Raw genomic sequence first — 72,089 nt, forward strand, 5'->3', positions numbered from 1 at the left:
GGAAAGAAAAGATGAATTATGAAAGGAAGTTGGCAGATAACATTCAAAAAGATACCAAGAGTTTTTTTAAATATATGAAGAGTAAAAGAGAGCCACAGGTTGACATAGGACCAATTGAAAATGGTGCGGGAGAGATTATAATGGATAACAAAGAGATGGCAGAGGAACTAAATGAGTATTTTGCATCGGTCTTCACTGTGGAGGACATCAGCAATATACCGGATAGTCAGGGGTCTCAGGGGATAGAACTGAATTCAGTTAAGATTACTAGAGAGAAGGTGCTCAGGAAGCTAAATGGACTAAAGGCAGATGAGGTGCACCACCAGGTTCTGAAGGAGGTAGTTCTGAAGGAAGAATGTAGTTCCGCTGTATAAGAAGGGTGGGAGGCAGCATAAAGGAAATTACAGACCTATTAATCTGACATCGGTGGTGGGAAAGTTATTGGAATTGATCCTCAAGGATGAGGTTATGGAATACCTATAGGCAAGATAGGCCCAAGCCAGCATGGTTTCGTGAAGGGAAGATCCTGCCTGACCAACCTATTAGAGTTTTTTGAAGAAATCTCAGGTCGGGTGGACAAGGAAGAGGCTGTAGATGTTGTGTATTTAGACTTTCAAAAGGCCTTCGACGAGGTGCCATACAAGAGGCTGATTAATAAGATGAGAGCTCATGGAATTACAGGTAGGATATTAGAATGGGGGGATCATTGGCTGGTAGGCAGAAAGCAAAGGGTGGCTGTTCTGGTTGGCTACCGGTTACTGGTGGTGTTCCACAGGGGTCGGTGTTGGGGTCACTTCTTTTTACTTTGTACATTAATGATTTGGATTATGGAGTAAATAGTTTTGTGGCTAAGTTTGCAGACAACACCAAGATAGGTGGAGGAGTAGAGAGTACAGAAGAAATAGGAGGGTTGCAGAAAGACTTAGATAGGTTAGGAGAATGGGCAAGGAAATGGCAGATGTTGAGAAATGTTGAGAAATGTGCTATTGTACACTTTGGAAAAAGAAATAAACGGGCAGATTATTATCTAGATGGGAAGAAAATTCAAAGTACAGAAGTACAAAGGGACTTGGGGGTACTCGTGCAGGATACCCTAAAGGTTAACCACCAGGTCGGATCGGCGGTAAAGAAAGCAAATGCTATGTTAGCCTTCATTTCGAGAGGTATAAAGTATAAAAGTAAGGAAGTGTTGATGAGGCTCTGTGGGGCACTAGTGAGGCCTCATTTGGAGTACTGTGCGCAGTTTTGGGCCCCTTATCTTAGGAAGGATGTACTGATGTTGGAGAGGGTTCAGAAAAGATTTATGAGGATGATTCCCGGAATGAAAGGGCTTACTTATGATGAGCGTTTGTCGGTTCTTGGACTGTACTCACTGGAGTACAGAAGAATGAGAGGGGACCTCATAGAAACATTTAGAATGTTGAAAGGACTGGACAGAGTAGATGTGGTTAAGCTGTTTCCCCTGATGGGTAGGTACAGGACGAGAGGGCACAATCCTAGAATTAGAGGGTACCAGTTTGAAACAGAAATGAGGAGAAATTTCTTTAGCCAGAGGGTAGTGAAATTATGGAATTCTTTGCCACGTACAGCTGTGGAGGCCCAATCATTGGGGGCGTTTAAGGAGGAGATTGATAGGTATCTAATTAGTCAAGGTATCAAGGGATATGGGGCTAAGGCCGGAAATTGGCGCTAGATAGGAATAGTGTTAGTTTAGCTCATGGAGTAGACTCAATGGGCCGAATGGCCTACTTCTGCTCCTTTGTCTTGGATCTTGTGAACAGTCCTTGCCCATCCAAATGTTGATAGATCCTGTCCTACAGAATCCGCTCCAGTAACTTACCAGCCACTGATGTCAGGCTCACTGCCCTGTAGTTCCCTGGTTTGCCTTCGCTGCCCTTTCTTAAATAAAGGTACAACATTAGCCACCCTCCAGTCTTCCAGAACTTCATCTGTGGCTAATGATGCAAATATTTCTGCAAGGGCCTTCGCAATTTCTTCCTTAGCTTCCTAGAAGGTCCAAGGATGCACTTGATCAGGCCCTGGGGATTTATCCACCTGAATGTGCTAAGATTGCCAATACCTTCTCCTTGGTAATTCGTATATGGTCCAAGACATCACAACTCATTTGCCTCATTTCCTTAGCTTCCATTATCCTCTCCACAGTAAAAACTGATGAGAAATATATATTAAAAGTCTCACCCATCTCCTGTGGCTTTACACGTAGACGGCCATGCTGATCTTTAAAGGGACCAATTCTCTCCCTAGCTATCCTTTGACTCTTCATATACCTGCCTTAACCTTACCTGCCAGATCCACCTCATGGTGTCTTTTTGCCCTCCTGATTTCCCTCCCTACATTTCTTATACTCGTCAAGAAATCTGCTTGATCCTGACTGCCTGAACCTGATATACAGTATGCCTTCCTTTTCCTGACCAAAGCCTAAATATCTTTCATCAACCAAGGTTCCCAAAACTTGTCACTCTTACCCTTCACCCTAACAGGAACATACTATTCCTGAACTCTTGATATCACACTTTTAAAAGCCTCCCACTTGCCAGATGTTCATTTACCCGCAAACAGTCTCACCCAATCAAGCTCTCCAAATTCCCACTAAATGCCTCCAAAATTGGCCCTGCCTCAATTTAAGACATTAACTTGTGAACCAATCCTATCTTTCCCTATAATTATATTAAAACTAATAGAATTATAGTTACTGGTTGCAAAGTGCTCTCCCACTTAGACTTCAGTCACATGCCCTAACTCATTCCCTAAGATCCAGTGTTGCTCCCTCTCAAGTAGGGCCCTCTATATATTGATTAAGGAAACTTTCTTGGACACATTTGACAAATTCCACCCCGTCCACGCCATTGCACCATGGTGACTTGGTCAATATGAAGGAAGTTAATACCTCCCACTAATATTACCTGATTATTCTTACAAATATCTGTAATCTCCCTACAAATCTGTTCCTCTCATTGCTGCTGACTATTGGGGGGCCTATAATACAGTCCCAGTAAAGTGATCATTCCCTTCTTGTTTCTAAGTCCTACCCATATAGATTCACTCTCAATGATCTTTTTTTTAAGTATCAGACAGTTAAAACTGGTAAAAAAATATTTCTGAGAGTGCTGATCTGTCAGAAGGACGTGGTATGACTGGGAAATCTAGGCCTCTAAGTACCGCAGAGCCACAAATGGTGGATGTGGCCTTGGTAAAAGTGTGCCTGTGTGTATGTATCTGGGAAGAAAAGGGGGTAGGGTACGGATGGCTCTCTGGATAGATCACAGTTGCAGAGAATTGGTGGTTTTTATTCCTGTCTAACTATCTCAGTGAAGTTAAAGTAGGATTCAGTGTGAATTATACTTTGAGAAGACTGGTGCAATCAGGATATGAAGCCCAGGAGAAATTAATGTTTGGAATTTGGGACGTAGGAGTCAAATATGCACATTCAGAACAGATGGATGACAAATGCTAAATTGGATACCACTGCTAAGGAACTTCCTTACAGGGTGAGCAACCTACACAAACACGCACACAAAACTGCTCATAATGCTATGGGAAGAGAAATAAACATATCAGAAATTTTATTTAAAAGCCAATCTGGGCAGCAACACTATTGTTATAGAAAATAGTTGAAATATAATGCAAAGGCAATTATGTTTAAAAACTAAACAGGAAATATCTTAAAACAGACAAAAACAAGGATAAGCTGTTTTTAAAACAAAGCAATTTTATTATGTCAGACTAATTTTTTTGAGTGAATGGAAAGCAGTCATGTGCAAAGCCTTTTCCACATGAGATTGCCACAGGGGCGCGCTGGATTCTTCACTACACTGCAAGCTTATGTAACATTACTTGGCTGGCTTCCAAAAACTGTACTGTACTGTAAGAGAGTCTACTGTTAAAAAGGGAAGGAGAAAATGGGATTTCCAGATACAGCTATGAAAAGTAGTTCTTGCTCTCATTTACATCATGGAGAAAATTAGGTGTTTGCAGTTAAACTTGAAGGTTTAATTAATATTAACTTGGCACTTTAAGTAAGTTAATTGATAATTCATAATCTGCTATTCACTTTTCTGTTAAAGGACAGAGTCTGACATTCCAAAGTTGATGACTGGAATCAACTACAGGGGTTATAGTCACTAAGATGTACAGCACAGAAATGGGCCCTTCGGCCCACATCATCCATGTCAACCTTTTTGCCAATCTATACTGATTCCATTTTTCTACATTAGATCTGCATCCTTCTATGTCTTACCAATTCAAGTGCATGTCTAAATGCCTCTTAAATATCGTGAATGTATCTGAGTCCACCACCTCCTCTGGTAACAAATTCTAGATATCAACCACTCTTCATGTAAAAAACTCTCCCCCCAAATCTCCTTTAAAATTCCTTCCTCACACCTTAAACCTTTGCCCTCTTATTTTTGACACCCCTAGCATGGGGAAAAGATTTTACTATTGACACTCTGTATGCCTCTTATAACTTTATCTACCTCTATCAGGTCACCCCTTAAGCCTCCTTTACTCCAGGAAAATCAAGCCCGGTTTATCTAATCTCTCTTCATAACGAAAGCCCTCCAATCCAGGCAACATCCTCTGCACTTTCTCTAACACAACCACATCCTTCCAATGAGAGAGCAATCAATTTGTAAAATGAACAGACACTCAAATATATAAACTGCCTTCCATATGACCTGGAAAAAGCTGCACAACTAAAAATTCCATTTTCAATTAACAATGGAATCTAAATATATATTTCCCAGAAGAGAGGTTAAATGATGGGAGCAAGATATTTTGCCCAACGTGTCCACATTCCATTTCCACTACACAAGAGCATTATACCCACCTTCATCTACCCTTATCAAGTTTAAATTGTTGTCATGAAGTAGGAAGCGCTGAAGTTCAATTTGAATACAGCCAGAACCCACAAAGAGTAATGGACAGATAATAACCTTAACAAAGTACAATAAGAAACAAATATCAGCCTGGACATTATCAGTGTCATTATTCTGATGAAGGGACTTCAACCTGAAACTCCGAGCTGCCTTCTGTCCACAGATGGTGCTTCACTTGTTATTTCCTACATCTGCAGTATTTGCCCCCTATCTTTTTACAAACAGCGATAAAGGATCATTGAAATGCACTAAAGAATGTTGGATTTGGGCTCGTGGATTAACATTCACCAGAAAGTTAGCACCCCTCTGAAGATTTAGTGTATAGTAAACACAAAAGACTGGATGGACTTTGAACTCGCAACCCTCAGATTCTAAAGTCCGGCCAACTTGATGCAAACAGGTGAACCTGAAGGTTAGTTAGCTTTTAAATGTCACTTTTAAACAAGCAGTTGTAAACATCGGGCTTCAGATAACTTTCAAATTTCTTTAGCAAAAGCAAATAACACAAATCACCCTCATGTCAACGAATGGAACAAATCTACATAATTGGCTGTAGGATTTAACAAAGTCGACGACTACACACTCACACACACACACACACACACACACACACACACACACACACACACACACACACACACACACACACACACACAAACCTGACAACTATGTTGAGTGTTAAGTGAGCAAAACTTAATTACTCACACTTGAGTTCTGAGTCCTACTAATCCAGATACCATCAACAAGGGTTTCAAGGGTGATTAAGGGTTTCAAAACATCAGATCTGCTCCCAGTAGAGTTACGGAATTATACAGCATGGAAACAGGCACACCTCGTCCATACCAACCAAGGTGCGTACCTGAGTGAGGATGTACCTGTCCAAAAGTCTTGTAAATGTTGTAAGTGTTTCCACCTCTACCACTTCCTCTGGTAGCTCTTTGTGTTCAAATTGTGTTTGAATTTCATTTGCCATTCCCATACCCACTTTCCCAGTTGATCAATATACTATTGTAACCTTAGACAACCTTCTTCACTGTTCATTGTAGCACCAATTTTGGTGTCATCTGCAAACTTTCTAGCCGTGTCACCTACATTCTCATCCAAATCATTAATATAAATGACAAACAACAGTGGACCCAGCACCAATCCCTGTGGCACACCACTGGTCAAAGGCCTCCAATATGAAAAGTGACCCTCCACTACCACCTACTAACTCCTACCACCAAGCTAATTTTATAACCAATTGCCTCACCCTGGATCCCATGTGATCAAACTTTCCAGACCAGCCTACCATGCGGGACCTTGTCAAAGGCCTTACTAAAGTCCATGTAGACAATGTTTACTGCCCTGTCCTCATCAATCATCTTGGTCAAATCTTCAAAAAAACGCATCATGAGACATGACTTCCCACGCACAAAGCCATGCTGAATATCTCTAATCAGTGCTTGCCTTTCCAAATGCAGGTCAATCTTATCTCTCAAGATCCCCCCCAGTAACTTTCCCACTACTGATGTTAGGCTCACTGGCCTGTAGTTCCCTAGCTTGTCCTTGCAGCCCTTCTTACATAAAGCCACCCTCCAGTCTTCTGGCATCTCGTTCATGGCTAAGGAAGAAACAGGAATCTCTGCCGGGGTCCCAGCAATTTCCTGAGGATCTATTCACTTTCATGTACCTAAGTCTGCTTAATACCTCCTCTTCATAATGTTGATATGTTTCAGGACATCAGGATTTCAACAGATTATGACTGATGCATGTGCACTCAACAGAAAAGCAACAACAGAAAAATGGAGAGTAGTAAGCACTGCCCAGTCCATCACAGGTTCGTTATTTCCTTCCATCCAGTCCATCTTCACAGTGCGTTGCTTCAGGAAGGCTGACAGTATCATCAAGGATGCCTGCCACCCTGGCCATTCCCTTTTCTCTCTTCTACTTTCTAGAAGATACAGGAGCTTGAAAGCCCAGACGACCAGACTCAAGAACAGTTTCTTTCCCACTGCTATCAGACTTCTGAACAAATCACCTCTTTCACATCCCCTTCCTGCTGGAGCTGCTATGCTCTCGAACCCTTACATGCCTCTTCCATTATTATCACTTTAGTATTTCTTTTTGCACTATTTCAGTTTGGACTATTATACACTTTGCACCATTCTATTGTTTTGCACTCATTGCTGTACTTAATGTTGTATTTATTATTACTACATATACTGTTAACTGTGAGCACGTGAGCAAGGAATTTCATTGCACCCTGGTGTATTTGACCATGAACAAACCTGAATCTGAATTCCTTACACGTAGTGGAATAAAAAAACTACTTCATTCTAATAACTACCTCTCCAAATAAATCAATGTATTTTAACAAATACTGTTCCAGCAATTACAATAAACTGATGAAACTAATGCTACAGCAGAGCCATTTTTTAAATATTTTTCAGTTCCTACCCAAAAAGTATTATTCAACATAAGCAATAAATAATAAAATATTTTAAGGCCAACTACAGTCCAACTCGTGAGATTTAGTTCTCTAAGTGAAAGGAGTAAATTGCAAATGGATTCCTAAAATGTGCTACTTTAATAGCAAAGCTACACACACATACCAGTCATAAAACGCTCCATTCTGGTGCGATGAGAATTATACTATTGCTGACAGCAACATCATGTTCCCACTACCAGAAATGGTAACATTTGGGACCTTTTGCCCCATTCATCAGGCAGAAACCTATGTCATACACAAACCCTGTATAACTATCTCCACCAATTTCATCTCCATAAAACCCTTTGGACACGTGTGGAAGCTAAAGAATGGAAAAAAAATGAATTACTGTATTACACATTACAGTAAGTTCAGTCAACAGCGGTGATTTAAACCGTTTACTTCTCGTGCTGAATGAAATATACGAGGGAAAACAGACAGTTCTGTTGAAATGAAGACACACTCACATGGGCCCCAGCTACACCTGCCTTTTTGTTTTCTATGTGAAGCAATTCATGTTCCAAACCTACTCCGGCACCACTCCCTAGCTTTCTCCACTACATCCATGACTGCATTGGTGCTGACATCTCTCTTCCCTTTCTTGATCTCTCTGTTTCCATCTCAGGAGACAGACTATCCACCAACATTTACTACAAACCCATTGACTCCCACAGCTACCTAGACTACAGCTCCTCTCATCCCATCACTTGTAAGGACACTATTCCTTTACCTCAGTTCAAGGTAAGGCCTTCCACTCCAGGTCATCCAAGATCACCTCCTTTTTCAGAAAGTGGGGAATGCCCCTCCACTGTTATTGATGGAGCTCTCACCCGCATCTCCTCTATGTCCTGCACTTCTGCTCTTACCCCATCCCCCCTCAGACAGAGCAAGGAGTCCCCCCAGTCCTCACCTATCACGCCACCAGCCTACATAGCCAGCACATCATTTTTCACAACGTCCACCATCTACAACGGATCCCACCACCAGCCACCTCTTCCTCTCTCCATATCTTCCTGCTTTCCGCAGGGATCACTCTCTCTGTGACTCCCTGATCCACTCATCCCTCCCCCTCCCCTTTTCCCTGTCCCACACCTCCTCCCTCACCACCATCCAGGGCCCTAAACAGATCTTCCAGACAAGGCAGAGATTCACATGCAAATCCTCTGGCCTTGGTTTTTACGTCCTGTGCTGTCGATGTGGCTTCCTCTACATCGGTGAGACCAGGTGCAAACTTGGTGGTCGCTTTGCTGAGCACCTATGCTCCGTCCACCATGGCCATCTGGAGCTCCCGGTTTCCAGCCATTTTTATTCTCCTCCCTGTTCCCACACTGACCTGACTTTCTCAGCTTCCTCCACTGCCAGGGTCAGACTAAACACAAACTAGAGGAATTCTCCCATTTGAGGTAAACTGCTCCCCCTCAGTCCCTTTTCTCCTGATCTACCCAGTTCTTCCTACACTCACCCCAACCTCCCATCACCCTGTTTCTTTCCCATCCTCCACCCAGTCCACTTGCCCATCATCCACACACCCCTCCCACTGGGTTCCCTCCCCCTACTGTTCCCATCTGCCCTCGCCACCTCCCTCACCTGATTCCACTCTCCACCTTGCTCTCCTATCAGATTCCATCATCAGCCCTTACTCCCCTCCACCTATCGTCTCCCAGCTTCTGTTGCTATTTCCACATCCCCCTCCTCCATCTGCCTATCACCTCACCTCACCTGGATCCAACCTATTACCTGCCGGCTCTTGCTCCATCCCTTCCCTCCAGCTTTTTATACTGGCTCTCTCCCCTCTATCCTGCAGTCCACATGAAGGGTCTCAACCTGAAACGTCAACTATCCATTTCCCTCCATAGATGTTACCTGACCCGTTGAGTCTCTCCAGCATCTTTTTTTTAAACTCTGTTGAAACCTTTGTATCTGCCTGATCTGCTTCGTGCTTCCAGCACTTTGGTTCTATTTCAGATTTCCAGCATCTGCAGTTCTTTTCAATCGTGGGAGTGCCTTCACAATGTGAACTGCTGAGATTCAAACTGGCAGTTCACAAAAGTTGGTTTTATCAGTGGAGTCTATATCCTGAGAAGAACATTTTCACAAAATGTATGTACTTTAGAGGTATCCATATGTCAGCTATTATTTTATTACTTAAAAGTGGTTCAGAAAAAATACAACTTGATTTCTATTACACATCCTTTGATTGCTGTTCCCTACAAAGCAGAGTAGGCAGCATCTGTGGAAACAGAAGCAGTTAATACTTCAGGTGCAAGACCCTTTGTCACATTAATGATAAAAGAAGAGTTCTTGAGTTTTGACATAATGACAATGAAGAAATAGAAAAATAGAAACATAGAAAAACTACAGCACAATTCAGGCCCTTTGGCCCACAAAGCTGTGCCAAACATGTCCCTACCCTAGAAATTACTAGGCTTACCCATAGCCCTCTATTTTACTCAGCTCCATGTACCTATCTAACAGTCTCTTAAAAGACCCTATCGTATCCGCCTCCACCACCGTTTCCGGAAGCCCATTCCAAGCACTCACCACTCTCTGAGTAAAAAACTTACCCCTGACATCTCCTCAGCACCTTAAACCTATGTCCTCTTGTGGCCACCAATTCAGCCCTGGGGAAAAGCCTCTGACTATCTACCCAATCAATACCTCTCATCATCTTATACACCTCTGTCAGGTCCCCCCTCATCCTCCGTCTCTCCAAGGAGAAAAGGCTGAGTTCCCTCAACCTGCTTTCATCAGGCATGCTCTGCATTCCAGGCAGCATCCTTGTAAATCTCCTCTGCACCCTCTCTACGGCTTCCACATCTTTCCTGTAGTGAGGTGACCAGAACTGAGCACAATACTCCAAGCGGGATCTGACCAGGGACCTATATAGCTGCAACAATACCTCTTGGCTCCTAAATTCAATTCCCTGATTGATGAAGGACAATACACCATATGCCTTCTTAACCACAGAGTCAACCTGCGCAGCCGCTTTGAGCGTCCTATGCACTCGGACCCCAAGATCCCTCTGATCCTCCACACTGCCAAGAGTCCTACCATTAATACTATATTCCGCCAACACACTTGACCTACCAAAATGAACCACTTCACACTTATCCGGGTTGAACTGCATCTGCCACTTCTCAGCCCAACTCTGCATCCTATCTATGTCCCTCTGTAACCTCTGACAGCCCTCCAAACTATCCACAACACCCCCAACCTTTGTGTCATCTGCAAATTTACTAACCCACCCCTCCACTTCCTCATCCAGGTCATTTATAAAAATCACAAAGAGTAAGGGTCCCAGTACAGATCCCTGAGGATTTATTTCTCTGTCAGGACATCATGCAATTTGTAGAACCTGCAGGTGGTGATTTTTTCTGTGCAACTGCTACCTTCTTCCTTCTTTGGTGGGTTTGGGAGGGTCTGCCAAACAGGCTGGGGAAAAATGTATTGCACATCCTGTAGTTAGCACACTTCGATCTATGACTTGGAGAACTTAAAGGTGCTGATTTGAAATGCTTCAGCACTTTTTCTTAGTGGTCTATTGGTTCAGTAATTTAGTTAATACTGTGTATAATAATTAACAGTGTTATTGTGCACTGCATCATGCAATCCTATACAGGCAGATGCCAGAGTAAAAACAAAACTGCACTATCTGGTAAATGAAGGTGGTCATTGAGCATCTAGAATATCATTCTGTATTTTTAATCAATATAATAAGTGTTTCGAAGCTCAGACATGTGATTGGAGTTTGCAGTGGGGAGGCATGACCGAAACAGTCATTGCCAATCATAAACAAGATTTATAATAGCACACTATAATTCCTAGGCCAACCTTATTTTTGAAAAAATTCTCCATGCTATTTCAGTTGAAATTGTTGGTTGCTTTTGATGGCTGCACTTAGCACTCCAGGGCTTGTAATGGTGATAGGTTGCCTTTTTGAGAAAGCCAGATGCATACTAGATTAACAATCTAGTTGGGCTTTTTATAATAATCTTCAACTTTCAATGTCATGCCTTTTCTTGTGCTAGCCCCAAATTACCGGAAATATACCATTCAATTTCACAGTGAAATTTATACTTCAATTTCTATCAATGTTGGCACACAATGCGCAATGCAACCTGTTTTGAAGAAAAACTCCTTCAATGGCAGCATATCATTTCCCTTATTTACTTCAGCCACCTTTTGTGGCCTCCTAAGGGAGACTGACAATTTAATGTGAATTAGTGCTAAATTATATGTGGTTTTCTACTGAATATTCATGCCTTCAGGAACTCAGTTGCAGGCTGCACCATCTTATTTCACTTATAGCTTTAATACCTAGGAAATTGTTGAATCTGTGGACTGTAGACAAAACATCCTCAATAACCTCATCTGTTTTAGCATTATTATAACAATGATATATCAACACTTAGCTCTAGTGGAAGCTCCAGAGAGCACCTTGCATATTGCTGTGCAGAAAACAATTCTGCCAACATCACACTGACTTCAAAATTAAATACAAATCTAACCCCGGTGTATTAGGATCAGTTTATCAATAGTATTACAGTAATACATTGATGCAACATCTTAAGTGGGGTATATGCTATTTCACAAGATGCAATTCAATGAGATTAAAATGAAAACTATCAATTTGAAATATCACATTTTGCAAAGTCCAAGTACTGGTTACATGCTATTTAGCATTTAGTTTCCTCTTAACACCTAGGAGTTTTGCATAGCTGGGTACAAAGTTAGAGGCTGCTGCAAAGGACAAGACCAATGCCAGACAAAGTGGAGAAGATTGGGTATATCTCTATTAATTGGGCTCAGTGACCACTCTGCTGTGTGCAATTGAGAAGGATTTTAAGCACTGAAATGTAACTATCCTGCACTTACTGTATTTTCCCAGAAAAATGACTTTCTATTGGGACAATTTCCTGTAGTTTCACCTTCCTCTGCTTACACAAACTTTTCAGAGCTAATTAACTTGTTTCCTCCCACACACCCTGCCGCACCTCAACTTACTGCCTGATGTCGTACCATCTCTGAAAGTTAAATGAATTGAATAGGTGTGAAGTAGAACTTATTATTAAGAGCTGTTGACCAGTGCAAAGACAAAGTCAGAGTCAAAGTCAAGGTTGATTTCTCGTCATATGCACAAGTACATGTAAGCAAAGGTGCAGTCAAAAACTCACTTGCAGCAGCATCACAGGCACATAGCATCAGATATACAATGCTCACAGGAAAAACATAAACTAAACATAAATTATACATAATTTTACAAGAAAGAATTGAACAGTTAGAACAAAACAAAACAAAGTCCATTGTAGTGCAAAGTGGTCATTGTGTTATTATATTGAGGTAATGATTAGGGTTGTGCAGGTGGACTCAAGAGTTGAATGGTTGAAGGGAAGTAGCTGTCCTTGAACCTGGTGGTGTGGGACTTCAGGCTTCTGTACCAATATAATTAGCTCTTTCTCAAGAGTTCAGAATGGAAAATGATCCTGAGCAGAAGCACAACCTCTCCACCCACCCAAACCCCCAAGTGTGCTGCAAACACCAGAGATGTTGAATAAAAACAAAGTACTGAAAAACCTAGCATGTTGAACAGCATCTGCAAATAGGAGGTAGGGTTAATACATCATGGCAGCGGCATGGAGGGAAATGAACAGTTGACATTTCGGGTCGAGAATGTCAACTGTTCATTTCCACCCATAGATGCTGCCTGACCTGCTGAATTCATCCAGCACTTTGTGTTCATTGCTCCAGATTTCCAGCATCTGCAGTGTCTCTTGTGTCTCACTTAAAAAAAAACATTTCTTTATTATCTTTTCATGATTTTTATTCATCTCTGGCCATTGCTGGCAAGGTCCACATTTATGGTTGTCCTAACTATCCTCAAGAAGGTGGTGAGCAACTTCTTGAACTACTGTTGTCCTGCTATTGAAGGTACTCCCACAGTGCTGTTGGAGAGGGAGTTCTAGGATGGCCACCCATCAGAGAAGAAAGGCCAGCGATATATTTCCCAAGTCAGGATGGTGCGATTTGAAGGAGAACATGCAAGTGATGGTATGACCACATGCCTGCTGTCTTTGTCCTTGCTGGAAAAGGTCACAGGTTTGGGAGGTGCTGTTGGAGTAGCCTGTACAAGTAACTGCAGTGAATCCTGTAGATAATACACAGTTCATCACTATGCAATGCTAGTGGAAGGAATGCACTTTGAGGTTGGAGAATGGGTCGCCAATCAAGTGAGCTTCTTTGTCCTGGATGGCGTAGGGTTTCTGGAATGGTGTTGGAGCTGCACTCATTCATTCCATTACACTGCTGACTTCTGCCTAGTAAATGATTTTAATTACTGTCAATGTTTTTAAATAATCTGAAAAAAAACACACCATTTTAATGAAGGTCAGCAACCTCTTAAAATGATTGGCAACAGATTAGATGCAACAGCTATGGCTGGTGTTACACGAGGTCAGATCCCAAGTGTTTTGGTCCCTTCGGCTTGGTAAGCAAGGGGTGAGGTATGCACAGAGCCACAGAAGACCAGAACACACTGACACATACCTCAGCTAGATGGCAAACCTCTCGGGGCCTAATGGTTAGCCTTCAGTGAAATCTAGCCCATGAAATGCTCTCATGCTCTGCCCAACTTTCTACATGACCTACATCCTACTGTAGCCTTAGACAATTTTCCTTGCTATCCACAACACCATCAATTTTCATGTCATCCGCAAATGTACTAATCATACCACCTACATTCACATCCTAGTGGTTAATATATACAATGAACAGCAAAAGTTCCAACAACACTCCTCACAGACTTCCAATCAGAAACACATCCTTCCACCACTACCCTCTGCCTCATATCACCAAACCTATTTTGGATCCAATTTGCCAGCTCATCTTGGATCCCATGAGTCTTAACCTTCTGGATCAGCCTACCATGTGGGACCTGGCCTTGGTATCACAAATGCTGAGGAATTGCACTAACACTTCTCAAATGAAGTAGTTATTTTTTGTTTACAAATCATCATGTTCAACAAAACTCTTTAATTTTATTATATGAAGGAAGAGCTTAATCAAGGTGTGGGAAAATGAAAAATATTTGCAGTACAATCTATACTATTATTAAAGCAGTGAGCACAGGATTCTTGAACCAGAGGGATTTCAATTAATACATACAGGGTTTGTTCTGCTTTGCCAATAAAGAATATTTTGAGACATTATTGTCATTGCTATATCATTACTCTGAAATACAGTAAAACACTGATAATCCACTATCTGATTATTCTGCAATCGCAATGATTTGTCATCAGGCTAACCAGATGATGTTTTCTGTGCCCCCTTCCAACTCACCAGGCTACAGTTTCTGGGCTCATTTTCAAACTGACCAAAACCCACCAAACTTTCTGGGTTCATTAGAAAAATTTATTATAATATTAATATATTATATATTAATATAATATGTGGGAGGAAGGGATTAGATAGTCTTAGGAGTGGTTTGAAGGTCGGCACAACATGATGTGCCGAAGGGCCTGTATTGTGCTGTATTGTTCTATGGTTCTATGGTTGCAACATCTCAAAAATGACTTAAAAGTGTATTGGGGTATAAATAGGAATAACATTCAATAGTCTGGAAAATCTGCTAGTCCAGCACCACCGAAGGTCTGAGCATTTACTATACAGAGCTATTGGCCAGAGAGTCAATGACAATACAATCAGGGAAGAGTCAGCATCATCCCTCCAAAATCTGAGCTGCTCTGTTCTACAGCTCTTTGTACCCCTGCAGATGGAGGCACACATGCATACAAGGAACAGCTCAAGGTGGGATGAAAACCTACTTCTAGTAAGCTACTTTACAAATTTACAAGAATAAATATTTCCTTTTACTTAATTTACCCATTCAGAGTCTGACAGGAAAAGGATTGCGGTATATTATTGAGATTGGAGTTGTCCTGTTTTGATGTGCTGGTGGTCCGGGCTGAATTCAGTACTGAAAAGCAGTAACAGGAGCAGCAGAAACTGACAGCTGAAAAATGAGGCATACACAGAACACTGAACACCATTATCACACACATAAGCATTTGCGTAACTGTGCAACATGTCAAAGCATCCATCAAAACGTAAAGGATGTCACACTACGGTTGCTTAAATGGCTTGCACATACCTCTAAAGAATTTTCACATTGATGTATTATTTCATTTTAAAAACATAGGTTTGTTAATTTCTGAAGTGAGATTTTCCCAGTCTTGCCATCAATAACTGAACTCTGTTATTTTCCCCAGTACTCAGACTATCATAGGGGGGGTCCTGCAATGTTACAGTCCGAAATGATGGTAAAAACTGGACATATTACTCCACGAATATCTCACATGCTCCACCTGATAACCAAGATCACACAGTATTCTCATCACCCCCACACCAGATAGGTATGGGAAAGATAAACAAAGGAAAATTATCCATAATGCAATCTGTAAAAGCTCTCAAAAAATCATAAAATTAATAAAACCTTTGATATTTTAACATTAGTATGGGAAATGCTTTTCTAACTTAAACTCAAATTATTTTTGATCAAAAAGGTACCATAACTGAAGGGAGTTTTCCAATCTATTACTTGCTGAGAATTTACTCATTATACAATGCCCCATCACTGAAAGAATTTCAAAACAAAGTTGCAGATGCTAGAAATCTAAAATAAAAACAGAAAATGCTGGAAACATTTAGTAGGTCAGGTTGCATCTGTGGAAAGAGAAGCAGAGTTTGTTACAGAATTAACACACATTGCCTGACCTGCTGACCGCTTCCAGCATTTTCTGCTTTTCTTTCAGTTTCCATCATTGATTTGCCTTCAATCATTCAGGCCAGACATCATCAAAATAAGCATGGAAAATTATTTTTCATTCACAAAGTTCCAAAATTCTCTATTTAAAACCATAAATTCACAACCTATAGGCACATCATTGAAGAGAATCAGGAATATTAGATGAAACTAGAAATAAAGGTAGCAACAGAAGCTAACTGAGTTGTTATAAAAATTCATAAAAATGTTGTACAACTCTAAATGAATGGACCCTGACATACTCTTCTAATGTGGGTCCCAAAAACAACAAATAGTTTGGAAGATGTTCAAAACAGATTGTGTGATCAGATTGAGGGTGTTTTATGTTTGAAGTGGACAGGGAGAGAGCTAATGTTAAGAACACCGGTTATTTAAAAGCTGACATTTGGCAAGACAAAAAACAAAATCAATTCAGGAATTAATTTTTCTGTCTAAACTTTAGGTCCAGCTAGATGGATCTAAATTACCTTTATTGGTCATCGAATTTACTAAGTTCTTGCTTCTAATGTGTAACTTTCACTTAACAAATGAAGAATGAAGAACTGCAGAGCAATATTTTAACAATTTCCACAAATTCCCACTACTTAAGTCAAAACAAAAAAAAAGAAACCAGACCTTGCTCCAAATATAAGACTGCAAATCAATCAGCATTCTTGATATACTGAATCTCCACAACTGTCTAGGCCTGCCACTTTTTATACCAACACAAGTATTTCATGCTTAACCTTCAATTATTCATGTCTGTGACTGACTGTTTCTCTTTCCATGGATGCTGCCTGACCTGCTGAGTTTTCCAGCAATTTCTGTTCTTTATTTCAGATTTCCAGCATCTGAAGCTTTTTTTTTTATTTTTTTCCGATATGGAGCAACATATAATGAGTAAATTCTCAGCAAGTAATGGTTAGGAAAATTGCCTTCAGTCATGGTACCTTTTGGATCAAAAATAAGTTCAGTTTAAATTAGAAAAGCATTTCCCATACTAATCTTAAAATATCAAAGTTTTTTTTTAACTTTATTATCTGTTGGGAGCTTTTACAAATTGATTTGTACAGATTGATTGATGGATAACTTTCCTGTGATTTTCATCCTTAATCTTCCTGTTATTTTACAGAACTTGATAGACATGCATTTTGATTGCCCATTAACCTGCTCATAGAATATCCAGTAATTAATAGACCCACTTCAAAAAGCTCTGCTCCAGCAAGGTTTGTCCTGCCATAAGGATCAGTGCTCAGCCTTGAGTTCTTTACAGCCTCTATTCAGATAAAAAAAAAGGTTTAAAGTAACCAAGCTTGCTGACAATAAAAAACAAGCAGAAGAATGCAAAAAAATCTGCAGAGGCGAAATGGTTAAATTGGCAGGAGAGTAGCAGAGCAGATAGTATCGCTGCTGCACAGCTCCACCAACCCAGCTTCTATTCTAACCTTGAATGCTGTCTGTGTGGACTTTGCACATACTCCCTGTGACCACATGGGTTTCCTCCAGATGCTCCAGTTTCTACTCTGGTGCTGGAAGGTTAATTGGCCACTGAAATCAAGGGGAAGTCGATGGGCATACGAGAGAGAATAAATTACAGGGAAATAAGAGGGAATGGGACTGATCGGAACATTCTGAAAGCTGGTGTAGAAGGAGGCCATTCAACCTATTGATTCCATATTATGAGGAAAATGAGAAATGTATGAGAGATAAATGACTGGGCAAGAAGATGGCAGAAAATGAAAGGTCATTCAATTGCTCAAGAGAATAGCAAAACAGAATATTTTCAATGGTGGAAAACCAGTAACTGTTGTTGCATCAGTCTGTCTAAGTTTGCCGGTGCATAAAACACAAAATTAACAAGCAGGTTCTGAAAGCAATTAGGAAGGCATTTAGTCTTCTTTGCCTTTATTACAGGGGTGTAGAAGTACAAGAGTAACGAACCAATGCTACAGCTATATGGGGCTTTCCCTTGACTACCCTAGAGTACTGTGCACAGTTTTAGTCTCCATACCCAAGGAAGGATTTATTGATTTCTGAGATGAGGGACTATACTCTAATAAGAAGGTCTGAAACAAAATGAAGTTCAGAAGAATAAATGGTGATTTCATTAAATCATCTAAGATTCTAAGAGGAATTGATAAATTAACTGCTGAAAAGCTGTTTCCTCCAGCTGGAGAGTCTAGAACAAAGGGGCACAGTCTCAGGTTAGATTCAACCATTTAAGATTGAGATGGAAAGAAATTCCTTTACTTAGGTTTGTGATTCTCTGGAATTTTCAGTCATAGCTTATCTCACTCACTGAGTATTCAAATACATAGTATTTTGAGTATCCAGCTAGCCTGACAGCATTTTATATGATCATACAAAAATAATGATCGACCTCCCCGTTTTGAGCACATTTCCTATAGCATTGTGCTTTTAATGTTTTCAGTACTTCCCATTAATGTCTGAAAGCACAACTAAGTGTAAACAATGGTTAATTAAGGTTATGTGATCAGTAAGGTACAATCTTGGCCAAAGCAATATGTTATTTGTGTTCCAGTCTGCTGATTGGTCCAGCCATATTTTCTTACAGCTGTTTCAACTATGTTTTTCATTCCACAAACTATAACTTAACAGTAGGTTTGGAAGCAATTCCTCAGCACGAAACACAAATCACTCTCATTTGACATCACCATTTTCAGGCACAACAATATATTAATCTCTGTTGCCTACACAACTCCCCAGCACAAAGAAAACTGATCATTCCCATCTGGCAAAACAATTCCCAAGCTCACAAACAAATCATACTTTCTTGGCAGCAAAACACCCTCGCTCAGGAGCAAACCTGTATTGGGCAAGACAGCTCTGCTAAACATAAACACAAATCATCACAGCTCCACAGCACAAACCCAGTCTGATTTTGTTTGGCAGTAGAGCTCATCTACTTTAAAATTTACCATCAAACCAATTTGACTGTCAACAACTAGACACCTGCCTCTGGCTGAAAGATCCAATTAAAATACTTGGCAGTTACTCTCACAGGCACATTTCGTTATTAACTGCTGTTTTTACCACTCTGCTCCTTCCCTTCCTCCCACTTCAATTTCAGCTGCAGTGCACAACCCTGAAACATTTTGGGTCCGTCATGACTGCATGAGTCCTGAAGATGTCTTATTCCTTCCAAGTTTCTTCACTATTAGCCATTGACTCTTACTGCAACAACTTCCGGTCAACATGCAATGTTTTCAAACCAGATAGATCAGGAAATATAAAGTTCATGTTATTTGGTACTAACTTCTGCTTCAGTGTAATTAATACTAACAACTTGATTGCAATCTATTCTTCCCTCTATGGACCAGAAATGCTTGCCATCGTCAAAATAAGGGTCGAATAACAATCTTGTTAACTCCTGAAATTAAGAACTTGATGATTCAACTGATGAACTACAACCTTTGCTAAAATGTAATAATGATTAAAGTACACCCCCAGCACCCATTGTATTTATTGTGTGATCTGCATATAGTTCCTCAATATACTGTCACAACTTACCAAAATTCACTCTCACATCACAAGGTTCAGATTTGTTATAGTGCATTGTGCACATCTGATATGAAAACCATACTTTATCAACCCAAAGTGTGCCATGATTATTTTGGCAATTATTTCTTCTGAATCAATGAGCTCTCCTTTTGTTACGGCATCTAAGTACAAGTGAACTCTGATGTGGTGAATGCCTCTTTGGAAAAAATGCAATATCACAACACTGATTCTTGACAACCCTTGGTGCACAACCACTCAAAGTGGAGAGGGAGCATTCAGAATAGTATTGAGAATCTCAGGCCTGAGGGTCATACAGAAGACCCACATAAACAGTTCAAGGAGCTCATCACTTCACAAACTACCCACTCATCCTCCCACCAGTCACCATGTGGTCCATCTGTGGCAGAGACTGTAGTTCCCACATTAGCTTCATCAGTCATTTCAGAACTAGAAAAAACCCAAGTAAAAGTAAGTCATCCTCCGTTCCAAGGGACTGCCTAAGAAAGAGTTCATAAATGGTTTGAGTTCACATCAATTCATGTGATAGGCTTTGATTGTTATAGCAAAGGCTTACAAACAGCAGGCCTGTAAAACAAGTAAAAGATGAATCACTGACTGCCAGTTTGGTTTTCCCATGATAAAATATGCCTGCACAAAATCCTGCAGTTAAGAGTCATAGACAGAGTTGTACAGAAGCGGGCCCTTTGGTCCATCACCTCTGTGTCAACCTAATCCCATTTGCCCACACTAAGACCACTTTTTTCCATGTCTTGCCGATTTAAGTGTCTGTTTAAATGTCTCTTAAACATGGTGAACCCTATCTATGCTTCTTATAATTTTATATACTTCTATCAAGTCACCCTTCAGCCTCTTTCACTCTGGGGAAAATAAGCCCAGCCTATCCCCATAACCAAAATCCTCCAATCCAAGCAACATCCTGTGCTCTCTCCAGCGCAACCACATCCTTCCAATAATGAAAAACACAATGATGCTGGAGGAAATCAACAGGCCAGGCAGCATCCGTGGAAAAATGCAGGCGGTCAACGTTTCAGGTCAGGACCCTTCTTCAGGACTGAAGATAGGAAAAGGGGAAGCCCAATATATAGGAGGGAAGCCAGAATCTGCAGTCCTTTGTTTCTCATATCCTTCTCATAATGCGGCGACCAGAACTGCACTCAATACTCCAAGTGCGGTCTAACCAGTGTTCTTGGAAAATTGCAACATAATGTCCCAACTATGCTAAGACAAATAAAGGCAAACATGCCATATGCCTTCTTCACCACCCTATCTACCAGTGTTGCCACAATTAGCCCATGATATTCCAATTATCTTATTCATAGAGTCAGAATCGTACAACATAGGAACAGGCTCTTCTATGACAATCATCATGCGTATCTATAGTAATCCCAATTGGCTGCATTAATTCTACATCCCTCTATGCCTTACTCATTCAAGTATCTGTCCAGATGGTTCTTAAATGTTATTGTTGTTTCTGCATCCACCACCTTCTCTAGCGGCTTAGTCCAGATACCAACAACTCTGTGTGAAAAATTTACCCCTCAGGTCCCCCCTTAACTCTTGATTCTAACAACTAAAACCCTGTATTAAGCTGTTGACGAAAATTTAGAATTAGTATTGAAGATTCACATTTAATTTATTTCAAATCTGAAAGCAATTGAATCACACAGAGTCATAGAGATATAAAGCACTGAAACAGGACCTTCATCCCAACACTTCCATGCTGACCAAGATGCCTACATGAGCTAGACCCATTTGCCAGTGTTTGACACATATCCCTCTGAACTCTTCCTATCCATGTACCTGTCCAAATGTCTTTTAAAACTTATAATTGTACCCGCCGCTACAGCTTCCTGGGTCAGCTTGTTCCATACACGCACCACCTTCTGTGTGAAAAACTTACCCCTCAGGTCCCCTTTAAATCTTTCCTCTCTCACTTGAAACCTATGCCTTCTAGTTTTACACTCCCCTACCCTAGAAAAAAGACCTTGACCATCTACCTTTATCTAAGCCCCTCCTGATTTTATAAACCTCAATAAGGTCACCCCTCATTCCTCCTTGCATCCACAAAACAGGCAAGTACCCTGTTTACTTCCAATTACAACTTCAATTTCTGTTACACAGAAAATGCCTTGACAGTTAAAAGTGTGATATCTCTTAGTCAAAAGAAAGAAACCTGATCTAGTAACTTGGCAAGGGTAGCAGGACTGGCTAGATCTTGAACCCCATTTGTAGTAAAGCTTGCATGGTGTAACAGCCCAAGATAAAGACCAGAGAAGTGAAAACTAGTCCACTGCCTACATCACAGCAGCTCTGGAGTAAGCGAGTGCCAGGGTTAATAACTTAGAACATGGAACAATACAGCACAGGAACAGACCCTTCAGTCCACCATGTCTGTGCCGAACACAATGCCAAACTAAACTAAATCTCTTCTGCCTGCACATGGTCCACATCTCTCCATTCCCAATATATTCCCAATATATCTAAAAGCCTGTTGAACACCACTATCTGATCTGCTTCCACCACCACTCCTGGCAGCCCATTCTTGGCACCTACAACTCTCTGTGTAAAAAACTTGCCCTACACATCTCCTTTAAACTTTCCCCTCTCATCTTAAATGCATGTCCTCTAGTACTTGATATTTCTGCCCTGGGAAAAAGATTCTGTCTGTATACCCCATCTATGGCTCCCGTAATTTTATATACTTCTTTCAGGTCTTCCCTCAGCCTCCAACACTCCAGAGAAAACAATCCAAGTTTGTCCAACCACTCCTTATAGGTCATATCATCTAATCCAGTCAACATTCTGGCAAACCTCTTCTGTACCCTTTCCAAAGCTTCCACATCCTTCCTGTAATGGGACAACCAGAATTGCACACAATGCTCCAAGTGCAACCTAACCAAAGTTTTATATTGCTGCAACATGACGTCCTTACTCTTATACTCAATGCCCTTACCAATGAAGGCAAGCATGCTATATGCCTTCATTACCAACCTATCTACCTGTATGAACACTTCCAGTGAGCTATGGTCTTGGACCTCAAGTTTCCTCTGTTAAGGGTGCTGCCATTAACTGTATACTTTCCCTTTACATTTGACCTCCCAAAGTCCAACTCCTCACACTTGCCCGGATTAAACTCCACCTGCCATTTCTCTTCCCACATCTGGAACTTATCTATATCATGCTGCATCCTTTGGGAAGCTTCTTCACTGTCCACAACTCCACCAATCTTTGTATCATCTGAGAACTTACTATCCTACCTGTCTATATTTCCATCTAAGTCATTTACAAATATCACAAACAACAGAGGTCCCAGTATGGATCCCTGTGGAACTCCACTGGTCACGGACCTCCAGCCAGAATAACACCCTTCCACCACTACCCTCTACCTTCTATGGGCAAGTTAATTCTGATTCCAAATTACCAAGTCACTGTGGATCCCATGCATCTTAATCTTCTGGATCAGCTTCTAGATCTTTTCTATCCATGTACATGCCTAAATGTCTTTTAAACATTATAATTGTACCCACTTCTACAGCCTCCTCTGGCAGCTCGGCTCATTCCATATACCTACCATCCTCTATGTGGAAAAATTGCCCCTCAGATCTCTTTTAACATTTTTCCCTCTCACTTTAAAACAATGCCCTCTAGTTTTGGAATCCCCTGGACTAGGAAAAAGACTGTAGACCTTATGATTTTATATATCTCTATAAGGTCACCCCTCAGGCTATACTCTCCAGGGAAAAAAGTCCCAGCCTTTCCAACCTCTCCTTATAACTCAAGCCCTCCAGTCCAAGTAACATACTCGTGAATATTTTCAGCACCCTCTCCATATTGATGACATGCTTCCTATAGCTGGGTGACCAGAACTGCTCCAAGTACACTCACCAGCATCTTGTGCAGTTGTAACATGACATCCCAACTCTTGTGCTCAGTGCCCCATCCGATGTGTGCCAAACACCTTCTTCACCACCCCGTCTACCTGTGTCACCAGCACAATTTGGGATTGTCATTAAATGTGTAATGGTGTTACACAGCATTCTTTGAGCAGAAGTTTGGCCCTTCATTTGCATATGCACAGGTATCAACGTCATTTTAGTGGGCAAGAACAAAGCAAAGCAACCTGATAGTACCAATATATACGCAATTGTTAACATAAAATATCGCAGAGTATTTCCACACATATTTTTAAAAATTGGAATTTGAAATACAAAATATACATTGGATGCATAAGTCTCCTTGCAAAGGTTTGTCTAAGGAGCAAATGCCCTAAGGGAGCAGTCACCTGGATGATAAGCCGTCCCCAGGTAATGACAAGGTTCCATTTTTATAGATGTCCTTAAGTTCATTTTGTCCATAAGTCAGAAAAAAGACAAAAAATTGCTTGATATGGTAACCATACGTTCACAATATTGTAATGAATGGCATCAAAAAGACATAAGACTGATAAGAAAGAACAATTACTAGAAGTGGAAAGAGAGGAAACTAGTTCTGCCATTCATAGGAAAGAACATACATCAGACATTTGAATTTAATAATATCATGTGAGCCCAGTCGTATGTATGGGTTTCCATAAGTCTGGCGCTTATAGCCCAGGGACAGCCTGTAAATTTTAAATTTAAACTCAGACTCCCATTAACTATAGAGGTATATAAGATGATGAGAGGTATTGATCAGGTAGATAGTCAGAGGCTTTTCCCCAGGGCTGAAATGCTGGCCACAAGAGGACATAGGTTTAAGGTGCTGGGGAGTAGGTATAGAGGAGATGTCAGAGGTAAGTTTTTTACTCAGAGAGTGGTGAGTGCGTGGAATGGGCTGCCGGCAATGGTGGTGGAGGCGGATACAATAGGGTCTTTTAAGAGACTGTTAGATAGGTACATGGAGCTGAGAAAAATAGAGGGCTATGGGTAAGCCTAGTAATTTCTAGGGTAGGGACATGTTCCGCACAGCTTTGTGGGCTGAAGGGCCTGAATTGTGCTGTAATTTTTCTATGTTCTATGTTCTAACTTCAATCAGGATCAGCTGCCATGCTTCTGCACTGTTAATCCAGTCAGATTTACATAAACTGCAGGGTCATAATGAGTTAGCACAGGTCATACAGAAAGCTACGTGGGCCGCAGAATGGGCATGAGTCAATTGGTCCCATGGCTAAAAGGGGAAAATTCAGAAAAGGCAGAATTACTGCTTAAGGAAACTTGTTAAGAAGTAATAACACCGATCACTCCAAAAAAGATTCCTATAACTTAACATGCATTTGATTGTCAGTTCCACATATTTAGGGGCATTCTTAAACATTAGTAGAGTCCTAGAGAAATCACTTGAATATACTTTGCAGAACAAAATAAGTTCTGTGTTCAGTGATTAACACAATTACATTTTGGACTAGATATTTTTTGCAAAATCCAAGGAACAGCCACAGCTAAAAAATAAATTTGTCTCAGTTTCAATTTAAAATCTTGTTACACAAAACCAATGTACTTATAAATGTATATTCTACCTTAATCCTTTCCCTGATGTCTCTTTGGTTTTGATGTTCAAGTCAGTCAAGCCAGAAAGATGCTTCAGTTGTCCATTTCCAACTTTTATTGATGGATTATTAGGATCACTTTGAGAGTCACAATCTACTTCTTCACAAGTGCTGTCTATGGACAACATAATAAAATAATTAGAAAAAAGTGAATGTGAAATGTGACCATAAATAAATGTGGAAAACTGCTTCAAATTTTGGACGAAAGAAATAACATTGGAACACAGGATCTGGCCGATGCCTTTCATTCCTTGAACCTGTTCTGCCATTCAAAAAGATAACAGCTGATCTGGGACCTACTCAATACAACTAACTTTGCACAATATCCCTTAACATCTTTGGTTAATAAATATTCATCAATTCAATAATACACTAACAACATTTTTAGAGCTGCCATTTTGAGAGCAGATGTTTTGAAGTGGAAGTGTGCTTGAGGTGTGAGTGCAGAGGCTTTGATGAATGAGGCTTTGCTGAGAAGGCTGAGTGGTGATGAGGCATGGCAGGTCAAGGTAAGGTCTTTCCTTTGCCTTTCCTTTAAGCCAGTAAGACCTTCAGAAGTAGAAATGGCAATCAGTGGAGTGGTATGCTCCTCATGTGAGACTTGGAGATCACTGGTGAAGTCATGTGTTCTTGGCAACTACATTTGAAGGAAGTGCAGCTCCTCTTAGACTGCATGGATCAGTTGGAGTGGCAGTTAAAGTCACTGAGGAGCATACAGGAGGGAAAAAGTGTTATAGGTGGAAGGTTCAGGGAGGTGGTGACACTGCCAAACAGATGCATGATGACTAGGAGGAGAAGACAGGTAGTGCAGATGGCCCAACTAGAAAAGGTGCAACACTCAACCTCCTTTTAGGAAACCAGGCTAGGCAAGTGGCTGATGTGTCAGTGGGGCAGAATCTTGGGTCTAATGACCCTAATTCTGTTAGGTTCAAGATAGTCACAGAAAAAGATGGGACTGGTCCACAAGTTAAAGTCCTAAATTGAGGCAAAGCCAATTTCAAAGGCATCAGACAGGGAATCTCAGAAGTTGACTGAGAGAAGCTCTTTGCAGGTACAGGGACATCTGGCAAGCAGAAGGCTTTTACAAGTGAGATAAGAAGAGTTCAGGCTAAAGGGCAAGGCTGGCAAAATTAGGCAACCTTGGTTGATGAGGGATATTGAGAGCCTGGTCAGGAAAAAGGAGGCATTTAGGCAGCTTGGATCAAGTGAGTCCCTTGAGGAGTATAAGGGATGAAGGAATACACTTAAGGAGGAAATAAGAAGGACAAAGAGGACCCATGAGATATCCCTGGCAGATAAGATAAAGGAGAATCTTAAAAAGATTCCATCAATATATTAAGTGTTAAAGGCAGCTAGGGAGAGAATAGGGGCTTTTAAGGATTAGCACGGTAATCTATGTGTGGAGCCACAGGAAAGGAGATCTTAAATGAATACTTCTCGTCTGTATTTACCATGATGAAGGTCATGGAAGCTAGTAATAACAGTGATATCCTGGAGCACATCAACATTACGAAGGAGGTGGTATTGGAGGTCTTGAAATGCATAAAGGTGAATAAATCACCAGGGCCTGATCAGGTGTATCCTTGGATGTTATTGGTAGCAAGGGAAGAGTTTGCTGGGACCCTGTCAGAGAGTTTTATATCTTCATTAGCCATGGGTGAGGTACTGGAAGATTGGAGGATAGCTAATGTTGTGCCTTTAGTTAGGGAGGGCAGCAGGTAACTGCAGGCGAGCCTTACATCAGTGGTGGGAAAGTTACTGGAAGGGATTCTGAGAGACAAGATTTATTTGCATTTGCAAAAACAAGCACTGATTAAGAATCATCAGCATGGGGAATCATGCTTTACAAATTTGATTGCAATTTTTGAAGAGGTGACCACGAGCATTGACGAGGGCAGGGCAGAAGATGTTGTCTACATGGACATTAGCAAGGCCCTTGAGAAGGTCCCGCATGGTAGGTTGATCCAGAAGGTTAGAATACATGGGATATAGGGTGAGCTGGCCAAATGGATACAAAATTGGCTTGGTGATAGAAACCAGAGGGTGGTAATGAAGGGTTGCTGTGACCAGTGGCATGCCACAGGGGAGCGATGAGTCGGTTGTTATTTGTCATATATATTAATGATTTGGATGAGCGATGGCATCAAATTTGGTGCTACATTGAACGGTGAAGAAGAATGTCTCAGGTTACAATAGTATATTGATCAACTGAGATAGTGGGCATGGGAATGGCAAATGGAAGTACGGCAAGTACAAAGTGATGCATTTGGGTAATTAAACCAGGGCAGGACCTACATGGTGAATGGCAGGGCCCTGGGGATTATGTTGAACAGAGAGTCCTTGGGTTACAAGTACATAATTCCCTGAAAGTGGCACAGGACTGTGACTATGTCTGGCATGCTTGCCTTCCTCGGCTGAGGCGGTATGTACAGGAGCTGCGACCTCATGTTACAGCTGTACAAGATGTTGGTGGACCGCACCTGGAATAATTGTGTGCAGTCTGGTCATCACGCTGCAGGAATTACGTGATTAAGCTACAAAGGGTGCAGAAAAAATTCACAAAGATGGGGCATGAGTTAGAATAGACTGGATAGGCTGTGTTGTCTTCCCTGGATCAAAAGAAGCTGAATAGAGGTATCTAAAATTATGAAAGACACATAGGACAGATAACCACTGTCTGCTCCCCAAGGTAGAGGTATCTAAAATCAGAGGGTATAGGTTTGTGAGAGTGATGAGTTTAAAGGGGATCTGATGGGTATTTTTTTTCTACACAAAGAGTAGTTGGTACCTGGGATGAGCTTCCATAGGAGCCAGTGGAGGCAGAACAGTAACAACATTTGAGAGGCATCCAGACAGGTACTTGAATGAGCAGGGAATAGGGGGACATGGAACTAATGAAGGCAGGTGGTATTAGTATAGATAGACATGATGTTCAGCGTAGACATGGTGGACTGAAGGGCCCGTTTCAGTGTGGTACAACTCTATGACTCCGGAACATCAATTGCCAATTATGAATGTATTTAGATGGGTTTCCTTTGATACAGAGCTCGCTTTCCTGAGCATAACCAACAATGACACAGGTTTCTCTAGGACAAAGTATTGTTGAGCAGGTGTTAGGGTCCTTATCTGAGTACACAAAGGCATTGTTAACCACATCTTGTGTTTGTCTTTACACATTGCAGTCAGCCAGATGTGTGCAGTATTTCCTGAACATCATTTCAGAGACTTGATAGGTACATAAAGTGACTAATTTGACCACTTCTTAAATCCACTGTGGCCTCAGAAGAGCATGTACAATGAGTTGGAGGGACACTTATGGTTCTAAAAAAGCAGTAAAAAAAATCTCAGGATTCAGACATCATAAATCAATTGTCAACATCCTCTGAACCCTAACAAATGAATGTACAGTCAAATTTGTAGAAATGAGTTACATTGAAATGAATTTTTAAGCCCCTGTGAATAACAGTGGATGTGACAAATGTCAAATCCCACAATGAAATTATTTTCCTTGAATTAAAATGCTACTGCATTATGCAATAGAATTTGGACTTTGTGTCGTATCACAGGGGGACGGAAGATCTCATGTACATTAATTTGAAAAAATTATGAATATAAATACAAATGGAAATTACTGAATTCCCACCTCCCAACTGTCTTTGTGTTTGTGTATCTTGTAATAATACAGATTATTAAAGAAGGAATCTCCCTTGCCTTCTTCATCCTTCAGAAAATGGCATCACAGGCAGACAGGGTGGTAAAGTGTTTGGCATGCTGACCTTCCTCAGTCAGGGTACTGAGTACAAGAGTTGGGACATTATGTTGCAGTTGTACAAGATGTTGGTGAGGTGACACTTGGAGTACAACGTACAGTTTTAGAACCATAGAACCATACAGCACAAAACAGGCCCTTCGGCCCACCGTGTCGTGCCGTCCATCAGACCACCCTCACACTACCTAACCCCTTCCTCCCGCATATCCCTCTATCTCACGTTCCTCCATATGCCTATCCAACAAGCTCTTGAACCTGTTCAATGTATCTGCCTCCACCACCACCCCAGGCAGTGCATTCCATGCACCAACCACTCTTTGGGTGAAAAACCTCCCTCTGACATCTCCCCTGAACCTCCCACCCATAACCTTAAAGCCATGACCTCTCGTCTTGAGCATTGGTGCCCTGGGAAGGAGGCGCTGACTGTCTACTCTATCTATTCCTCTCAATATTTTATATACCTCTATCATGTCTCCTCTCATCCTCCTCCTTTCCAGTGAATAAAGCCCTAGCACCTTAAGCCTCTCCTCATATTCAATACTCTCCAATCCAGGCAGCATCCTGGTAAATCTCCTCTGCACCCTCTCCAACGCCTCCACATCCTTCCTATAATGAGGCGACCAGAACTGAACACAGTACTCTAAGTGTGGCCTAACTAGAGTTTTGTAAAGCTGCATCATAACCTCGCGGCTCTTAAACTCAATCCCGCAATTTATGAAAGCCAACATCCCATTGGCCTTCTTAACTGCTCTTTCCACCTGTGGGGCAACTTTCAACGAACTGTGAATATGAACCCCCAGATCTCTCTGCTCCTCCACACTGCCAAGTACCTTGCCGTTTACCCTGTACTCTGCCCTGGAGTTTGTCCTTCCAAAGTGTACCACCTCACACTTCTCCGGATTGAACTCCATCTGCCACTTGTCAGCCCAGCTCTGCATCCTATCAATATCCCTCTGTAAGCTCCGACAGCCCTCCACACTATCCACTACACCACCGATCTTAGTGTCGTCCGCAAACTTACTAACCCAGCCCTCCACCCCCTCGTCTAAGTCATCTATAAATATCACAAAAAGTAGAGGTCCCAGAACCGATCCCTGCAGGACACCACTAGTCACTGCCTTCCAATCCGAGGGCACTCCCTCCACCACAACCCTCTGCTTTCTACATGCAAGCCAATTCCTAATCCACACAGCCAAGCTTCCTTGGATCCCTCGGCCTCTGACCTTCTGAAGAAGCCTACCATGAGGAACCTTATCAAACGCCTTACTAAAATCCATGTAAACCACATCCACCACACTGCTCTCATCAATCTTCCTGGTCACCTCCTCAAAGAACTCTATCAGGCTTGTGAGGCAAGATCTTCCCTTCACAAAGCCATGCTGGCTGTCCCTAATCAGTCCATGATTCTCAAGGTGTTCATAAATCCTATCCCTTAGAATCCTTTCTAACAGCTTACCCACCACAGACGTGAGACTCACCGGTCTATAATTCCCTGGCCTATCCCTATTACCTTTTTTGAACAAGGGGACCACATTTGCAATCCTCCAATCCTCCGGCACCACCCCCGTAGACAACGAGGACTCAAAGAAAATCCCGTCAGGCCCCGGAGATTTATCTGTCTTAATATTATTTAACAACTTCAACACATCCTCTCTCTTGATATCAACAACCTCGAGAACATTACCCCTACCAGCACTCCCTTCCGCATCATCAAGACCCCTCTCCCTGGTGAATACCGAAGAGAAGTACTCATTGAGAACTTCTTCCACTTCCACCGCCTCCAGGCAAATTCTCCCACCTTTGTCCTTAATCGGACCTACCTTCACCCTAGCCATCCTCCTACCCTTCACGTACTTGAAAAAGGCCTTGGGATTTTCCTTAACCCTACTAGCCAAAGCCTTTTCATGTCCCCTTCTAGCTCTCCTCAGCCCTTTCTTAAGTTCCTTCCTCACTACCCTATATTCCTCACAGGCCCTGTCTGAACCTTGCTGCTTATACCTCACGTATGTTACCTTCTTCTCCCTAACAAGTCGTTCCACCTCTCTCGTCACCCACGGTTCCTTCACCCTGCCATTCCTTCTCTGCCTCACCGGGACATATTTATCTCTAACATCCTGCATAAGATCCCTGAATATCGTCCACATCCCCATGGTACATTATCCTTCAAAAAGGACATCCCAATTTACACTCCCAAGTTCTATCCTTATAGCCTCGTAGTTAGCCCTTCCCCAATTGAAAAACCTCTTGTCCTCTCTGCACCTGTCCCTGTCCATGACAATTTTAAAGGTTATGGAGCAATGGTCATTGTCCCCCAAATGCTCACCCACCAATAGATCCTTCACCTGTCCCGGTTCATTTCCTAAAACTAGATCTAACATGGCATTCCCTCTAGTCGGCCTGTCAACATACTGCGTCAGGAATCCCTCCTGGACACACTTAACAAATTCTGTCCCATCTAAACCTTTGGCACTAAGCAGGTTCCAGTCTATATTTGGGAAGTTGAAGTCTCCCATTATAATAACCCTGTTATTTCTGCTTCTCTCCAAATACTGCCTGCCAATCTGCTCCTCTATATCTCTACTGCTACCGGGGGGCCTATAGAATACTCCTAGTAGAGTAACTGCTCCTTTCTTGTTCCTTAACTCCACCCATACGGACTCTAGAGATGATCCTTCTACAACATCCATCTTTTCCACAGCCGTAACAGTGTCCCTGACCAGTATCGCCACCCCTCCCCCTCTTCTCCCCTCTTCCCTATCCCTCTTAAAACACCGAAAACCAGGAATATTCAATATCCACTCCTCTCCTGACGTCAGCCACGTCTCAGTAATAGCCACGATATCATAGTCCCCCATACTTATCCAAGCCCTCAGTTCATCCCCCTTATTCCTGACACTTCTTGCATTTAAGTAAACACACTTCAGTCCATCTATCTTACTACTTTTATAGCCTGTATTCTGCTTTTCCTTCCCCAAAGCCTCTCTGCCTGTTTGATCTAACTTTTCCCCATCCCCTTCTTCCTCTGACCTACTCCTCCGGTTCCCTTCCCCCTCACAAACTAGTTTAAACCCTCCTGTACCACCCTAGCAAATCTCGCCGCAAGGACATTGCCCCCCTTCTGGTTCGGGTGTAACCCGTCCTCTCCGTACAGCTCCCACCTTCCCGAGAAGAGATCCCAATGATCCAGAAATCTAAAACCCTCCCTCCTGCACCAACTTCTCAGCCACACATTTATCTGCCACCTCCTTCTATTCCTACCTTCACTATCACGTGGCACTGGCAGCAATCCCGAGATTGCTACCCTTGAGGTCCTGTTCCTCAATTTTCTGTTTTGTTCACCTTGTTATATGAAGGATGTCGTTAAACTGGAAAGAGTGCAAAGAAGATTTATGAGAATGTTGCCAGAACTCAAGGTCGTGAGTTATAGGGAGAGGTTGGGCAGGCTAGGACTTTATTCCTTGGAGCGTAGGAGACTGAGGGGTGACCTTATAGAGGTGTATAAAATCATGAGGGGCATAGATAGGGTGAATGCAGTTTTTTCTTCCCAGGGAAAGGAAACCAAAAACTGGAGAGCATGGATTTAAGGCAAGAGAGGAAAGATTTAAAAGGGACCTGAGGGGCAAATTCTTCATGCAGAGGTTGGTGCATATATGGAATGAGCTGCCAGACAAAGTAGTTAAGGAAGGTACAATAATAACATTTAAAAGACATTTGGATAAGTATAAGGATATGAAAGGTTCAGAGAGAGATACAAGCCAAATGCGGGCAAATGGGACTAACTTAGGTGGGCACATTGGTCAGCGTGGACAAGTTGGGCCAAAGGGCCTGTTTCCGTGCTGTATTACTGTTATGACACACAGTGGTGAAAGGACCATCTTGCCATTGGCTTTAGGATTTTGGTAACAATCAACATCCACACATAGGTCTCCCTCAGACTGAAGCACAGATGACTGTAAAAATATCTCAGATAATCCCACACTGTACCATAAAAGAGGTTGTATATATTCTTTATTTGAAGCTAAAGACAATTTTTTTCTGTATTAAAACAATATTGTGGATCCCTCTAATGCTCTTTGTGCAAGTCCCATAAAGTTCCAGATCTTGTGCTGTGCAGTTGATGGGACAGCGGTGCCAGGTTTCCTTGTTTAACTCAACTTTGAAACTGTTCTCTACTGATCTATCTCAAGTTCTTGCAACAAACAGCCTAAAAGTCACCATCTCTGCAGTCAGCCCTCAAAGAGACATACCTCCGCTGAGGAAGCACTCTTTAAGTTACTGGGGAGAAGTGCTACTTAATGAATAGTTGCTGCAATGAATGGGGTGCCAGAGTGAGATATTTCTCCTTGAGAAATGGAAGTAGTGAAAAGTAGCATCTTCCTTGTATAAGGCGGCCCACAGAGATCTTCCAGGCCACAGCATGGTGTTCCTACCAGGAAGTTGCCAAGGAGGTCTATGTATTACACGAGTGCAGTCTGTTAACATCCACACTGTGGGGCAGCCTAGCATTCAGGCAAGTACTCAAGACTCGAGACACATGACTGCAGTACCGGAGGGACATCAGCAACTGTTGTGTACTCTGCTTCACAGAGACATCTCACCTCCAGAACTCTGGACAAAGCGTTCCTGCCCGAGGGTTTCACCATCCACCGCATGGTCTGGACGGCGGCATCAGGTAAAGGCAGAGGCGGGGGCATGTGTTTTATGATTAACTCATCGTGGTGCACAGACATGGCAGTTCTGTCTCAGTCCTGCTCCCCCGACCTGGAACATCTGGCAGTCAAGTGTTGTCCATTTTATCTGCCGAGGGAATTCATTGACATCATCTGCCATCACTGATCATCAACATCGCTGCCGTCATCCTGGTAGCAGTGTACATTCCACCCTAGCAAACATCAAGCTGGTACTGGAGGAGCTGAGCACTGTGATCAGCAGTCACAAGGCAGCGCACCCTGATGCCTTCCCAATCATCGCGGGGGACTTCAACCAGGCTAGCTTGAAGAAGTCTCTGACAAACTACCACCAACATGTCACCTGTGGAACCAGAGGAGCCAACACACTTCATCACTGTTACACCACTATCAAGAATGCTTACCGTGCCATCCCATGCCTACACTTTGGCAAGTCCGATCACCTGGCTGTATTTCTACTCCTGGCATACAGACAGAGACTGAAGACTACAGCACCAGTGGTGAGGACTGTGAAGGTATGGTCAAGGGAGGCGGAGGAGCATTTATAGGACTACTTTGAATCGGTAGACTGGACCACATTCAGGGATTCATGTTCGGATCTGAATATGCCACAGTCATCACCGACTTCATCAAGACCTGCATGGAGGTGTGTGTGCCATCAAGAACATACTGAGTTTTCCCAAACCCGAAGCCCTGGAGGAACCAGGAAGTTCGCAATCTGCTGAGGGCTAGATCTCTGGCATTCAAGACCCATGATCCAGAACCCTACAAGAAGGCCAAGTATGACCTACGGAAGGTCATCATGAGAGCAAAAAGGCAATTCCATGTGAAGTTAGAGTTTGCATGCCATTACTTCCCTTAAGGTGAAACCTAACAACAAAAATGGCAGTGATGCTTCACTTCCTGATGAGCTCAACACCTTTTATGCACACTTTGAAAGGGAAAATAACACGACAACTGTGCAAATCCCCATAGCATCTGATGACCCTGTGATCTCTGTCTCAGGGGCTGATGTCAGAACATCCTTCAAGAAGGTGAACCCTCACAAGGCATTAGGCCCCGACAGTGTACCTGGCAGGGTACTGAAAATCTGTGCCGACCAACTGGCTGGAGTGTTCAAGACATCTTCAACTTCTCACTGCAGCAGTCGGAGGTTCCCAACTGCTTCAAAAGGGCATCAATTGTACCGAGAAGAGCAGGGTGAGCTGCCTTAACGACTATCGCCCGGTAGCACTCACATCTACTGTGATGAAGTGCTTTGAGAGGTTGGTCATAGCTAGAATTAACTCCTGCCTGAGCAAGGGCCTGGACCCGCTGCAATTTGCCTTCCACCACAACAGGTCTACAGCAGATACAGTCTCACTGACTCACCATTCTGTACCTCCCTCGGCAACTGGATCCTTGTCTTCCTTATCGGGAGATCACAGTCACTGTGGATCAGTAGTAACATCTCCTCCTAGCCAACAATCAACACAAGCGTACCTCAAGGATGCGTGCTTAGCCAACTGCTCTCCTTTCTCTACACTCATAACTGTGTGACTAGGCACAGCTCAAATCCCATCTATAAATTCGCCAATGACACCACTGTTCTTGGCAGAATCTCAGATGGCGATGAGGTGTACAGGAGTGAGATAGATCGTCTGGTTGAGTGGTGTTGCAACATCAGCAAGACCAAGGAATTAATTGTGGACTTCAGGAAGGGGAGGTTGGGAGAACACACACCAGTTTTCATTGAGGTGGAAAGGGTGAGCAGCTTCAAGTTCCTAGGTGTCAACATCTCGGAGGATCTAGCTTGGGCCCAACACATTGAGGCAATCATGAAGAAGGCACACCAGCAGCTCTACTTTGTTAGGAACTTGAGGAGATTTGGTATGTCACCAAAGACTCTTGCAAATTTCTACAGATGTATGGTAGACAGCATTCTGACTGGTTGCATCACCGCCTGGTATGAAGGCTCCCATGCACAGGATTGAAAGAGATTGCAGACTCAGCCAGCTCCATCAAGGGCACAACCCTCTCCATCATCAAGGACGTCTTCAAGAAGTGGTGCCTCAAGAGGGCAGCATCCATCATTAAGGACCCTCATCATCCGGGACATGCCATCTTCATGTTACTACCATCGGGGAGGAGGTACAGGAGCCTGAAGACCCACACTCAACATTTCAGGAACAGCTTCTTCCCCTCCGCCATCAGGTTTCTGAACGGTCCATGAACACTACCTCGTTATTCCTCTTTTGCATTATATATTTGTTTTTGTAACTTATAGTAATTTTTATGTCTTGCACTGTACTAGTGTGGAGAAACAAATTTCACGACATATGTCGGTGATAATAAACCTGACTCTGATTCTGACAAGATGCTGGAATCTGGAACAATGAACAAGATGCTGGAGAAATTCCACAATTCACCTATGGAGGGAAATGGACAGTCAACGTTTTGAGTAGAGACCCTTCATCTGGACCAGTAGAAGAGTCTTGACCCAAAACATCAACTGGTCCATTTCCCTCCTCAGATGCTGCCTGACCTGCTGAGTTCCTCCAGCATCTTGTTTGTTGCTTAGGTGCTCAAGGCTGCTCGGTTTGCTTCTATGGGCTAAAAAAAAATTAGGTGAAGTGTTCTCTGCTTCACTATGGAGCCAAGGTGTCCTCCTCAATGCAGCAGTGAGCAACAAACTGAGAGATGTGTCAGAGATCAGCCTGGAATTATCCTGGTGCTTGGAAGTAGAGAATGACATTGACCTTGACCTCCACAGGGAGAGCAATCCAGACTGCATTTCAGTCACAGTAGATCAGAGACCTCTGTGAGAACACATAATATGGGTTGAATGCTTGCCTTTTAAACAGCAGAGTCTCAAGAGAAGTGGCGTTAGGAAAAGGTGGTTGTTCTGTGAGTGAATGAGAACTGTTATTTTTCAGAACAGCAAGTTTTACTGAAGACAAATTATGGCCACTGCCCTATTACTGACACTACTTGGGGAGTGTTATACCAGAATAAAGACAAGCACACAAATAAAAGTACAACTTGAAATGCCAGGGATCAAATCTCCTGTGAGCACCAAGACACCCAGAAATGGGTACACCATGCTTAGCTGGATTAAGCTGATTTTCAAATGCATGGTTTCATATTTTTAGTTCTGAAAGGAAGTCTTGGCAGGCTTGTAAAAATCCGTTAGCCCAGCAGGCAGGACAAAGTTCACAAATCAAATGCTAACCTCTGGCATTTATTCAGTTGTACACTGGAACTCCTGAAAGTTGACCCTCAGATTATTGATTGTGACAGAAATCTAATAAAAAGGGTGACATTGCTTTGTCAGTAATTGAACTGTATACAATACTGCAATGACCTCTGGAGGTTTAATGAAGAACAACAAAAGTTCAACAAAATTTTCCTGCAAGATATTTCACTGGTTTTCACTCCAAATTTGAAAGTTCTTATACTGATGAAAATCCTTAATTGGTGTTTTGTAACGAGTACAGATTAGCCAGCCATATAAACAAATGTAATTCTCCTCCATCCATAAAAGTAAATACCTGATAACCTTGGCAAGAAGACAAGATTTAACTTGACAAAAATTGTTCTTTTTAATAATAATTTCCCATCTTTGCTTGAGATTTGCTAATATTACAAAACTTCAGGCAATTATATGTTGTTACATGGAGTCTTTTGAACTGAATACATTCCTGTAGTTAAAACCATTTGAGATGATCATACAACAAGTTGTCACTCTGGTTCGATCATGTTAACTTCATTGAGACCCCATCAACAAGATTACCAAGCCACAGAGCAACATTATGCCAGCTGTTTAAAAAATTAATACCTTAATTAGTACCAATCAACATGAGAGAAGAACATGGAGGGAACTAATAAAAAATGTTGATTCAAGGAACAAAAGAAAGAACATGCAAGAAGAAGATAGAAGGTAACATACTGAAGAGGGACCAAACTGGACCTTGTTTTGGGAAATGAGCCTGACCAGGTGACTGATGTTTCATTGGGAAAGCAGTCTGGGAACAGTGATCACAACTCCTTAAATTTTAAGATAGTTATGAATAAGGATAAGTCTGGATCTTGCAGCAAAGTACAAAATTGGGGGAGGGCAAATTACTACGTTATTAGACAGGAGCTTGGGGGAGTTAACTGGGAGCAGCTGTTATCACACAAGTCCATATCTGACATTTGGAAGTTGTTTGAAAGACCAGCTGATCAGAGTTCAGGACTGGATTATTCCATTAAGGAGGAAGGACAAGCATAGCAGGGTAAGGGAATCTTAGATGACAAGAAAGGTTGTGAATTTAATCAAAAAGAAAATGGAAGCATATGTAAAATTTATATCTATACTTGAGCAATATAAAGAAAGCAGGAAAGAACTCAAGCTGGGGACTGGGAGAGACAAAAGGAGCCATGAGATGTCCTTGGCAAGTAGGAATAAAGAGAATATCAAGGCATTTTATACTTACATTAAAAAAAGAGGATAACTAGGGAGAGGATAGGACCACTTAAGGATTAAGGAGGGAATTTATGCTTGGAGTCAGACAATGTGGTGAGGCACGAACAAGTACACTGTGTTGGTATTCACAAAGGAGAAGGACAGAAGATAGTAAGACAGTGTGGAGCATGCTAATGTGCTAGTACATTTTGAGATCAAGAAAGAGGTGGTGCCGGATGTATCCCACAGAACCACAGACCACTACAGCAAAGAAAACAGGCCATTCGGCCCTTCTAGTCTGTGCCGAAACTTTATTCCGCGAGTCGCATTTACCTGCACCTCTTTAACCCTCCAGACCTCTCCCGTCCATGTATCTATCCAATTTATTCTTAAAACTTAAGAGTGAGCCCGCATTTACTACATCAGATGGCAGCCCGTTCCACACTCCCACTACTCTTTGAGTGAAGAAGTTCCCGGTAATGCTCCCCCTAAACCTTTCCCCTTTCACCCTACAGCCATGCCCTCTCACACTTATCCCTCCTAATCCAGGTGGAAAGAGCTTACTCACATTAACTCTGTCTATACCCCTCATAGTTTTGTAAACCTCTACCAAATCTCCCCTCATACTTCTACACTCTAAGGAAAAAAAGTCCTAACCTGTTCAATCTTTTCCTGTAACTCAACTCCTGAAGACCCGGCAACATTCTAGTAAATCTTCTCTGCACTCTTTCAATCTTACTGATATCCTTCCTATAATTAGGCGACCAGAACTGCACACAATACTCCAAATTTGGCCTCACCATAACATTCCAACTCCTATACTCAATACTTTGATTTATAGAAACATAGAACATAGAAAAATTACAGCACAATTCAGGGCCTTCAGTCCACAAAGCTGTGCCAAATATGTCCCTACCCTAGAAATTACTAGGCTTACCCATAGCCCTCTATTTTTCTCAGCTCCATGTACCTATCCAATAGTCTCTGAAAAGACCCTATCGTATCCGCCTCCACCACCATTGCTGGCAGCCCATTCCACGCACTCACTGCTCTCTGAGTAAATAACTTACCCCTAACATCTCCTCTATACCTACTTCCCAGCACCTTAAACCTATGTTCTCTTGTGGCCACCATTTCAGCCCTGGGGAAAAGTCTCTGACTATCTACCTGATCGATACCTCTCATCATCTTATATACCTCTATCAGGTCCCCCCTCATCCTCCGTTGCTCCAAGGAGAAAAGGCCGAGTTCCCTCAACCTGCTTTCAGAAGGCATGCTCCGCATTCCTGGCAGCATCCTTGTAAACCTCCTCTGCACCCTCTCTATGGCTTCCACATCCTTCCGATAGTGAGGCGACCAGAACTGAGCACAGTACTCCAAGTGGGGTCTGACCAGGGACCTATATAGCTGCAACAATACCTCTCGGCTCCTAAATTCAATTCCCTGATTGATGAAGGACAATACACCATATGCCTTCTTAACCACAGAGTCAACCTGCGCAGCCGCTTTGAGCGTCCTATGCACTCAGACCCCAAGATCCCTCTGATCCTCCACACTGCCTAGAGTCCTACCATTAATATGATACTCTGCCATCATACTTGACCTACCATAATGAACCACTTCACACTTATCTGGCTTGAACTGCATCTGCCACTTCTCAGCCCAACTTTGCATCCTATCTATGTCCCTCTGTAACCTCTGACAGCCCTCCATACTATCCACAACACCTCCAACCTTCGTGTCATCCGCAAACTTACTAACCCACCCCTCCACTTCCTCATCCAGGTCGTTTATAAAAATCACAAAGAGCAAGGGTACAGATACCTGAGGTACACCACTGGTCACCGACCTCCATGCAGAATACGACCCTTCAACAGCCACTCTTTGCCTTCTGTGGGCCAGCCAATTCTGGATCCACACTGCAATGTCCCCTTGGATCCCATGCCTCCTTCCTTTCTCAATAAGCCTTGCCTGGGGTACCTAATCAAACACCTTGCTGAAATCGTTATACACTACATCTACTGCTCTCCCTTCATCGATGTGTTTAGTCACATCCTCAAAAAATTCAATCAGGCTCGTAAAGCAGGACCTGCCCTTGACAAAGACATGCTGACTATTCCTAATCATACTATACTTCTCCAAATGTTAATAAATCCTGCCTCTCAGGATCTTCTCCATTAGCTTACCAACCACTGAGGTCAGACTCACTGGTCTATAATTCCCTGAGTTATCCCTACTCCCTTTCTTGAATAGGGGAACAACATGCACAACCCTCCAATCTTCCAGAACCTCTCCCGTTTCCATCAATGATGAAAGGATCATCGTCAGAGGCTCCGAAATCTCCTCCCTCGCCTCCCAAAGCAGCCTGGGGTACATCTCATCTGGTCCCAACGACTTATCCAACTTGATACTTTCCAAAAGTTTCAGCACCTCATCTTTCCTAATATCTACATGCTCAAGCTTTTCCGCCCACTGCAAGTCCCCACTACAATCCCCCAGATCTTTTTCCATAGTGATTACTGACATAAAGTATTCATTAAGTACCTCCACTATTTCTTCCGGATCCATACACACTTTCCCACTGGTGCACTTGATAGGTCCTATTCTTTTACGTCTTATCTTCTTGCTCTTCACATACTTGTAGAATGCCTTGGGGTTTTCCTTAATCCTGCCCACCAAGGCCTTCTCATGCCCCCTTCTGGCTCTCCTAATCTCCTTCTCAAGCTCCTTCCTATTAGCCTTATATTCTTCCAGATCTCTAACATTACCTAGCTCTCTGTACCTTTTGTATGCTTTTCTTTTCCTTTTGTACACCACGGTTTCCTTATCCTCTCGTGACTCCCCTGCCTCATTGGAACATACCTATGCAGAACTCCACACAAATATCCCCTGAACATTTGCCACATTTCTTCGGTACTTTTCCCTGAGAACATCTGTTCCCAATTTAAGTTTCCAATTTCCTGCCTGACAGCCTCATAATTCCCTTTACTCCAAGTAAACGCCTTTCTAGTCTGTCTGTTCCTATCTCCCTCCAGTGCTAACGTAAAGGAGATAAAATTATGATCACTATCACCAAAATGTTCACCCACTGAGAGATCTGACACCTGACCAGCTTCATTTCCCAATACTAAATCAAGCACAGACTCTCCTCTTGTAGACCTATCTACATATTGTGTCAAAAATCCTTCCTGAACACACTTAACAAACTCCACCCCATCTAAACCCCTCACTGTCTGGAGATGCCAATCAATGTTTGGGAAATTAAAATCCCCCATCACAACAACTCTGTTATTCTCACACCTTTCTAGGATCTGCTTCCCTATCTGCTCCTCAATATCCCTGTTACTATTGGGCAGCCTATAAAAAACACCCAGTAAAGTTATTGACCTCTTCCTGTTCCTAACCTCCACCCACAGAGACTCCGTAGACAGTCCCTCCATGACGTCCACCTTTTCCGCAGCAGTGACACTATCTCTGATCAACAGTGCCACTCCCCCACCTCTTTTGCCTCCCTCCCTGTCCTTTCTGAAACATCTAAAACCTGGCACTTGAAGCAACCATTCCAGTCCCTGAGCCATCCAAGTCTCCGTAATGGCCATCACGTCATAGCTACGAGTATTGATCCAAGCTCTAAGCTCATCCGCCTTGTTCACAATACTCCTTGCGTTAAAATAGTCACATCTCAAACCTGACTGAGCACGTCCCTTCTCTATCACCTGCCTATCGTACCTACTACTAGCTTTCTCTATTTGAGAGCCAAACACCTCTTCCCCAGTCTCTCAAGTTCAGATCCCACCCCCCAACAATTCTAGTTTAAACTCTCCCCAGCAGCCTTAGCAAACCTCCCCGCCAGGATATTGGTCCCCCTGGGATTCAAGAGCAACCCGTCCTCTTTGAACAGGTCATACCTGCCCCAAAAGAGGCCCCAATGATCCAGAAACCTGAATCCCTGCTCCTTACTCCAATCCCTCAGCCACGCATTTAACCTCCTCCTCATTCTGTTCCTATACCCACTGTCACTTAACACAGGCAGTAATCCGGAAATTACTACCTTTGAGGTCCTGCTTCTCAACTTCCTTCCTAATTCTCTATCGTCTTTTTTCAGAATTCCTTTCAGTACCTATGTCGTTGGTACCAATATGTACCACGACCTCTGGCTGTTCTCCCTCCCCCTTCAGGATATCTTGGACATGATCTGAAACATCCCAGACCCTGGCACCTGGGAGGCAAACTACCTAATGAATGCCAGGATGCCAAAAGCCTTCTTTACAACCCTGTCTACCTTTGATGCCATTTTCAGGGAATTACGTATCTGAACTCCCAGATCCTTTTGTTCCTCCACACTCCTCAGTGCCCTACCATTTACTGTGTATGTCCTACTTTAATTTGTCCTTCCAAAATGCAACACCTCACACTTGTCTGCATTAAATTCCTTCTGCCATTTTCTGGCCCATTTTTCCAGTTGGTCCAGATCCGTCTGCAAGCTTTGAAAGCCTTCCTCGCTGTCCACAACGCCTCCAATCTTAGTGTCATCAGGAAACTTGCTGATCCAATTTACCACATTATCATCTAGATCGTTGATATAGACAACAAACAACAATGGTCCCAGCACAGATCCCTGAGGCACACCACTATTCACAGGCCTCCAGTCTGAGAAACAATCGTCCACAACCACTCTCTGTCTTCTCCCACACAGCCAATTTCAAATCCAGTTTACAACCTTGCCATGGATACCTGGTGTCTGAACCTTCTGAACTAACCTCCCATGTGGGACCTTGTATGCAACATCCACAGCCTTTCCTTCATCTACATTCTTGGTAACCTCCTCGAAAAACTCTACAAGATTTGTTAAACATGATCTACCACGCTCAAAGCCATGCTGACTATACTTAATTAACCCTTGGCTGTCCAAATACTTGTATATCCAATCTCTCAGAACACCTTCCAATAATTTACCCACTACTGATGTCAGGCTCACTGGCCTGGTTTACTTTTAGAGCCTTTTTTAAACAACGGAACAAAGTGAGCTACCCTCCAGTCCTCCGGCACCGCACCCGTGGCCAAGGACATTTTAAATATATCTGCCAGGGCTCCTGCAATTTCTACACTAGTCTCCCTCAAGGTCCGAGGAAATATGTTGTCAGGCCTGGGGATTTATCTACCTTTATTCGCTGTAAGGCAGCAAGCACCTCCTCCTCTTTAATCTCTGTATGTTCCATGACCCTACTGCTTGTTTCCCTTCCTTCCATATACACTATGCCAGTTTCCTGAGTAAATACTGATGCAAAAAAACTGTTTAAGCTCTCCCCCATCTCCTGAGGCTCCACACATAGATGACCACTCTGATCTTCTAGGGGACCAATTTTGTCCCTTACTATCCTTTTACTCTTAATATACTTGTAGAAACCCTTCGGGTTTACCTTCACATTATCTGCCAAAGCAATCTCATGTCTTCTTTTTGCCTTCCTGATTTCCTTTTTCAGTATTTTCTTACATTCTCTATACTCTTCAAGTACCTCATTTTTTCCTAGTTGTCTATATCTGCTATACACCTCTCTCTTTTTCTTAACCAGATCGCCAATATCACTTGAAAACCAAGGTTCCCTATGCTTGTTAACTTTGCCTTTCATCCTGGCAGGAACATGCAAACTCTGCACTCTCAAAATTTCGCCCTTGAAGGCCTTCCACTTACTGAACACATCCTTGCCAGGAAACAACTTATCCCAATCCACTCTTCCTGGATCCTTTCTCATTTCCACAAAATTGGCCTTTCTCCAATTTAGAATCTCAACTCGAGGACCATATCCTTATCCATAATTAACTTGAAACTAATGACATTATGATCACTGGACCCAAAATGCTCACCTACACATTCTTCTGTCACCTGACCTGTCTGGTTTGCTAATAGGAGATCAAGTAATGCATTCTCTCCCGTTGGTACCTCTATATATTGATTTAGAAAACTTTCCTGAACACATTTGACAAATTCCAAGCCATCCAGCCCTTTCACAGTGTGGGAATCCCAGTCCATATGTGGAAAGTTAAAATACCCTACTATTATAACTTTCTATTTCTTACATCGGTCTGCTACCTCACTACAGATTTGTTCCTCCAATTCTCTCTGACTATTGGGCGGTCTATAAATACAACCCTATTAGTGTAGCCACACCTTTCTTGTTCCTCAGCTCCACCCATATGGCCTCTGTAGACGAGCCCTCCAGGCTGTCCTGTCTCCGCACAGCTGTGATATTTTCCCTGACTAGTAATGCCACTCCTCCCCCTTTCATCCCTCCCCCTCTATTGCGTCTGAAACAATGGAACCCTGGAACATTAAGCTGCCAGTCCTGCCCTTCCTGCAACCAAGACTCACTAATAGCAATAATGTCATAATCCCACGTGCCAATCCACACCCTAAGCTCATCTGCCTTACCTACAATACTCCTTGCATTGAAATAGATGCACCTGAGAACATTTCTATCACGTACAAATCTTTGATTTCTGCTGATACCTGCAGTCCTCACATGACCTTTTTCCTCCTCCACCTCACTATCTGCTCTAACACTCTGGTTCCCCTCCCCCTGCAAATCTAGTTTAAACCCCCCAGAGCAGCACTAGCAAACCTACCCACAAGAATGTTAGTCCCCCTCCAGTTCAGGTGCAAACTGTCCCGTCGGAACAGGTCCCACCTTCCCTGGAACAAAGCCCAATTGTCTAGGAACATGAAGCCCTCCCTCCTGCACCAATTCCTTAGCCACATATTTAGCTGCATTATCCTATTTCTAGCCTCACTAGCATGTGGCACGGGTAGCAATCCTGAGATTGCAACCTTGGAGGTCCTGTCCTTCAACTTTGCACCTAATTCTCTAAACTCTATTTGCAGGAACTCCTCCTCCTTCCTATCCACGTCATTGGTCCCTACATGGACCACGACATCCGACCGCTCCTGAGAATATCGAGAACTCAATCCGAAAATTTCACAGACCCTGGCACCAGGGAGGCAACAGACTATCCAGGATTCTCGATCTCTCCCACAGAACCTCCTATCTGTCCCCCTAACTATCGAATCCCCTATCACTACTGCTCTCCTCTTTTCCCTCCTTCCTTTTTGAGCTGAGGGTCCAGTCTCGGTGCCAGAGACACGAGCACTACAACCTGTCCATGGTAGGTCGTCCCCACCAGCAGTATCCAAAATAGTATACTTATTGTTGATGGGAATGGCCACAGGGATGCTCTGCTCTTTCTGTCTATACCCCTTCCCTTTCCTGACAGTCACCCAGCTACCTGCCTCATGAGTTTTAGGGGTGACTATCTCCCAGGTTATTGTAAGATGGAAGAGAGGAGATTGCTGAGGCATTGACGAAGATCTTTGTATCATCACTAGCAACATGCAAGGTCCCAGAGGACTGGAGAGTAGCCAACATTGTTCCTTTGTTCAAGATGGAAAATAGGGATCATCCAGATGAGCCTCACATCAGTGGTAGGGAAGCTACTGGAGAGGATTAGATCCTTGTGGGTGTCCCACAAGGTTCGGTTCTGCGACCTCTGCTTTTTGTGATTTTTATTAATGACTTGGATGAGGGGGTAGGACGGTGGGTTGGCAAGTTTGCAGATGACACAAAGGTTGGTGGTGTTGTAGTTAGTGTGGTGGATTGTCGAAGATTGCAGAGGGACATTGATAGGATGCAGAGCTGGGCTGAGGAATTCAATCCGGAGAAGTGTGAGGTGGTACACTTTGGAAGGACGAACTCCAAGGCCAAGTACAAAGTTAATGGCAGGATTCTGGATAGTGTGGAGGAGCAGAGGGGTTCATACCCACAGATCACTGAAAGTTGCCTCGCAGGTGGATAGGGTAGTTAAGAAAGTTTATGGGATGTTAGCTTTCATAAGTCGGGGGATCGAGTTTAAGAGCTACGAGGTAATGACGCAGCTCTACAAAACTCTGGTTAGACCACACTTGAGTACTGTGTCCAGTTCTGGTTGCCTCATTACAGGAAGGATATGGAAGCGTTGGAAAGGGGGCAGAGGAGATTTACCAGGATGCTGTCTAGTTGAGAGAGTATGCATTATGAGGAAAGACTAAGGGAGCTAGGGCTTTACTCTTTGGAGAGAAAGAGGATGAGAGGAGACATGATAGAGGTGTACAAAATATTAAGAGGAATAGATAGAGAAGACAGCCAGTGCCTCTTTCCCAGGGCACCAATGCTCAATACAAGAGGGCATGGCCTTAAAGTAATGGGTGGGAAGTTCAAGGGAGATGTCAGAGGAAGGTTTTTTACCCAGAGAGTGGTTGGTGCATGGAATGCGCTGCCTGGGGTGGTGGTGGAGGCAGGTACATTGGTCAAATTCAAGAGATTGCTAGATAAGCATATGGAGGAATTTAAAATAGAGGGATATGTGGGAGGAAGGGGTTAGATAGCCTTAGGTGAGGTTTAAAGTTCGGCACAACATCGTGGGCCGAAGGGCCTGTATTGTGCTATACCGTTCTATGATTCTATGAATTCTTAGGGATAAGATTTGGGCTCATTTGGAAAGGCATGGCCTAATTAGGGTCAGTCAGCATGGCTCTGTGTGGGGCAGGTCGTGTCATACAAACTTGATTGAGAATTTTTGAGGAGGTGATGAAGATGATTGATGAGAGTAGGATGTCTGCCTGGATTTTAGTGAGGCATTTGACAAGGTCCCTCATCGTAGGCTGATCCAGAAGATTAAGATGCATGAGATCCACAGTGACTTGGTGGTTTGGATTCAGAACTGGCTTGCTCATAGAAGACAGAGGGTAGTGGTGGAAGGGTGTTTTTCCTCGCTAGAGGCCCATGACCAGTTGTGTTCCGCTGTGATCAGTGCTGGGGCCTCTTTTGTTTATATATGTATCTACATTTAATATCTAGATGGACTGGTTGGTAAGTTTGCAGATGACATAAACATTGGTGGAGTTGTGGACAGTGAAGATGGTTGTCAAATGATACAGCAGGATGTAGATAAGTTACAGGTATGGACGGAAAAATGGCAGACCGAGTTTAATCTGGGCAAATACATAGAACAGTACAGCATAGGAACAGGCCCTTTGACCCATGATGTCTGTACTGAACACAATGCCAAATTAAACAAAATCTCTTTTGCCTATACTTGATCCATATCCCTTCATTCCTGCACATGCATATGTCTAACTGCCTTGTAAACACAACTATTGAATCTGCTTTTACCATCCCTTGCAGCTTGTTCCAGGCACCCACCATTCTCCATGTGAAAAAAAAGCATGTCCCACTCATCTCCTTTAAACTTTCCCCTTCTCAATTTAAATGCATCTCCTCCAGTATTTGTCATTTCTACCCTGAGAAAAATATTCTGTCTACCCTATCTATGCCCCTCATAATTTTATAAGGTTCTATCAGTGAGGTGCTGCACTTTGGGAAGTCAAGTGTATGGGGACAGGATACAGTTACTGGCAGAACCCTGAACAGCACTGTTCTACAGAGGGATCTTGGGATCCTGTGATGGATAGTCCCTAAAAAGGCTTATTACTAACCTCAGCTTTTTAGCACAGCAGCACGACCTGTCCAAAGATCAAGAAGTGGTTGCTCCTTAAGCTAAAATCCCTTTTGCAAAAACAGCAGAAATTGCCCAAGAAGTTTGTTGTTTGCTAAGTTAAACTTCTAACTAATATTCCCTGCTCAGCCTCTTAACATAAACAAGAGAACAATGGGACCCACATTTACTTAATTAAACCCTCCAGTCACCTGGCCTGAAAATGTGGTTGAAAAAATATCACAGGCCAACGGTGTCAGCTCAGTGAAAAAACAGTAAAAATGTTAGAAAGCAGTCATGGTGGAACGGAATGACAGAGAAAAGGGGTTACAGAAAGAAGACCTAGAATTCATTCCTCAGCCTTTGGTTTTTGCGACACACCATTTGTTTGTCTGCAACTTGTTGGTATGACTTTTTAGTTTGTAAGAATTGTACTTGTGTTTGCAAATCCTTTGTAAGTTACAAGTCATTATTAAGAATTACTTATTAGAATTACAAGTATCTCACTTAAAATAAAATAAACTGTGTTTAGACTGCTTCATTAGCTGGAAGTATCTTCTCCTTGCTTGGGAGGAGGGGCCCACCGCTCGAAATAGTGATTATTGACAGCCAGACTAAAGCAGATTTTTTTAAAAAAAACTTTATTTATACAGCATGGTAACAGGTCCTTCCTGCCCAATGAGTCTGCCACCCATTTTAAACCCATGTTAACCTACCCATACGGCTTTAGAATGTGGGAGGAAACCGGAGCACCACAGGAAACTAGACCTTGAAGTGTAGGTTAATAATAGCATAATCTCTCTATAGTGAGGGTACTCGTAGATACTTATGCCAGATAAAACTTCAAGTCTTGACTTAAGTTTAGAGCTCTCGGATGGTACACTCAATATCATCACAGTCTAAGTCCATAGCTCCGTGAAAGTGTCCACGCAAGTAAGTAGGGTAGTAAAGAAGGTGTATGGCATGCTTGCCTTCATTAGTCGGGACAGAAGAGGTTCACCAGGATGCTGACTGGATTAGAGGGTATGTGCTAAAAGGAGAGGTTGGACACATTTGGGTTATTTACTCTGGAACATCAGAGGCTGAGGGGAGACCTGATAGAAGTTTATAAAATTATGGGAGGCAGTGATAGGGTAGACAATCAATTGTTACGGATTAGGTTACTATTGGTGAATGTCCTTTTAAGACATAGCACAGTAGTGTGTGTGTGTTGGCGTGATTATGACAACAGGAGATAAGGACGTAATGACATTTTTGGAGCAGTCAGTCAGAGAAGAGAGAGAGAGGAAGAGAGACACCTGCCTGCTGGTCTCTGTATCAATGGATGAAAAACAATAACTGTGTCTGTCACTACAATCCACATATGGATTTTTGGAATAATCCAGTGGAGTCCACTTTGCCGTTAACCTGTAGAAGGAAACAGGTATTTGTGTGGATGGCTACATCTCGGATGCTTTTCAGGGTGGCAGATACTTCGGAACAAAGGAATGGAGATCATCAGTAACGGAGGTGTCATATGGGTTCCATCGTGGAACAATTGGATTTCGTAATTACTCTCTATTTTCTCTCTACATTTCCTCTTCAGTCAATGGTGGTTTTCTAGAAGCCTTTGTTCACGTTTCACCTTACGGCTTGCTGAACTGAACTTTGAGAACTATTCCTGGACTTGGAGTTTGGGAATTTGCAACACACACACTTCGAGTTTAGTTTTTGGGGTTAATGTTTAAGATCTAACATTTTTACTTCTAACATTCTAACATTTTTACTTTTATTTTTCTTATTATCATAAGTAGTTATTAATAAAATAGTTTTTAACACTTATACATGACTCGGTGTGTTTCTTTTGTTGCTGATACATGACAAAAGGCTACTGGGGAGAGTTAAACTAGAATTGTTGGGGGCTGGGATCTGTATTGGAGAGACTGGGGAGGAGGTGTTTGGCTCTCGAGTGGAGGAGGCTAGGAGTGGGTGCTGTGGGCAGCTGATAGAGGAGGGAGGTGTTCAGACAGGCTTGAAATGGGTCTATTTTAATGCAAGGAGTGTTGTGAACAAGGCAGATGAGCTTAGAGCTTGGATCGATACTTGGAGCTATGATGTGGTGGCCATTACGGACACTTGGATGGCTCCGGGGCTGGAATGGTTGATTCAAGTGCCGGGTTTTAGATGTTTCAGGAGGGACATAAGAGAGTCCTTCTCTCATAAGAGGGATAGGGAGGGGGCAAGAAGAGGAGGAGGGGTGGCAATACTGGTCCGAGACACAGTTACAGCTGCAGAAAGGGTAGATAATGTAGAAGGATCCTCTCCAGAGTCAATATGGGTCGAAGTTAGGAATAAGAAAGGGGCAGTTACCCTTCTGGGAGTATTCTATAGGCCCCCCGGTAACAGTAGGGATACTGAGGAGCAGACTGGGAGGCAGTTTTTGGAGAGATGCGAAAATAACAGGGTTATTATAATGGGAGACTTCAACTATCCAAATATTGATTGGATAGTTTAGACAGGGCGCAGTTTGTTAAGTGTGTCCAGGATGGATTCCTGACACAGTATGTTGACAGGCCGACTAGAGGGAATGCCATGTTAGATCTAGTTTTAGGTAATGAACCGGGTCAGGTGACAGATCTATCAGTGGGTGAGCATTTGGGAGGCAGTGACCATTGCTCCATAACCTTTAGAATTGTCATGGACAGGGATAGGAGCAAAGAGGATGGGAAGGTATTTAATTGGGGGAAGGCGAATTATGAGGCTATAAGGCGAGAACTTGGGAGGGTAAATTGGAGTGACATTTATGAAGGGAAATGTACTATGGAGATGTGGTCAATGTTCAGGGATCTTTTGCAGGATGTTAGGGATAAATTTGTCCCGGTGAGGCAGAGAAGCAATGGTAAGGTGAAGGAACCGTACGTGACGAGAGAGGTGGAACAACTAGTTAGGAAGAAGAGGGTAGCATACATAAGGTGTAAGCAGCAAGGATCTGACAGGGGTCATGAGGAATATAGAGCAGCAAGGAAGGAGCTTAAGAAAGGGCTGAGAAGAGCGAGAAGGGGACAGGAAAAGGCTTTGGCAAGTAGGGTTAAGGAGAATCCCAAGGCTTTTTTCTCGTATGTAAAGAGCAGAAGGATGGCTAGGGTAAAGGTAGGTCCGATTAAAGACAAAGGTGGGAGAATGTGCCTGGAAGCTGTGGAAGTGGGTGAGGTTCTCAATGAATACTTCTCTTCAGTATTCACCAAGGAGATGGGTCTTGATGACGCTGAGTACAGTGTAGGTGAGGGTAATGTTCTAGAGTATGTAGATATTAAGAGAGAGGATGTGTGAGAGCTGTTAGAAAATATTAGGACAGATAAGTCCCCAGGGCCTGACGGAATATTCCCCAGGCTGCTTCGTGAGGCGAGGGAGGAGATTGCTGAACCGTTGGTTAGGATCTTTGAGTCCTCGCTGTCAACGGGGATGGTACCGGAGGATTGGAGGGTGGCAAATGTTGTCTCCTTATTCAAAAAAGGTAGTAGGGATAGTCCAGGGAATTACAGACCGGTGACCCTTACGTCTGTGGTGGGTAAGCTGTTGGAAAGAATTCTATGAGATAGGATCTATAAGCATTTGGAGAAACATGGATTGATTAGGGACAGCCAACATGGTTTTGTGAAGGGAAGATCTTGCCTCACAAGCCTGAAAGGGTTCTTTGAGGAGGTGACCAGGAAGATTGATGAGGGTAGTGCAGTGGATGTGGTCTACATGGATTTTAGTAAGGCGTTTGACAAGGTTCCCCATGGTAGGCTTCTTCAGAAGGTCAGAGGCCAAGGGATCCAGGGAAGCTTGGCCGCGTGGATTCAAAATTGGCTAGCCTGTAGAAAACAGGGTTGTGGTGGAGGGAGTGCATATAGATTTGAGGGCTGTTACTAGTGGTGTCCCGCAGGGATCGGTTCTGGGACCCCTGCTTTTTGTGATATTTATTAACGACTTAGATGAGGGGGTGAAGGGGTGGGTTAGCAAGTTTGCAGATAACACAAAGATTGGTGGTGTTGTGGATAGTATGGAGGACTGTAGAAGCTTGCAGAGGGATATTGATAGGATGCAGAGCTGGACTGACAAGTGGCAGATGGAGTTCAATCCAGAGAAATATGAGGTGGTACACTTTGGTAGGACAAACTCCAAGGCAGAGTACAAGGTAAATGGCAGGATTCTGGACAGTGTAGAGGAGCAGAGGGATCTGGGGGTTCATATCCACAGATCATTGAAAGTTGCCTCGCAGGTGGATAGGGTAGTTAAGAAAGCTTATGAGATGTTAGCTTTCATAAGTCGGGGGATCGAGTTTAAGAGCCGTGAGATGCAGCTTTACAAAACTCTGGTTAGGCCACACTTAGAGTACTGTGTCCAGTTCTGGTCGCCTCATTATAGGAAGGATGTGGAAGCGTTGGAAAGGGTGCAGAGGAGATTTACCAGGATGCTGTCTGGATTGGAGAGTATGGATTAATGGGAGATATTAAAGGAGCTAGGGCTGTTCTCATTGGAGAGAAGGAAGATGAGGTATACAAGATATTGAGAGGAATAAATAGAGTGGACAGCCAGTGCCTCATTTCCAGGGCACCAATGCTCAAAACAAGAGGACATGGCGTTAAGGTATTGGGTGGGAAGTTCAAGGGTGATGTCAGAGGGAGCTTTTTCACCCAGAGAGTGGTTGGTGCATGGAATGTGCTGCCTGGGGTGGTGGTGGAGGCTGATACATTGGACAAGTTCAAGAGATTGTTAGATAAGCATATGGAGGAACTTAAGTTAGAGGGATATGTGGGAGGAAGGGGTTAGATAGTCATAGGTGTGGTTTGAAGGGCAGCACGATATGGTGGGCCCAAGGGCCTGTATTGTGCTGTATTGTTCTATGGTTCTATGAACAGGGAGGGAGGCAAGAGAGGTGGGGGAGTGGCACTGTTGATCAGAGATAGTGCACGGCTGTGGAAAAGGTGGTCGTTGTGGCGGGATTGTCTACGGAGTCTCTGTGGGTGGACATTAGGAACAGGAAGGGGTCGATGACGGTGCTGGATGTTTTTTATAGGTCGCCCAATATTGACAGGGTTATTGAGGAGCAGATAGGGAAGCAGATCCTGGAAAGGTGTGATGGGGGATTTTAATTTCCCAAACATCGATTGGCATCTCCAGACAGTGAGGGGTTTAGATGGGGTGGAGTTTGGTAGGTGTGTTCAGGAAGGGTTCTTGACACAGTATGTAGATAGACCTACAAGAGGAGAGGCTGTGCTTGATTTGATATTGGGAAATGAACCTGGTCAGGTGTCAGATCTCTCAGTGGGTGAACATTTTGGTGATAGTGATCATAATTCTATCTCCTTTACGTTAACACTGGAGAGGGATAGGAACAGACAGGCTAGAAAGGGGTTTACTTGGAGTAAAGGGAATTATGAGGCTCTCAGGCAGGAAATTGGAAGATTAAATTGGGAACAGATGTTCTCTGGGAAAAGTACGGAAGAAATGTGGCAAATATTCAGGGGATATTTGTGTGGAGCTCTGTTCCGATGAGACAAGGGAGTCGTGATAGGATACAGGAACCGTGGTGTACGAAGGCTATAATAAATCTAGTCAAAAGGAAAAGAAAAGCATACAAAAGGTACAGAGAGCTTGGTAATGTTAGAGATCTGGAGGAGGACAAGGCTAAAAGGAAGGAACTTAAGAAAGAGATTACGAGAGCCAGAAGGGGACATGAGAAGGCCTTGGCGGGCAGGATCAAGGAAAACCCCAAGGCGTTCTACAAGTATGTGAACAGTAAGATGATGAAATGTGAAAGGATAGAGCCTATCAAGTGCAGCAGTGGGAAAGTGTGTACGGATCCGGAAGAAATAGCGGAGGTACCTAATGAATACTTTACGTCAGTATTCACCACGGTAAAAGATCTGGGTGATTGTAGTGGGGACTTGCAGTGACCTGAAAAGCTTGAGCACGTAGTTATTAGAAAAGAGGTGGTGCTGAAACTTTTGGAAAGCATCAAGTTAGATAAGTCACCGGGACCGGATGAGATGTACCCCAGGTTGCTGTGGGAGGCGAGGGAGGAGATTGCAGAACGTCTGACGATGATCTTTGTGTTGTCGATGGAGACGGGAGAGGTTCCGGAAGATTGGAGGGTTGCGGATGTTGTTCCCTAATTCAAGGAGAGTAGGGGTAGCCCAGGAAATTATAGACCGGTGAGTCTTACCTCAGTGGTTGGTAAGCTGATGGAGAAGATCCTGCGAGGCAGGATTTATGAACATTTGGAGAGGTATAATATGATTAGGAATAGTCAGCATGGCTTTGTTAAGGGCAGGTCCTGCCTTACGAGCCTGATTGAATTTTTTGAGGATGTAACTAAGCACATCGATGAAGGGAGAGCAGTAGATGTAGTTTATAAGGATTTCAGCAAGGCATTTGATAAGGTACCCCCATGCGATGCTTATGGAGAAGGTGAGGAGACATGGGATCCAAGGGGACATTGCAGTGTGGATCCAGAACTGGCTGGCCCACAGAAGGCAAAGAGTGGTTGTTGAGGGGTCGTATGCTGATTGGAGGTCGGTGACCAGTGGTGTACCTCAGGGATCTGTACTGGGACCCTTACTCTTTGTGATTTTTATAAATGACCTGGATGAGGAAGTGGAGGGGTGGGATAGTAAGTTTGCGGATGACACGAAGGTTAGGGGTGTCGTGGATAGTTTGGAGGGCTGTCAGAGGTTACAGAGGGATATAGATAGGATGCAGAGTTGGGCTGAGAAGTGGCAGATGCAGTTCAACCCAGATAAGTGTGAAGTGGTTCATTTTGGTAGGTCAAATGTGTTGGCGGAATATAGTATTAATGGTAGGACTCTTGGCAGTGTGGAGGATCAGAGGGATCTTGGGGTCCGAGTGCATAGGACGCTCAAAGCGGCTGCGCAGGTTGACTCTGTGGTTAAGAAGGCATATGGTGTATTGTCCTTCATCAATCAGGGAATTGAATTTAGGAGCCAAAAGGTATTGTTGCAGCTATATAGGTCCCTGGTCAGATCCCGCTTGGAGTATTGTGCTCAGTTCTGGTCACCTCACTACAGGAAAGATGTGGAAGCCATAGAGAGGGTGCAGAGGAGATTTACAAGGATGCTGCTTGGAATGCAGAGCATGCCTTATGAAAGCAGGTTGAGGGAACTTGGCCTTTTCTCCTTGGAGGGACGGAGGATGAGGGGGAACCTGATAGAGGTGTATAAGATGATGAGAGGTATTGATAGGGTAGATAGTCAGAGGCTTTTCCCCGGGGCTGAATTGGTGGCCACAAGAGGACATAAGTTTAAGGTGCTGGGGAGTAGATATAGAGGAGATGTCAGGGGGAAGTTTTTTACTCATAGGGTGGTGAGTGCGTGGAATGGGCTGACGTAAATGGTGGTGGAGGCTGATACGATAGGGTCTTTCAAGAGATTGTTAGATCGGTATATGGAGCTGAGTAAGATAGAGGGCTATGGGTAAGTCTAGTAATTTCTTGGGTAGGGACATGTTCGGCACAGCTTTGTGGACCGAAGGGCCTGAATTGTGCTGTAATTGTTCTATGCTCTAAAATTGGGGGCTCATCCGGGATTGACGAGGGTGGTCTGAAATCGAACTCAAGACTAGTACTAGAGGTCTGGGTTTGAACAAATTGGGGTCTTAGTGGACAACTGATTGTGGTCGGTCTGATAAAATTTCTTTTTAATTGGTTTGTGTCTGTGGAAACCAGCAACAATGGATACATTTTTGAAAAAGCCAACCCCTGTAGGATTGCAGGGGATGAGGAAGCCTGATTTGGTGAAAATTGCTGCAGAGCTACATCTTTAGGCAGTAATGCGATTTATGAGAAAGGCAGATATTCAGAGACTGATAGCTGGCCATTATGTGGAGAAGAAGGTATTTGAGGAGGAGGTGTTAAAATTGTTTCCTGGGAGTGAACCAGCGATTTCTGAGGCCCAGCTGCAGGCTGAGGCTGAACAAAGGAAACTAGAGTTGGAACAAACTCAGCTGAAGTTAGAGGCTGAGGCAGAACAAAAAAAATTAGAGCTTCATTAGAAATGAAGAAGATGGAGGCTGAGGAAAAGGAGAAACAGCGGCAGCACGAGTTAGCAATGAATCGAAGGAGCTTGGAATCTGATTCTGATGACGGTTTTGTAGCCAGTAGGGAAGTTCGATTAGTCCCTCCTTTTGAGGAGGATAAAGTTGATCGGTATTTCCAACATTTTGAAAAGGTGGCTGAGAGTTCAAATTGGCCAAGGGGAAGATGGGCTCTAATGTTACAGAGTGTAATTAAAGGTAAAGCTCAAAAAGCTTATTCTGCTTTGTCTGTTGAGGATGCAGCTGGTTATGCAAAGGTAAAACAAGCTGTATTGAAAGCTTACGAATTAGTACATAAGGTTTACAGGCAAAAATTTAGAGACCTGAAGAGGTCTGCAGATCAGACGTACACAGAATTTGCCAATGGAAAGAGAATACCTTTTGAATGATGGTAGATGGATAAAAATGTAGATGGGCATTTTGATAAATTGAAAGAATTGATTTTAGTGGAAGACTTTAAAAGACGTGTCCCAGCTGAAATAACAACATATCTAAACGAAAAGGAATTGGCAACTTTGCAGGAAACTGCTAGGTTGGCAGATGATTATGCTTTAACCCATAAATCCAAATGGGGACAAACTAAAATCTTTCAAAAGAGTTATAAGGACAATCCAGCTAAACTGGAGATTAAATTGGGAAGTAATCAAAAAGGAAAGGATGAAGAGAAGCCAGTGCTGGAGAAACGTGCTGAGCGTACTTGTTATTACTGTAAGAAAGCTGGCCATGTGATAGCTAATTGTTCCCTTTTGAAGAAAGGGAAAGAAAAGGAGGCCATGCCAAATGCTTGTTTTCATGTAGTTAAACCCGAAAATCAAAAGGGTTTAGGGGATGTTGTTAAAGATCAGTCCTTGCCAGAGGTAAAGGCTGAAAAGTTGGAGGAGGTGAGGAAGGAATTCCGTTCTGATGTATCAGAGGGTTTTGTTTCACTGAATGATGGGTTACCCCAGGTGCCAGTGAAAATCCTCAGATACTGGGGCTTCCCAATCTCTCTTGCTGGACAGTGTTTTAAATTTTGGTGAAGAAACTGACACTGGTGAGGTAAATCTAGTGCGAGGTGTTACAGGTGACACTATGTCTGTACCTTTGCACAAGGTGATTTTAAAGTCAAAGTTCATAGAAGGACCTGTTGAGATAGGGATACAACCTAATTTACCGGTGGAAGGAGTTTCTTTGTTATTAGGGAATGACCTTGCAGATGGAGAATTTGTCCCTGTGGTACGGTTAACAACCAAACCAAGGGTTGATGAGTCTGAGAATGATCCAGATGTTTACCCATCCTGTGCATTGACTCGAGCTAGAGCTAAAGAATTAGCCAAGGCCGATAGTCCTGTGCAGCCTGATGTTGTTCCCTGTGACAGCCCTAAACAAGAGGCAAATTATGATGACTTGTCTGAGACTTTTCTGTCTTCACTGGAGGATCAAAATCCTTGTATTGGGCCTGAATATAAAGATTTGTCTCTGTCCGGGAAAGAATTTATAGTGGAGCAGACTAAAGACCCTGGAGTTTACTGAATTGAGATAAAAAGCACTCTCAAGTGATGAGATTGAGAAAGTGCCAATTGGATATTATGTCAAAAATGGAGTGTTAATGAGGAAATGGAGACCTCCTCATGTCCCTGCTAATGAGGAATGGGAAGTTATTCATCAGGTTGTGGTTCCTAAAGTTTATAGGAGTGAGATTTTGAACCTGGCCCATAGTATGCCTTTTGGTGGTCATTTTAGTATGAATAAAACTGTAAGAAAGATTTTGAAACAATTCTATTGGCCTGGTTTGAGAAAAGATGTGCTGATGTTTTGTTGAACCTGTCACACATGTCAGATGGTAGGTAAACCAAATCAAAGTTCCCCTGTGGCTCCTTTGAAGCCTATTCCTGCTTTTGGTGAACCCTTTTCGAAGGTGATTGTGGACTGTGTTGGCCCATTGCCAAAGTCTAAAGCTGGGAATCAGTATTTGTTAAACATCATGTGTGCAACTTCTAGATTTCCAGAGGCAATACCACTTAGAAATATTAAGGCCAAGACTGTGTCAAAGGCTCTTTTAAAATGTTTTACTTTGGTTGGTTTGCCGAAAGAAATCCAATCTGATCAGGGCAGTAATTTTATGTCTGGTTTATTTCAGCAATTAGTCTATGAGCTGGGAGCAAAGCAGATTGTATCATCTGCATATCACCCAGAATCTCAGGGAGCTCTGGAGAGATTTCATTCTACTCTCAAATATATGCTGAAGACTTATTGCTTTGAAAACACAAAGGATTGGGATGAAGGTGTTCATTTGCTTTTGTTTGCAGTGAGAGAGTCGATACAGGAGTCCTTAGGATTCAGTCCATTTGAGCTTGTATTTGGACATCAGGTCAGAGGACTTTTAGAATTGTTAAGAGAACAATGGGTTAATGAGGAGGTGCATTTGAGTTTGTTGGACTATGTCCAGAAATTTAAAACTCAGCTGGAAAGAGTTTGTCAGCTGGTGAGAGAGAATTTGAAAACCAGCCAGACGAGGATGAAGGCATGTTTTGATAAACATGCTCGGCCAAGGTCATTTAAAGTAGGGCAAAAGGTGTTGGTATTTTCCCTAGCCAAAACAATCCATTAGAAGCTCATTTTACCGGAGCATATGTTGTTGAATCTCGATTAAATGTAATCAACTATGTAATTATATAATCAAATGTAATCAAAACACCTGATAGACGCAAGAAAAAACAACTCTGTCACGTAAACATGCTTAAACCTTATTATGAGAGAAGTTCAGTTGTGGCCATGGTGGATAATGCAGCTGTTGTTCCTATGATATCTGAAGTTGATATTGGGGAAGGCCAATTTAGACCAAATATTGTTTCATCGAAACTAAAAAAGCAAAACATTCTGGAGAGCCTTGAAACAAAGTTGGGCCATTTACAAGTTTCACAAAAACAACAGACGAGACAATTAATTTTAAAATTTAAAAATCTGTTCCCGGATGTTCCAAACAGAACATCGATAATTAATCATGATGTTGATGTTGGGGATGCAAAATCAATCAAACAACACCCATATCAAATGAATGTGGAAAAGAGTAAACTTGTTGACCAAGAGATTGAATATATGTTAGAGAATTATATTATTAGACATTCCACTTCAAATTGGAGTTCGCCCTGTGTTATTGTGCCTAAGCCAGATGGAACTGTTAGATTTTGCACAGATTACAGAAAAGTGAATGCTGTAATGAAGTCAGATGCTTACCCTATTCCTAGGGTGGATGATTTCATAGACAGAGTGGGAAAGGCTAAATTTCTTACAAAGATTGACCTATTAAAAGGGTACGTGTGTTCCATTAACAGATAGAGGAAGGGATATTTCTGCCTTTGTAACCCCTTCTGGATTGTATGAATACAATGGTTTGCCATTTGGAATGAAAAATGCTCCGGCAACATTTCAAAGAATGATTAATTCGGTGATTCATAGGTTAAAACATACAGATGCCTACATTGACGATTTAGTGACAAGGAATGATACATGGGAGGATCACATCTCTGCGTTCGAAAGGTTGTTTGAAGGACTTTCCGAAGCCAACCTTACAGTTAACTTGGCTAAAAGTGAATTTGGCCATGCCACTGTGACGTATTTTGGTTATGTCATAGGTCAAGGCAAGCTAGCTCCTGTTCAGGCAAAAGTTCAAGCAATATCTGAGTTCTCCATTCTCACAGGTACGAGGACTGTTAGAAGATTTTTGGGAATGGTTGGATATTATCGCAAGTTTTGTAAAAATTTTGCTGATATTGCTCTTCCCCTAACTAATCTTCTGAAGAAGGGAGTGAAGTTTGTTTGGACAGATCCTTGTCAAGAAGCATTTGAGAAGCTGAAAGCCATTTTATGCTACCATCCTGTGCTCAAATCACCTGACTTTGAAAAGCCATTTTCATTAGCAGTAGATGCCAGTGATGAAGCTGCAGGAGCTGTGTTGTTGCAGAAGGGTGACCTTGATGATATTGACCATCCTGTAGCTTACTTTTCAAAGAAATTTAATGAGCATCAAAAGAATTATTCCACAATAAAGAAAGAATTACTGTCACTTGTTTTAGCCTTGCAGCATTTCAGTGTATATGTTTGCACCGCTCAGAAACCACTGACTGTGTATACAGATCATAACCCATTGGTGTTTCTGAGCCGAGTGAAAGACAAGGACAGAAGGCTGTTAAACTGGAGTTTAATTTTGCAAGAGTTTGACCTCATGATGACTCACATTAAAGGCAAAGATAACCTAATTGCTGATTGCCTTTCCCGATGTTAAGTGGGAAACATGTATCTTTACTAACCTGATATTCTGTCATTGTTTAGAATGATACTTATTAACACACTACTAACTGTATGCGCAGTTAAAAATTTTGCTCTTGCACATCAACATTTTTTTTTAGGTGGGAGGATTGTTACGGATTAGGTTACTAAGGTCCCTTTAAGACATAGCACAGTTGTGTGTGTGTGCGCACACGTGTGTGTGTGTGTGTGTGTGTGTGTGTGTGTGTGTGTGTGTGTGTGTGTGTGTGTGTGTGTGTGTGTGTGTGTGTGTTGGCATGATTACAACAACAGGAGATAAGGACATAATGACATTTTTGGAGCAGTCAGTCAGAGAAGAGAGAGGGAGAGAGACACCTGCCTGCTGGTCTCTGTATCAATGGATAAAAACAATAACTGTGTCTGTCACTACAATCCACGTATGGATTTTTGGAATAATCCAGTGGAATCCACTTTGTCATTAACTTGTAGAAGGAAACAGGTATTTGTGTGGACGGCCACGTCTCGGATGCCTTTTGGGGTGGCAGATACTTCGGAACAAAGGAATGGAGATCATCAGTGACTGAGGTGTCATATGAGTTCCAAAGTGGAACATTTGGATTTCGTAATTACTCTCTATTTTCTCTCTACATTTCCTCTTCAGTCAACGGTGGCTTTGCAGAAGCATTTGCTCACGTTTCACCTTACAGCTTGCTGAACTGAACTTTGAGAACTATTCCTGAACTTGGAGTTTGTGAATTTGCCACACACACACACACACACACACTTCAAGTTTAGTTTTTGGGGTTAATATTTAAGATCTAACATTTTTACTTCTAACATTCTAACATTTTTACTTTTATTTTTCTTATTATCATAAGTAGTTATTAATACAATAGTTTTTAACACTTATACATGACTTGGCGTGTTTCTTTTGTTGCTGGTACGGGACACAATCTTTTTCTCAGGGTAGAAATGTCAAATACCAGAGGACACACATTTAAGATGACAGAGGGGAAGTTTAAAGGAGATGTATGGGCCAAGTATTTTTTTATTCAGAGTGGTGGGTGCCTAGAATGGGCTGCTAGAGGTGGTGTTGGAGGAAGCAAATACAATAGTGGCATTTAAGAGACTTTCAGATAGAACATCAATATTCAGCAAATGGAGGGATATAGATCATATTCATTTTCAGCAAGTGGGAGGTGGGACTTGGAACAAGAGGCAGGAGTTTTCGTAAGAGGCGAGTCTCTGTGCTTGATGTTCATTTTCAGTGAACAGGACCCTTAAAGAGGCACTCTTGCATATTGTTAATAATAATTGGCTAATCGGCAACAGCCAATAAAAAGAAGCTAGGGTTAAGCAGAGTAGCCATTGTTGGAATGGTTTAGTGTTAGAGTGGAGGACTGAGGCTTTGGTGAGAAGAGGCTGAGTAAGTGACCTAGGTGGGGAGAGAGTGAGCAGCTCTTTTTAAAAAAATAATCTGTCAGTAAGCATAGGTAAGATCTTTATTTTGTTGTCTGCAAATCCTTAGTCCTTGATTCACTGTAGGCAGGATGGGTTCGGGCAGTGGAATGCTCCTCATGTAAGACATGGAATGTCAGGGAACGTCACAATCTCCCAGCTGCAGCTCCTGTGTGACCAGGTCAAGGAAATTGAGCTGTAGTTGGATGTACTCAGGACCATCCAGGAAGCTGAGAGCCTCATAGATGAGACCTTTACTGAGATGACACCCAGGGTACAGGCTTCAGATAGATGGGTGACCACCAGGAGAAGTAAGGAGAGTAAGCAGTCAGTGTAGGGTCCCCCTGTGGCCATACTCCTCAGCAACAAGTATACTCCTTTAAATGCTGCTGGGGGCACAGCAGTAGCAGCCACGTCAGTGGCACTGTGGCCAGCTCAGTAGGGAAGGGTAAAGTCAGGCAGAGCAATAGTGATAGGAGACTTGATAGTTAGGGGGACAGACAGGAGATTCTGTGGCTGCGAAAGAGACCTCCAGGCTAGTGTGCTGCCTCCCAGGTGCTAGGGTTGAGGATATCTCAGAGTGGTTGCAGAATATTCTCAAGGGGGAGTGTGAGCAGCCAGAGCTCGTGGTGTATGTTGACACCAATGATATGGGTAGAAAGGGGGATGAGGTCCTTCTCAGTGAGGAGTTAGGAAAGAGGCTGAAGAGCAGGACCTCCAAGGCGGTAATCTCTGGATTACTTCAGTGCCATGTGCTAATCAGGGCAGGAATTGGATGATAGAACAGATGAATGAGTGGCTGAGGCACTGGTGCTGGGGACAGGATTTCAGGTTCCTGGATCATTGAAACCTCTTCTGGGGCAAGGTTACCTGTACAAGAGGGACAGGTTGCACCTCAACTGGAGGGGAACCAATATCCTGGCCAGGAAGTTTGCTAGTGCTATACAGGAGGCTTTAAACTAGTTTGGCAGGGGGATGGGAACTAGAGGACAGTGTCAGGAAGTGGAGGGATTGAGAGGAAGGTAGATGTCAGGACCAGTAAAAACGGGCAGGAACAAAGTAATAGACACAATGGGATGGGCAGTTTGCTGTGTGTGTGTGTGTATTTGAATCCTAGGAGAACTATGGGTAAGAATGATGAACTTAGTTCCATGCACTGATCCACACTATGATGTTGTGGCCATAACAGAGACCTGGTTGAGAGAGGGACAGGAATCAGTGCTTAATGTTCCAGGGTTTCAATCTTTTTAAAAAAGATGAAGGGAGGTGGAGGTGAGTGGGTGCACTACTAATCAGGGACAATATCACAGCTGCACTCAGAGAAGACATAATGGAGGGCTCGTCCACCGAGTCTATATGGGTAGAACTCAAATGAGAAAAGTGCAATCACTCTGGGATAATACTACAGACCTCCCAGTAGCCACTGGGACATTAGGAACAGATATGCAGGAAGATTAGGGAAAGGTGTGAAACTAATGGGGTTATGGGGGACTTCAACTTCCCCAATATAGACTGGGACCTCCTGCGTGCAAGAGGTTTAGATGGGGCATAATTTTTTTTAGGTGCATTCAGGAGAGTTTCTTTAATCAATATGTAGATAGTCCAATGAGAGGAGGAGCTGTACTGGACCTCATGTTGGGTAACAAGCCTGGCCAGGTAACTGACCTTTCAGTGGGAGAGTAGTTAGGGAACAGTGACCACAACTCCTAAAGATAGCTATAGATAAGAATAAGTATGGACCTTATGGAGCAGGGAAGATTACGAGAGCATTAAGCAGGAATGAAGGAGAATTAATTGGGAACAGCTGTTTTTTGGGCAAGTCCACATCCGACATGTGGAGGGTGTTTAAAAGACCAACCGCACAGAGTACAGGACAGATGTTTCAGGAAGGACAAGGATGGCAAGGTAAAGAGAACCTAGGATGTTGAGAGAGGGGGTGAATTTAGTCAAGAAGATAAAGGAAAAGTAAGTAAAGCTTTGGCAGCTAGGATCAAACAGAGCACTTAAGGATTATTTAAAAAAAGCCAGACAGAAACTCAAGAAGGTAATTGGGAAAACCAGGAGGGGCCATGAAAAATCCTTGGCAAGTAGGATTAAAGAGAATCCCAAGGCATTCTATGCATACATCAAGAGCAAGAGTAGGACCACTCAAGGATAAGAGGGAACATGTGCTTGGAAGTGGAGGATGTGGGTGAGGTCCTTAATATTTTGCATCAGTATTTACCAAGGGGAAGGATGTGGAGGATAGTGAGATCAGTGTGGAGTGTGCTAATATGCCAAGGCATTTCAAGATAGAGGAGATACTGTTGGGTCTCTTTAAGAGCATTAAGGTGGATGTCCCCAGGGCCTGATGGGATATACTGCAGGTTATTGAGAGAGGCAAGGGATTGCTGAGGTCTTGACCATTATCTTCGTGTCCTCTCTAGCCACAGGTGAGGTCCCAGAAGACTGGTGACTAGCAAATGTTCCATTATTCAAGAAGGGAAACTGGGATAACCCTGGTAACTATAGACCAGTGAGTCCCACATCAGTGGTAGGGAAGTTACTGGAGAGAATTCTTAGGGATAGGATTTATGAGCATTTGGAAAACCATAGCCTAATTAGGGACAGTCAGCATAGCTTTGAGCAGGGCACGTCGTGCCTTACTAAATTGAGTGTTTTGATGAGGTGACAAGGGTGTTTGATGAAGGTAGGGCTATGGATGTCGTCTACATAGATTTTAGTAAGGTGATTGACAAGGTCCTTCATGGGAGGTTCACCCAAAAGATTAAGATGCATGGGATCCACTGTGAATTGGCCATTTGGATTCAGAACTGGCTTGCCTGTAGAAGACGGTGGTGTTTGATGGGACTTACTCTAGTTGGAGGTCTGTGACTAGTGGTGTTCCTCAGGGATCTGTACTGCGACCTCTGCTGTTTGTGATGTATACAGATTACCTGGATGAAAATGTACATCGGTGAGTTAGAAAGTTTGCAGATGATACAAAGATTGGTGATGTTGTGGATAGAAGAATGGCAAAGGATACAGCACGATATAGATCAGTTGCAGATATGGGCAGAAAAATGACGGATGGGGTTCAATCTGGCAAAATGTGAAGTGTTGTATCTTGGGAGATCAAATGCAAAGAGGCAGTACGCTGTTAATGGTAAGACCCTTAACAGTGTTGATGTACAGAGGAATCTTGGGGTCCAAATTCATAGCTCCCTGAAGGTGGCTACACAGGTTGATAGGGTGGGTAAAGGAGGCATTTGGCATGCTTGCCTTCATTAGTCAAGGCTTTGAGTTCAAGAGTCAGGATGTTATGCTGCGGCTTTATCAAACTTTAGTTAGGCTGGATCTGGAGTACTGCATTTAGTTCTGGTTGCCCCATTATAGGAAGGATGCCAAGGCTTTGGAGAAGGTGCAGAAGAGATTTACCAGGATGCCTGGATTAGAGGGCATGTGGTGAGAGGTGAGACAAACTTGTGGTGTTCTCTCGGCAGGTGCTGAGGGTAGATCTGATAGCGGTTTATAAGATTGAGAGGCATAGATAGAGTAGACAGCCAGCATCTTTTCCCCAGGGTTGAAATGTCTTGTACCAGAGGGCATGCATTTAAGGTGAGAGGGGGTAAATTCAAAGGACATGTGTGGGGCAAGTTTTTTTTTAGTGGTGGGTGCCTAGAATGTGCTGTCTGGGGTAGTAGTGGAGGCAAATACGATAGGGGTGTTCAAGAAGCTCTTGGATAGGTACATGAATGTGTGGGAAATGGCAGGATGTGGACATTGGGCAGGCAGAAGGGATTAGTTTAGTTGGGCATTGGTTCAGCACAACACTGTGGGCTGAAGGACCCATTCCTGTGCTGTACTGCTCTGTTCTAAGTATTGGTGTGGATTAGAAGATTGGCTGGCTAACAACAGAGTAGACAAATAGGTTTTTATTTGGATGGCAAGATATAGTGAGTGGTGTACTACAGGGACTGTTCTGGGGCCTCTATTTTATATATCTTTATTCAAGGTCTATGTGCTTCACAGGCTGAGCCAGCACTTAATTGCCCTTGAAGTTGGTGGTGAGCTGCCTTCTTGAACTGCTGCAGTCCTTGAGGTGTGGGTGTGTATCCAAAGATGTGTTACTAAATTTGTTGACACAACAAAGATGGGTGCACTTGGAAAAATATGGCCTAATTCAGGACAGTCAGCATGGCTTTGTGCGTGGCAGGTCATGTCTTACAAATTTGATTCAGTTTTTTTGAGGTGGTTAACAAGGTGATTGTTGAGGGTAGGGCAGTGGATGTCTACATGGATTTTAGTAAGGCATTTGACGAGGTCCCTCATGGCAGGCTGATCCAGGCTATTAAGATGCATGGGATCCATGGTGACTTGGTAGTTTGGACTGAGACGAGACTGCAGATGCTGGAATCTTGAGTAACACAAAGCTGGAGGAACGCTGCAGGTCAGGTGAAGGCATTAGTCCAGATGAAGGGTCTCCACCCGAAATGGTCAGGACACTGAGTATTAGAGTAAGGAAGTCGCATTGCAGCTATATAAAACTTCTGAGGCCACACTTGAAGTATTATGTGTATTTCTGGTTGCCTCATTACAGGAAGGATATGGAGGCTTTGGAAAGGGTACAGAAGAGGTTTACCAGGATGCTGCCTAGATTAGAGGTTATGAGCTATAAGGAGAAGTTGGACAAACTTTTCTCTGGAGGCTGAGGGAAGACCTAATAGAAGTTTATAAAATCACAAGCAACATAGGGTAGACAGTCAGGATCTTTTTCCCAGGTTAGAAATGTCAAAAACTAGAAGACATGCATTTAAGCTGTAAGGAGGAACATTTAAAGGAGTTGTGTGAGGCAAGATTTTTTGTTTACACACAGTGGTGGGTGCCTGAAATGGGCTGCCAGGAGTAGTGGTAGAAGCAGATATGAAAGTGATGTTTAAGAGGCTGTTACACACGAATATGCAGGGAATGGTGGGATAAGGAGGAGAGAGATTTAGTTTAATTTGGCATAGTGTTTGGTGCAGACATGGTGGGCCAAAGGGCCTGTTTCTCTGCTGTGCTGTTCTACGTTCCATCTATCACCCACTCCCACCATTTTGCCAGATGTTTGCCCTTTTACCCATTCCCAGTCTCAGGGAACACCTAGCACCTCCACACAGACTGCACCCAAAGTCACGATTGAACCCAGGTTTCTGTCTCTAAGACAACAGCTCTCTGATCCACCCATTTCTATAGTGGGAAGTTATACCTCAAAGGGGTCACTGGTGAGATCACATTTGGAGTAACATGCTCAGTTTTGGTCTCCTTATTCGAGGAAGTATCTCAGGAAAGCACTGGAAGTAGTTCAGGAAAGGCTTAGCAAACCGACAGCAGAAATAGATGGCTTGTCTTACAAGGAGAGTTTGGATATTCTCAGTTTGTATCCACTGTAGTTAAGATTCAGGAGATCTGATTGAAATACAAGATCCTTGGGGATCTTGACAAGTGGACATGGACAGGATATTTCATCTTGCGGAAGAATCTACAACTTGGGGTGGTGCGAGATTTCAGAACATCATGGCTGATCTGATTATAATGGCAGAGTAGGTTTTATGGCCAAGTGGCCTACTCCTGCTCCAAATTTGTATGTTCATATGTCCTTGGGTCAAGAAAGGCATTATTATAATTGTGAGTCTTTTTCTTTAACTAGTGTTTAACAGATATACAATATATGAGAAAATTAGGATACTTTGACTGAAGAGTCCAAGTGTGAGGTACTGCACTTTAGGGAATCAAATGTAAAGGAAAGTACACAGTTAATGGCAGGACCCTTAACATCTATGAGAGGAATATAGAGTAAACCTTCAGAATCTTTTTTCCCCCAGGGTAGATTAGAGGGTATGAGCCATGAGAGGTTGGACAAACTTGAGCAGTTTTCTCTGGAGTGTTGAAGACTGAGGGGAGACCTGAATGAAGTTTATAAATAATTGAGAGGCATAGACAGGAGAGACAGTCATAATCTTTCTCCCAGGGTAGAAATATCATATGCCTTTAAGGTATATGCCTTTAAGGTATATGCCTTTAAGGAGAGAGGGGGAAAGTTTTTTTTTACAATGGTGGATCCCTGGAGTGGAGGGAGGCAGGTAATTAGTTTGGCAGAACGTTATAGGTCAAAGGGCCTGTTGCTGTGTTCTAAGAATTTCCTTGCTCTACGATTGGGTCCATCTTCTTTCAGTATGTTGACACTAAGGGAAATTCACAAAGCAAATTTAGAAGGTTACCTTGGGTTCAATAGCTTGTCACTGAACCCATGTTCATGGCCAATATATCTTCCAAGACAGTAGCAGGCATTTTGGTACCAGATTTCAGTGTTTATAAAAGAACTGAAATTAATGAGGAAGATTTTCTGTCAAGTACTTTTGAAAATCAGAATCTTGGTAGCAAGATTACCTGAGTTGACTGGAGTATACTTACAACTTTGATGTCCAGACAAAGATGTTTCAACCTGGTTTGGATAAGTCTTAGAATGGATTGCATCACCATTGGCCTCCTGGAAATGAAAAGGAGCAAATTGAAAATACCTTCAATTCAGCTATCTTTATATATGCACCAACCACAAATAAAACTTAGCCTTTTAAGTATTCTTTCAATATACATGTACCCAGATAATGGCTACAAAATGCACTGTATAATGACAACATTGTGCACATAATGCATTTATTGTAAATTCCTCTCACTATTTTAAACTTTTGAACACCTTATCTTTAAGAAATAAGCTAATTCCAGAATAGGTTGTTAAAGCATGTCTGTTCCCAATATAATTTCAACTCTAATGAGAACAACTTGGCAGGTCTGTCATAACAAGGTTTCCCTAGGTCATCTCTAACCATCAAATAAACTAAGAAATGTGTTACCAAGATCAGAGTATTCAAACAAATTGGATAAATTCTTGAAGGCAAGCAAACATTTGCAGAAGTGGAGACTGCAACATGACAATTAATGAATCATCTGCTTTGGTGTGGGTTACTGAAATATCTTGATAGACCAGAATACTAAGTGGATTGCAGCAAAAATCTCTGCATTACATTGTTCCACACAACAAACCCTACCCTATCCAGAATACTTCATAATCCATTCCCTCCCCAATCTACAAAAGAAATTCCACAGTTCCAAAGCAGATATTACAAAGGATTTAAAATTATATTTGGAAGGAAAGCAGGACTGGCTGATTTCTTTCAACTTTGCCATCATTTAAGAAGTCAGCATAATGCAACAATGAATGTGTTCATGCCAGGGCATCAAACAAGGGAAGTGGCACAAAGCCGTATGCAATGTAATTTTGACCTACAATTTTCAGCATCATTAAATACAATCGGATATCCCACACATAATTGAGTCAGAAATCACATCAGGTGCATAAGGTGAGTTATTCCAGAAAGCCTTATGTGAGGCTCTGTTCAGAAGACCCATGTATGTCATAGATCAGAGATGGGGAGGCGAAAGAGACATGGATAGAGTGAGCAAACTGGGATCACTATTATGGACAAAGTGGGGATTGCCAGGAGAGCACTGGAACAGTTTAAGGCTGCAGGAAATAGGAGCATGGGTGGACTTGTCAGTGGCAGATGGTATGAGGTAACAATGAGAGAGGCTACATTGCAGAGGTGAAAATAGGCAGTCTTAGTTTCAGAAGCCCAACTCCTGTGCAAATGAGTCACAGAAATCTAATGATGAGGGAATTACTCAAGTACATATTTACTGGCCCAAAATGAACTCACCATGGCCAGTGGTTCCATAAAAAAAATCCTCTGATTTCCACATCTGTGCAAAGCCTAAAATGGATGCCACATGTCCTCACATCAACCCCTCTGCTTTATGCAAGGGCTGCTGGTGCATGCAGAGCATCTTCTTTGACTTGCCACTGATTCAAAGGTTAGCAGCATTTTTTTAAATTGTACTGTGTGTTTAAAGTATCTTTATCTTGCGCTACTTGGAATGACACTTCTCTTTTTAAATACTGGCAGGACTTACACAGTGAATGACAAGGTCCTGGGGAGCGCTGTAGAACAGAGAGACCCAAGTATACAGGTACATAGCTCCCTGAAAGTGGCAACACAGGTAGACAAGGTGGTGAAGAATGTGTAAGGCATGCTTGTCTTCATCAGTCAGGGCAAAGAGTACAAGAGTTGGCCTGTCATGTTTCAGCTGTACGATGGTGTTGGTGAGAGCCCACATGGAATATTGTATGCAGTTCTGGTTGCCAAGCTACAGGAAGGATGTGATTAAGCTAGAGAGCGTGCAGAAATGATTCACAAGGACATTACCAAAGACAAGATAGGCTGGGACTGTTTTCCCTGGAGCAAAGGAGGGTCACATTATATAGGCTTATAAAATCATGAGGGGCATAGATATGGTAAATAGTTACAGATCTTTTCCCCAGGGTATGGGAGTCTAAAACTAGTGGGCACAGGTTTAAAGTGAGAGGGGAAAGGTTTAAAGGGGATCTGAGGGGCATGTTTTTCCACACTGAGGGTGGGGGGGGTGGATGGGTAAATGGAACAAGCTGCCAGAGAAAGTGGGAGAATCTGGTACAATACAACATTTAAAAGATATTTGGACAGATTCATGAAAAGAACACTACAGCACAGTACAGGCCCTTTGGCCCACTATGTTGTGCCGACATTTTATCCTGCTCTAACATTAGGAATCTCTTAAATGTCCCTAATGTATCTGCCCCCACAACCTCTGATGGCAGTGCGTTCCACGCACCCACCACTCTGTGTGTATATAAAAAAAATACTTACCTCTGACATCCCCCTTATACCTTCCTCCAATCACCTTAAAATTATGCCCCCTCGTGTTAGCCATTTTCACCCTGGAAAAAATTGACTGTCCACTCAATCTATGCCTCTTATCATCTTGTTTGTACACCTCTACCAAGTCAACTCTCATCCTCCTTCTCTCCAAAGAGAAAAGCCCTAGCTCACTTAACCTATCCTCATAAGACATGTTCTCCAATCCAGGCAGCATCCTGGTAAATCTCCTCTGCACCCTCTCTAAAGCTTCCATATCCTTCCTATAATGAGGTGACCAGAACTGAACACAATACTCCAAGTGTGATGTAACCAGAGTTCTATAGAGCTGCAACTTTACCTCATGGCTCTTGAACTCAATACCCCGACTAATGAAGGACAACACACCATACGCCTTAACAACCCTATCGACATGTGTGGCAATCTTGAGGCATCTATGGACATGGATCCCAAGATCCCTCTGTTCTTCCACACTGCTAAGAGTCCTGCCATTAACCTTGTACTTTGCCTTCAAATTCAATTTTCCAAAGTGTATCACTTCACACTTTTCTGGGTTGAACTCCATCTGCCACTTCTCAGCCCAGCTCTGCATCCTATCAATATCCTGTTGTAACTTACAACAACCTTCTATACCATCCACAACACCATCAACCTTCGTGTCATCTGCAAACTTACTAACCCACTCTTCCACATCTTCATCCAAGTCATTTATAAAAATCACAAAGAGCAGAGGTCTCAGAACAGATCCCTGCAGAACACCACTGGTCACCGATCTCCAGGCAGAATACGCTCTATCTACCACCACCCTCTGTCTTCTATGGACAAGCCAATTCTGAATCCACACAACCAAGTTTCCCTGGATCCCATGCCTCCTGACTTTCTGAGTGAGCCTTCCATGAGGAACCTTATCAAACACCTTACTAAAATCCATGTACACCACATCCACTGCTCTACCTTCATCAATGTGCTTTGTCACATCCTCAAAGAATTCAGTCAGGCTCATGAGGCATGACCTGCCCCTCACAAAACAATACTGACTGTCCCTATTCAGCCTATACTTCTCCAAATGCCCATAAATCCTGTCTCTAAGAATCTTCTCCAGTAATTTGCCCACTGCTGACGTAAGACTCACTGGTCTGTAATTCCCAGGGTTATCCCTACTCCCTTTCTTAAAGGAACAACATTTGCCACCCTCTAATCATCTGGCACTACTGCTGTGGCCAGTGAGGATGCAAAGATCATCACCAAAGGCGCAGCAATCTTTTCCCTCACTTCCCGTGACAATCTTGGATATATCCCAACCGGCCCGGGTAACTTATCTATCCTAATGTTTTTCAAAAGTTCCAGCAGATCCTCTTTCCTCACTTCGACATGCCCTAGCGTATCAGCCTGGTGTACACCATCCTCACAAACGTCAAGGTCTCTCACTGGTGAATACTGAATCAAATTATTTATTAAGGACCTCCCCTACCTCTTCCAACTCAAGGCACATGTTTCCTCTTTTAGCCATGAATAGGGAAGGTTTAATTCTATAAGGACCAAATGCAGGCAAATTGGATTAGCTCAGGAAGACGCTTTGATCAGCAGAGGCGAGTTCGGTGCTGATTCTACTAATTAAGCATATACAGCATAGAAACAGGCCATTCAGCCTAACTCATGCATGTCGATCAAGGTACCTTCATGAGCTGGTCCCATTTGCCTGCATTCAGCCCATATCCCTCTAAACCTTTCCAATCCACATATCCTTTAAATATTCCCCTTCTCACCTTAAACCTATGCCCTCTAGTTTTAGATTCTCCTACCCTCGCAAAAAGACTGTGACCATCCACATTATCTATGCCCCTCATGATTTTATAAAGCTCACACTTCAGGTCACACTTCAGAGCCTCCTTCACT

Source organism: Pristis pectinata, chromosome 28 (assembly GCF_009764475.1).
Source record: "Pristis pectinata isolate sPriPec2 chromosome 28, sPriPec2.1.pri, whole genome shotgun sequence".
NCBI lineage: Eukaryota > Metazoa > Chordata > Chondrichthyes > Rhinopristiformes > Pristidae > Pristis > Pristis pectinata.